We start from the raw sequence: 72089 nt of genomic DNA, 5'->3' as shown, positions 1-72089 counted from the left end.
AAAGCGTAAGTCCCATTGCCTCTATCTCTAAGTTCTGATTTCTTCCTACATCAGGTATGGAATCCCAATTCTTTCACCCTTTGACTGGGCCTGTGCTATTATTTAATTCTAGGAAGTCTCTCTTCTAACATTTTTCTACAGTTCAACACTTCCTGTATTTCTGAAAGGGGTCACTGGCATCTTGTTCAGCCAAAAATCTTAATGGTGCTAAAAGATTAAATTCTTCCCTTGAAAAATTATTTCCTGAGTCAGAGGCAGTCAGCTGAATCCAGTGAAATGGAAAAAATAGTGAGACAGATGCCTTGGTGGATCTCCTATACAAAGTTAATCTTATTATCACTGAGAGAATGAAAAAAAATTGGAAGAAACCATTAAAATATTCATCATTAGTCATTGCCTTCTCTGTCCATGGTGCAAAACTAGGCAGGACTTAGGGGTGTAAATACCTTGCTGAATCTGGGACAATTTTGGACGTAAGAACTCTTAAAAGAAAGGCAATAAATCTAGGATTCATTAGTCTTAAGACTGGGAGTCCTAGCTTTGTCCAACACTACCTAACAAAATCTGCAGAAAATTTATTTTTTCTTTGTGCAAGATGTACACCTGAGTTCCACACCCAGATCAAGTTGTTTTAGGTGAAATCTGCCATATCATTTTTACAAAGGGCAGCCTGTGCATTTTTCACTTTTATCTCAGGAAATGTTACTGCTCTTGAAGGAGCCATGGCTTTATTGATCAGTCTGTAGAAAATGTAGGAAAGCTTAGTGTAAAAGTGTCTCAAAGGAGTGTGCTCTTAAGATAGCAGGTGTTCTGAGTACAAAAGTTACTATGTGACTTCTATTGCAATTAGACTGCAACACTGTGAAGAGCAGGTACTAGTATTTCCTGAATGTGGAACTGAATTGTGCTGAGAAATTTAAGTAGCTGAACCATGTTAAATTCAGCTCGAAATCAGAATTAGACCAAAAGACTACAAATTAAATTTTTTCTTATTTTTGAAACTTTACTGTATGTCACATAGTTATTTATACAGGTTTCCTTCTGCATTGTTAGAGTGCATAAGGTTGGTATCAGGCATTTGAAGATGTTACAAATTATATTTCAGTGCTTACTTAACTGAGAAATGTGTTTCATATCTTCCTATTTTTTTCATCCCATTTCACACAAGTTTTACCATAATTTTCCACAGAAAAAAAAAATACAATTAAAATAATCATCCAGAAAGGATCTGTAGAAGGTAATGAAAGAATTTTTTTATAAGCACTTGGAGGGAGAAAAAAGAAGGGAATGTCATGGGCTGAGCAGTAGCAGTCATTTTTTCTCCTTCTTGTAGCTGGTGCAGTTCTGTGTTTTGACTTCTGGGCTGGGAACAGTTGCTTGATAGCGAGCATGTTTTGAGGGTGTTTTTGTTCAAGGCCTTTTCTGAGCACGTGCTCTAGCCAGGTGGAGGAGGGGAGGCCGGAAGGAAGGAGAGACAGGACACCTGACCCAGGCTAGCCAATGAGGTATTCCATACCATAGCACGTGATGCCCAGGATGCAACTGGGAGAGAGAGAGCTGGAGGGGTGGAGCTCTGGAGGAAAATGGAGGAGGGAGCACGCGGTGCTCGGCCAGGCAGGGTGGAGTGAGTTATGGGTCGGTGGCTGGTGGGGTGTTGTATTCTTTTCGCTTGTTATTGGCTTTATCATTATTATTTGTAGTAGTAATGGCAGTAGTGATTTCTGTTGTGCTTTAGCAATTAAATAGTTCTTATCTCAAGCCGTGGGGGCTACATCCTTTGGATTCTCCTTCCTAACTCTCCGGGAGGTGGGGGAGCAAGGGGGGGAGTGAGTGAGAGTACCGTGAGGATTTGGTTTAAACCATGACAGGGAGAAAAGTCATCTTGCTGCTCTGCTTTTAAGCTACTAAGCCAGATCCTGGTGAGCTTGAAATATAGACAATGGTACAACCATTGAACAACAAAAATGATGTTGCATATAATTCACACTTTTTTGTGCTTATCAAATCTTACGTTCTGTATTTCTTCAGTATTTGGGGTCTACTGGGACATTAGATTGGATTTTTAGATTTTTTTTCAATGTGCAATTACAACCTGATGTGAAATGAAACAAAAAAGGACAGATGATTAAGTCAAACCAAGCTGTTACATTTGATGTTTTCAAAATATGAACATCATCTGCCACTGTATTGCCACAGCTATTATAAGGAGATGTGCTCTCCTCAGACTGTACGCTCTGAATAAACATACTGGATTTTAAATGTAAGAAAAGAGACCTAGCATGACCAAAAAACATCTTTTGTTGGTACGAAATTCATAGTGAAGTAAAATAAGAACATGCATTAAATAATCTCCACTGCTGGAGAGAAGCAAGATTTGAACCTGTGATTTTCATTGAAGGATATATTTCTATTAATACCGTCAAAAAAAATCCTATCAATTTATCCCAGCAGATTACTACTCCTTGCACATTAGCTATACTTACAAATGTAATTTATATCTTCTAAGCATCTTGCAATTGTGTTTACCAGGGATTTGATTCTACAGTCTTTTTGTGCACTGAGTTCTTGCCCCACAGAAAAGGGTTTTAAACTTGATGTCATATAGAAGTGGACATACTTTAAATATTGAAGGGTGATATTAAACAGTTTCCAGTGAACAATTTTGTTACTCTCATAAATTGCTACATGATTTAGGTAGCTATTTTGATTGCATTTAGATTATATAATAATAGAATATATTTTGATAAATTGCATATTATTTACTTTGTTCAATTTTCTCACAGTTTTTTGTTTCTTCTTGGTTGGTTTTCTTTTTTTTTTTTTTGGAGGGTTGGGGGTGTTCAGAATTTCTTGTTTAAAAGGAAGGCAAAAGACATGCAAGAAGGAAAAACACAATGCTAAAGATTCAGATATGGAGAAAGATGGAAAAACAATGAACAGTGGGTGACAGAGGTGAGGAACTAAAGCTCAATTTAAATTTTTACAAAGGCGGCAGGTGAGGCTGGCATTGATCCACCTCAAGTCAATAGGAAAGACAACAAAACTCTGGGATACTAAAAAAGTGTTAAGCAGAATGTAGTTCTTTCATGAAAGTGACTGAATTAGGAGACAAGTGTACACATATCATGTTTTGGATTTCCTAGATAAATAAGATCTTAATAGATCTTGGCAAGTTTAGATGTAAAAATTGATATGGTGGGATAACAATCTACTTTTTCCTAAGGACTGCAACATGCTTTCACCATACAGTTAGCTGTATCCTCTTGGATCACGGAGGTACCTGAAAGACAAATGCAGCCTATTGTCTTTCCAGTGTTATGAGAGACTGTCTTCTCCAGCTTCTATGGGACAACAAACCACCATTTTTTCTTATGGCCTTTCTTCTTTCTTATGGCCTTTATTCCTACTCTCTTAAGGATACTTTTTAGTAATTAGAGTAAGATTTGCTGTGAGTCAGTACAACACCAAGTGTTTATTAATGTGCTTTGTAATCAAGCTGGACCCGCACCCATTTTCATTTCAAGCAGATATAGAGGTTTCACCAGAAATCTTAAAAAAACTCTGTGTTCACTGGAAAACTAACTTCTGAATGCTTTTGCCAAGTGACTGGGAATCTTCTGGCAGTGTAGAAAGCTCATGCTCAGATTTGTGCACTGCCTCAGTCAGAGAGAATGGAGATTTGAAACTGGTTTGAATACAATAAAGCAAGGAGTCAAAGGCACATGTTTCATGCCTTGGTCACCAAGCTGGAGGTGGAACAAATACTCGTGGAAGTTGATTTGAGGCTCAGGACACAAGAAGCTCCAGTTCTTTTTCCAAAGGGCAGGCATGTTGAGCCTTTTATTCTGTCACCAAAAAAGTGCAAATTTTGATACTTCAGGAGTATATGCAAAATGGAATTGCTACCCTCTGGCCAGCTGCAAATTACTTAGTGTTTCTTCCCTGAGAGGCAGAGATTCAGGACAGGCAGCTTCAGAACATAGCACCTAAATGACTCTTTCCCACGGAGTCCTATTACTACCTATATCTCAGGAAAGACCTGCCTAGGCCCCGGTAGCACAGAGTACATGAAAATGAAATTGCATACTTCAAACCTGACCTAAGAAAATAACAGCCAACTATAGATAGTAGCTGTTCTGAATGCAAAAGCACCTTCAAACAGGATAAAACCCAGGTTTCAATAACACGGGAGAGACCAGCACCATAAATTGGGCTGATGTTTGGCAGTCTTTTTTTTTTCACTAAAAAAGAATCTCATGAAGAATGAGAGGGAGCAGAGATATTAACAAGTACTCAGTGTTGGCTTGACCCTATTCCCACAAATGTTGATTTAAGTTTTCACAGTTTTTTTTAAAACACTAAGTGAACACTTTGAACATCTATCCAAAGTGACTGCGGATATGGATGCAAGGAGAAGCAGACACTTCTTTTCAATTTATTTATATACTGAGCTGAATAACATTTTGTTGATATAGGCTTCTATACTCAGTGGCATAACTTTTTCAGAAGAGTAAACTTTAGTGGTAGTACTTAGACTTTGCTTAGACTTTCATTGTTGCCTGAGAACATACTGCTGAAGTTGAACTGTCAACAGGAAAATGTGAACACTTCAATCCCCATAAATCATTTCAAGCCCAAATAACAGATGGTGTTGAGAAGCAGCACTGCAGCCTGCTGTTCCCTCAGGTTTGAGGAAGGCCCTGTAGCTCTCCATGGAAAGCAATTTTACTTAGTTCGCTTCACCCATTAGACATAAGAGTGATTAAAAAAATAACCAAAAATGTCATTTGAGCTCCTGAAGAGAATCTAAATGCTGACTGCAAAAACATACTTTCTATCCTCAGTTTCTATCATTTGCATTAAGATACATGTCTCATAGAGATTCAGGATATAACTGCACATGTCTTAACAGAATCTTCTAAAAATTAACCTAAAAAAAATCTTTTTTTTTTTTGTATTTGCTATATTTTTAGTATAACATAATTTGATCCTGGCTAGAGTAAAATTTCTTAGCCACAGGAAATTTCAAGGACTTCAGCTATGGTTGTAGCTGTGGAGTCAGAGGAGAGAAACAGAAGCAAATGTGTGGCTCATTACCTCTGGAATAAGTAATGATTAAATAAAGTAATAAGCAATAATAATCTGGAATAAGTAATGATAAGTAATGATTGCTGTGTACGTAGCTAAACCTTTACTTATTAGTGTAAACCTTTGCTTACTAGCGTATTTAGTCCACTATGAAATGACTGGGTTTGCCTCAGATTAAAACTGGATGGCTGAATCAGATACTGCTTCTGTCTCTCTGACTTCTATGGCAGGACTAAAACAGCACCTCCTAGTGCCTTGTTAATCAGTTCCTGGGTTATTTAGACATGCAAAAGTTCATTCCTACAGCATTTAGGGTTCTCCAGTCATACGCATACTGTCAAAGCTTTTTCTGTATTCCAAAAACCCTATTCAGCTTGACAAATTCCGGTTATGTGCTGCATAGAAGGCACCTACAATAGATCAACAGCTGGTTTAAACAGGCATAAATAGATCCAGTGTCATTTACAGACCTTCAGAAGCCTTGCATTTAGAGGTATCATCACAAATTTTTAAGCGGTACTTAAAGGGGTGTAGAGCAGATATGCTGTAAGCCCATTGTCTATCCATTTCTCTGTAATTTGAACTAGTTTTGCCTATAAACCAATAGCAATAGCTCATTTCAAAGCAATAATCATTTTCATACTTGACTGAAGTAAACATTTTGCTTCAGCTCTCAGTGTTATTACTCTAGCAATTGTTACCATCCACCAGAGAAGAAGGCCTGGAGCAAAGCAGCCAGGTGATGCTTTGGACTGGTTAATGAGCTGGAATCTTAAAAGAGCTGTCATATGTACTGCCAGAGAATGTAGGGCATCAGTCTGCGACCGGTGATTTATATCTTCATAGTATCAGCAGGAAACTCTGCCACCTGACCAACAGAATACTTTCTTTCTTCTTCTATTTCTTCCTTAACCAAGAAGAGCTCTAGGATGGAATTACTTCCTCAAAGAAAAGATAAATTTCTGACCAAGACCATTCTGCAAAAACATGTGTTTACTTCAAAGTATAGTTTCCTTTTAAATACCCTTGGTGAGAAAATGTCAATGACATTTATGAACTTATCCATGTTTTCTACAGTTTGCACCAGAATATCTAGACATATAGAAATGCCTATTCTCAAACTCTTCCTTTTATTCTTGAAGATCGGTTTTGTATAATATTTCTGTGGGGAAAAAAAAAGGAACAATTTATGTCAGTTAAAAAAAAAATCCCATTCTTCTTAAAGGATATAATTCTGCTGTTTTGTGATTTTTAAAAAAAAAGAAAGGAAGGGGTGTGTGGAGGTGGAAATATTTAATCTATTTGGTCACTCTGAACTAAGCAGTCTTTTCTTGTACAACTGTAAATACATAAGCTTATGTTTTCTACATGGGTGTCAGCTGCTAAAAAATCAGCATTTTAGAAACTAATCCAAATTTTCTTACTCAAAAGGAAAAACAATCTAATGGTATGCATTAAGTTGCAATACATAAGAACAGATTGAAAAACTGGCCACCACTTTCATTAATTTCATACAATGGTGCATATGGGTTTTTTCCCCAATGAATGAATACCAACCTGAGCTGGAAATCAGAGGTAAAATCTCTCTATGCAAGGGTAGTAGTATTACAATTTTTTTCTCGGATTAAGTTAGGGGTTAACTATTAATCTGTTCTCCGTATTCTGTAACAGGCCAAATGCCATTTGGGATACTACATCAACACCTACTCCTATTATGAATCATAACAGTAAAAATTCTGTATAATTGCAATTTTGAAACTGATGAACTTTTACTGGAGAAACCTTATTCACAGTCCTTGGTTTACTATACTGGGGAAAGCCTGAAATGTAGGAAAAACTTGAAAGGATGATCTTATAGCCTGATAATCTGCACTTTTCAGCTCTTTAAACAGTGTCATTTGTTTTACTAGAAATGAAGCACTTATTCTTGTCTTCAAAAAAATATAAAACCTAAGGGAGTGGTTAACTTACACTTCAAAAGTCAGTCACTGAATCCGAATGCATTTTTTAGATGGATTTCCTTTAATTACTCACAGTACAGATGGCATAGAGATTAGCACCACACATCTCCATATAGATTAGCTAAACCTTTAAAATATGCCTTTTTATGAAATTACTGTCAACATCTATATAAAAGTAAATTATACTTTTGGGCACAAGATATGAAACAAGAGCCTTAAAAGGTGTTTATTTCTTCATAATTTTGGGAATTTTTATGGTTTTGTTGGTTATATCAAAGGCTTGAGAAAAATTCTTTCTTAAACTCCAGTCTTTCAGTAACATTATTTAAGCAGTATCCCTAACAATTTCAGTAATTAAAGAAAGAAACATTTACAGTGATTTGCAGTACAGCCCTTAAAGATGAGGAAGCAGGAAAGCTATCTCTTTCTGTCATTTCTGTGCCGAGTCTTTAGTTTCATTCAATGCTTTCCTTGAAATAGGTTTTAGAAATCAGCTGTAATTTCCCTGATGTACTATATCAGCTACCATGCAGAACCACAAATAATCGAACAGATGAAAGTAAATGAAAATTGAGAGTCCAAGAACCCAGCTGGGATATATCTATTATTTCTCTTGCACAACAGAACCTGTTCCATGTTACTTTTTAATACATTTCTGGGACATAATTTCTTTGTGTAATATCAGAGCGAATAGTGCAGACTTTCTCCAAGAACTTCAAACAAGGAAAAAAAGAAAGGCCTTCTACATTCATCCTTTATGTAACATGAACAGAATGTACAGATCTCAAACAGCAAAAAATAGCACATCCTCTTGAAGAAATATATGATTTTCATCCTACACATATGTCACTTTCAAATCAGAAGGGAAAATCTTCATGTAAGAACACCAGATTGTTCCAGTTGATGTCTGCTCAGAGAGCTGCACTCGAAGGAAAAACCCCAAACAACATTTACTTTACAACAAGACTATCAATAGCTAAGAAAACTTGCCTCTACTAAGGAAAAGCAACAAGAAACAGAGTCTGATCACTATAAAATTACATGAATACAAAACAGTGGGGGAAGTTACTTTAAAAGGAGCTGGTGTTTTCCATATACCAGCTCTTTCACTTCCACTGAGAAGACAGACGGCCTCTCTAACTGGTAGGTGGCAAAGGAAATGGAAGGCATATTGGAAAAGCTTGGACAACAGCCAACATAAAAATTGTAATTTTGATGTCGTAGAGTTGAAATGCAGTGCATATAGCAATGATTTTATAATGTCTAGCTGACTGCCTTAGCCTCAATTTCAAGGCCTGGAACATTATAAGCAATAGATAAAACCAGGTGTATGATTGTGAGAGGAACAGGGGACACATTTTGTAGCTGACATCTTCTTGAGTGCGGCCTTTTGAATAGATATCAAAAATTGCTAGTTATGCTGTACAGATGGTCTTCATAACAGTCCTTCAGATATCCCATTATATATTGTGAAAGGACAATCACCCAAGGTATTTAAAATTTAAAGCTATAATAAGATAATGCAGAATTCCAGTTCACTGTGGCTGATTCCTGTTTCTTTTGCTCTCCATATTGCCTAATGTGTTTAGAAGACATGCATTCCAAACAAAATATCCTCATCTAATAACTGCTTATTTCAAAGATAGCTGGTTCACTATACATCTGTGAAGACATAGATCTGATACCACTGAAGTTCACTGTGGCTTATCTGTTGCCTGGGTAAAAAGGTCTGTACATATGTATGCATTTATTCCAGAGGTGATAAAGACTGAAATCAAGTACATCTGGTTCTTGCTGTCACCACCAGCCACATCTGTGAGTTAATACACTTATTTCACAAGTATATGAATGCTCTATAAAGGGAAATGCAACTGATAGAACAATTTTCTCCAGGTATCAAAAGATTAAATTCAATGGACACTTACAAAACAGCCCTAATTCTAATCTATGGGCAATATCTTTATCTGAGACAGTTTAATTGTGCCAGAAGACAGATAAAGAGTACTCTGAATTGGATACAACTGTTAATTCTTTCACATATTCATCTGAGTTATCACAAAGCAGCACAAGCTCTTCAGCATAACAGTTTTCTATGGTGAGACATTGCTATATTTTGGTAAAAAGTAAATGGAATGAAGGAGCATTGTGACACAGAAGGGGAATAATGCTGAGGCATAAATGCAGAAGATTAATGAGAAAGCAAATTGTAGGTGGAGGAAGGTGATGAAACTATAAATATAAAATTAAGGTGAAGCAAAAGAAAAGACTTATTTTTTTCATGGTGGCAGTCAGAAGGAAGGAAAATGCTGTCATCTTGGAAATAAGAGGATGTTTAATCTGACAGCTCTATTCTCAGATAAAAGACAATCACCACTGTGAAGCAAAATATTGGTTCAACGTACTAATTATTAAGGAGGGAAATACAGATGCTAAGCAGTTTCTGAGGATTTCTTTTTTTTTTTAACAAGTCAGATGAGGAGTTTAAAAATTTCAAGACAAATTATCTGCTTTACTTGTCACTGATGATTACCATGATTTTATCTTATGTTGAGTTTGACGTGTTTGAGGATACATTTCCAGAAAATTGCTAATATATAAAAGCAAATATAAGAGATTGCACTTTCAGATGGAATTTCCTTCCATCATTTTGCCATTTGGGAGTGAATTTGCTTACTATAAGGCGTTTGCTAGTTTCTTCCACATTTTTGCCATTAAAAATACAAGTTACTGACTTCCAGCAGTTTAACTGCAATTTGAAGCATACAATAAAAAAATCTAGCCTAAGGCCCTAGGTACCTTCTGGGTTGCACAATGTAACTCATATAAGTAACATACAGGTAATTATCCTATTTGGGAGATTCAATTTTAAGAAAAATTAAATATAAAAAACATGCAGCATTTCAAGAGCATGGGGTATGCAGGACCACATCAGCAAGAGCAAAGGACTTAGGCTTCTTGCCAGCATCAAGATTTCAGTTTGGATGTAGCCATTATGGTGTGAGGTGAGAAAAGTTATGTCTATGCTTGTAAAATAAACGGACTGAGGACTGCATCCAAGGATGTCAGCCGTTGTCTGCTGAGAAGTAAGCAAACCCCAGGAAGCAATGTTTAACCCTCAGGCCTGTATGACTTTCCTCTACCCAAGCTCATGCAGTGATTTCTCACAAAGCTCAAGGCAGCAAGGCCACACCTCTGCTAGCTTTTTTAGAACTGCCAGGTAGAAGAAACAAACATACAATTAGCACATACTTATTTAAAATTAATTAGAAACAGCTGAGAGTGCAAATTTAGTATTACTGTGTAATAAAGATGGGTAAAGTCTAGACCATTATCACTTAGTTTGACATCAGTACTGGCAAAAACAAACAAACAAACAACAAACAAACAATAAGAGAATTAATCTAGAAGCACAAGGCAGACAACTACTAAACAAACAGCAACAGCATGGGCCTGCTAAGAGCAGATTGTACCTCATAAACCTGAATGTCTGAATGGCTTTTTTTGTTCACATCTTGGGAAGAGGGACCAAGCAGAGAGATGATAAAAGCCAGCCAGCAGAGAACTGTAATATATTTCATAAAGACCTAAGAAAGATTGGCAATTTGATAATACACCAGCAGATTACCAGTGTGGAGGAGTTCATATGCAGAGAAAGAAGCCATTTCAACTACACAAATGGTTTCTGAGGTAGAAGTGGTCCAACTATGCTGTGTCATTACGAAGATCTTGGTAGCCTCAAAGTTAATTAACCCAGACCCCAAACTCAAGAATACGGAACATATTCTGCTACTACACAGGACGGCTATATATAACCTTCCTTATTACTGTTCATACATCTACCATAAACCTTTGTATTCATCTTGATATAATAAAGGAATATTTTACACTAAAAACAATTATTCACCAGAACAACCTCCCCAGAGACCTGGTGGAGTCTCCATCACTGAAGGTTTTTAAGATGTGAGTGGACATCATGCTAGTTAATCTCATTTATGTTCCTTTTCTACAAAAGTTCTGGGCTGCTCTGCAACAGGCTGAGAAAGTTTGGGCTGCTCAGCCTGGAGAAGAGAACCTGTGTGGAGACCTTACAGGAGCCTTCCAGTACCTGAAGGGGTATAAAGGATGCCAGAGAGAGGCTTTTCATCAGGGACTGTAGCGATAGGACAAGGCAGAATGGGTTTAAACTTAAACAGGGGAAGTTCAGGTTAGATATAAGGAAGAAGTTCTTTACTGTGAGGGTGGTGAGACACTGGCACAAGCTGCCCAAAGAAGTTGTGAATGCTCCATCCTTGGCAGTGTTCAAGGCCAGGTTGGACGGAGCCTTGGGTGATATGGTTTAGTGTGAGGTGTCCCTGCCCACGGCAAGGGGGTTGTAACCAGGTGATTTTAAGGTCCTTTCCAACCCTAACTATTGTATGAATTTCACTCTCACATGGCTTTAATTAAATTGTCTGTAGCATACGGAATGTTTTTTTCTGCTTGAAATTCTAATTATTTCCCAACTTTTGCTAAGATTTCCAAGTTTAGTATAAGAGCAACTTAAGAACACCCTATTTTTGAAACAGCCACCAACTGAATATAATGTATTTGACCTCAACACCTGCCTTGTTATTTATTTTTTCTCTCTCTCTGATTATACAGCATTATAGTTTGGAGAAAATAATCCAGGTACTCCTCATTCAAATATGGTTGCCACCTCATTGAAAAGTCATTTCTTCAGAGGAATGTTGATAATGTCTTCTGCTGGCTGTGAACTCACGTAAGAACAGGCTGCCTTCAAAAAACAAGCAGGACTCACTTCCAGGAACTGGGCAGTTGCCTCGGCCAATAGATCAGCAAGACCATCCTTCCCATCTGCTTCGTCTCCCTTTCCCCATCATTCATCCTTCACTCCAGAGCTGAAACAGGAGTTTACCATACAGTAAAGACAGAAACAGGCTGCCACTGTACTGAATACTATAACCCACCGGGGCTTTTATGCTGCAGCAGCAGTACCAGGTGATAATGATCATTGCTTAGCTCCCCAACTCTGCTGAGAGCTGCCACTGCCTGGGTCCCAGTAGGGGTGGTTCCTCAGTCCCAAAAGGAGAACAAAGGCTCTATTTAGTGTGTGCAGGCACACCTGTGGTGGTGGAGAAGGCACACTGACTGTGATTTCAGCATCAGGTGTGCATCACGTGTACATCTGGGATGTCTTCAGCCAGTTTTGGCTCAAGAAAAGTTACACAAGTACAAAGATTTCTAATGGCTACACAAGGATTACAGAGCCTTTTTGAGTTACCTTTTCTCCCTGCTTGACTCCACCTTCTCCAGGTGATTTGTCTTAAAGCATACAGTAGTCTCTTATAGATAGATCTGTCTGCTAATATCTGCATCTAAAGTCTTCTTCCAGTTACTGGTAGAGAGATGGCATGCTTTAAGAGAGGATATCAGAGAGCTGTTATAGCTACCAAGACCTCTCTACAGAATAAATGTAGACAGCATAGTCTGATCTGAGCCCTCCAGTTTCTGTATGCAGGTAAACAAGATGCCACAATGGTTTTCATATGAAATGTGACTTTCATCTTATACACAGGTGCAGTAGAAGCATCCAAGAGACATGCCCTTTACAAAAAGTTAGGGTAAAATATGAAAGAAAAACAAAAACACCAGAAACATCACTTTTCCTTTACAATTAGATTTTCTCTTTCAGCTTCCTTAGCTGCACAGTGACCATTGAGGCTGAGAAGGGATTTCTGCTCAGCTGCATTAATTATAACATCTACTAGGTGCATGAGGAGTGCTTGAGTAATTCTGCACTGAGGAGAGCAGAACAGAAGTGCCACTACAAGGACTGCAAAGGGGTTTTTAATACCACAACATTAAAAACATCAGATAATGTGATTATTTTTTCTCTTAGAAGCATTTGACTTTAGTCACATCCTCCTTCTGCAGCCTTAAGAAGTCACAGGAACAAAATCCTGTAACATTTCTCCTTGGGGGATTTTAATAGTGCAGTGAAAAGCATAGTATTGAAAACAATATTAAGGCAAGCTTGCAAAGATGTATTTGACCTCTTTATTGGCACTGCATCAGTTTCCATATTCACAGCAAACTGCAGAATCAGACAGAGCAAGATCTTTTGCCCAGTTCTTCAGTAATGCTACCCTCAAAGCTGTACTATATAATTTAAAACTGCACCTACATTTGGAAGATGGTGATTACAACACCTTTCCTGAATTTTCTGACATCAGGCTCCGTGATAGATGGCTGTCTGTGGGCTTATGGAGAGAAGATAATGTAGAGCCTGTATTTTAAAAGGCACTGATCAGTCTAGCAATGAGCTACATACATCATCCAAGTTATGTGGAAATGGCATAAATCTCTTTTTTTCCTCATTCCTCATTGTAATCAGACTGATCACATGTCAGAGCTCAAAGAGGGGTTGCAACCAAGTTGTTTTACTCTTCACAGTTTCCTGAAACATTCTGTTAAATATTTGGAACTGATGGCTTCTGAAGGAAGAAAGAAGCCGGTTGGCATTTGAACTTCTCTGATGATGCATTTCCATATGCTGCAATCTCTTGCCATACAGTGAGAATCAGAATGTCTGTCTAGCTCATCTTCTCGGAAGCACCAGCATTTTCAGATCAGCCATTTCAGAATTTTTGTTTCTTTTGGTTATCATTGGCAACACTAACACCAAGGGTGCTCTTCAGACTGAAGCTGACATTCCTTTCCAGGAAAACCCACATTTTTGCCAAGTGTCTATCTGGCCCTTCAGAACATTCTTCATCTCTGAGAACAAGTATTACAGTGCAGTTAATTCCTCAGTCCTAAAAGAGATGTGTCAGCATTGTGAGCTGTCCTTGGCTGCAGAAAAGTTTTCAAGCAGTTGAGGTACATTATAAATTCTTCAACAAACAAGGCTGTTCTGTCTTCCAGATACTGACCTCTCTCTTTCATAATCCAAATTATGCCTCTACCTACAGATTTCTGTTGTACCCTCAGAGCTGGTTAAGTAGGGACTGCATATTTTTATTCTAACCTTTTCTGTAGACCCGCGTTAGCAGTGCCATCATAAAGTGCAGTTGTTCCAGGGGGTTTTTTAAACTGTTCGCAAGAAGGCAATTATGATACAGAAAGCTGGTCCCAGCTAGTCAGTAGACAGGTTCTGTACATTCAAACAATCTAAGAGCAGACTGCACCCTGTCCTTTCAAGGGCAGAGCTACATTATTCACATTGTCTCCATTCAGACACATACTTTGGGAGAGGTCATAGCAGTTTTGCCTGTTGGATGTGGCTGAGAAAGACTTGTGAATGTGCTGCCCTTGACAGAACAATTAAGGGCATAACCATGTGCAGTAAAAGCTGGTTAGGATGACCCTGAGTTGACATGTTTCCAGTTCTCCAGCAGCCATCCGGCAAGGCCAAGTCATTCAGACTCACAAGCTTAACTGCAATATTAGTTAAAAATAATATATTTATGCACCATAAAAGCAGCCTTTTTCTGTTGGTCTTTCAGTGTATAAAATATCCTAACAAGACTGGGAAAGGCAATGTTACCACTTCACCTCAAAGGTGCTGGTGCTGGAGTCCCAGCAGGGGCTACAGTTTGTCTTACAGCATTACACCCTGCTTATTGCCCCCTTTTCCCAGATTGTTGGTTCTCCTACATTGGTAGGCTAGGTAAGAGGCCCAGGACTGCCAGGATCACACCCAAGCACAGCGACAGCGGAAATAAAGACAGACAAATACTAGTATATCTGCATGATACTTAATGGTAATTGCTGTGTGGGTCTTCTAACACTACTGGTCTTGGGCAAACTGCCCATTTACAATTCCAGAGAAAGGTCACAGAGAACAGCAACTTTTTGTTTAACCCAAACCATGTAATTATTCATGTCAAAATGTGAGCTTTGCAGCAGTTTATTTGTTTGATTTTGAATAAAATTAACAAGGTAATCCAAGCAAATCTCAATTTGCGTACCCAAATGGAGTACAGGAAAGAACACTGGGCACCAAGCGGTCCATTATTGTCATCTGTGATTTAGGAAAGAACAGTAGAGCCTACCTCATTTAAAATGTAATGGTTCCAAACACAGGAAAAGGGTGAGATCTTTTGCAATGGTTTGTCCTTTACAGAGATCTTGAGTATTTTGCAATCTGAATACATCTTCATAAAATCAGGTTTAGTGCAAATAAAATCTCCTTTTATTCCTTCACTCATCCTTTTTAGCTGTGCAGAAAGGTTAAATGATTTGCTGTAGCAAGCTTTTTTAAAGCCTGCAGTAATTTGATAGCAGGTATAACCTCCAAGCCCTCTTGCTCTACAGAGACGAAGTTCTTATAATCCATTATCTGTCAAACAATTTCTAAGTGCTGCCACCCAACTACTGTCTCCTTTTGTCTAGCCAACAGTCAGAAACAGGTACCATGTGCATCTGTTCCAAGCACCACCTAAAATACAGCATCAGCTTTACTTGGCTGCGCCATTACTAGGTGAATCATGCCATGCCACACCACATCTTTTATTTAGGCCATCACCAAAAAAAACTATATTTGATAGTTCTGGCTCAATAAATCAAACCTGTTAATTTGAAAATCCAGTAAGTGAAATGGTAGTGTTGAAATCTAATGGGCCCCAAATTAAACCATTTTTCAAAGCCTCTAATGGGCCTAGTCATTTCTTGTTTCACAGGCTGTAGCAGATTTATCAGCTAAATTAAAAGCACACATTGCTGGACTTTGAATTACAATAAAAATATTGACATTGAAAGACTGATGAAAGACATACTACCTTCTTATAGACAGAAGTCTAAACTTCGCCACTAAACAACTGATATGCTGGATTGTTCATATACAACTGAGGTGTGCAGGGGTGTAGATCTTGTATGAACTTAAAAACAAAACAAAAGTAAAAATAAAACCAGCTTTGCATTAAAAATGAAATGTCATTAAAGAATATCCATTTGCTAAAGTATTTCTTTGTTGTGATCAATAATAAGCCCAGCACTCACGTGCTTTCCAAGGCTAGAGAAAGCCTATGCAAGTCATCAGAAACAGCAGTTACCAGACAGCCAGGACTACCCAGTACCATTAGGGACACTAAAGATATGCCTACAGATTGCTAGTCAATTACACTCTAAAACAAATCTTAAAGAGCATTAGCTCACGCGCAAAATCAACAGTATAAAGCAATGCTCAACTCCCAGGGATTTTGAAAATGAAACAGGGCAGGACAGCAGCCTCCTGCTCCCTCCTACAGCTTTCTTGAATCAATGGCACAGGTAGCATTCCCAGTGTTCAAACCAGCTCCAAGTTCTCAAAAATGCCTGTTCATGCTTGTTTATCAAGGTGTTAACCCTCATTTTATGGCTTGTTAAATGCTTCTGCCTCCATAGATTTGGCATGATTTTTTGTAAGTGATCCCATCTGTTTTCCTGACAATTTGTGGTAGGTCCAGATCCTCCTTAACAATATGCCTGCTTAGTTTTAAAATATATATATCTTCTAACTTAAAAAAGGGACAAAAGCAAGATTAAAACAATCTACAGTATCAATAATTGTATTAAAATATAAAGGTGGTAAAATAATTGTTTTGCACACACATATATATATACATACATATATACATATCCTAAAACTCTTTGTTCCTAATTTTATCAATACATACATTGTCAGGCCTTGAAAGTTTAGGTTGATAATTTCTCAATACTAATTATTACCTTGCTGAATAAACAAGACATTGCACTCTCCCTCTGTACTCGCACATTGCATTTTTTCAGTCTTGAACTGCAAAGAACTAGAAGGATGTGAACTATCACATTATGTCAGCTGGAGTTCAGATACAAGTGTCTGGCTCTGTCTTGGAGGTGTCTGCTTTTAATGGACATCAGAGTGTTGTTACAAGACTCAAGCCTACAACGAATACAGCAGAAATTGGAATCTCCTGTTTCAGCTGATACAGAAACTACACATGTTTCTGCTGTGCATTGACCAGGAGTCAGCAGCTTTCTATTTTCTAACAGAACATTTAAAATTACCATAGTTTTTTTTTGTTTTTTTGTTGTTTTTTTTTATCATACCTCACATTGTTTAAATACTGATGCTACCAGAAGACAATTATGTGAAGAATTTAAAGCTTGTGTGGGAAGAAATGTCCCCCTCTCACTTCACCTACTAAGGTAATTCTTGAGCTGCATCACTATTTCTAGAAGTCTAGAAAACTAAGAAAAAGAAACAACCTTCCATAGTGTGAATAAGAAAAGCCTCAGGTGTCACATAACACTTGTGACAGGGAAACCAGGGCCATACAGGTGTGACTGTCAAAATACTAGTATGGGACAATAACATTTTCAGGATTTCACTTAAGCAGTATATGGGAGATATTAACTTTCCATTTATACTGAATGTATTAAGCAATCATAGCCACAGAGGGAAGCCCTGAGAAGTAACCTTGGGAATATGATTTGGGCCCTATTTATTGCAGAGGCAGTAAATTAAGGTTTTCCATTTAAAAAATAAGTGGGAGTACTGGAGAGTGTACTACAGCAGGCAGATATAATGCCATCTCTATAACCATTGGCTCTCTAGCCGTTGTTAAAACTAAAGCAATATGCACCAGTTTTATTAGTCATATTCTGACCATAATCCCTGCACAAGAGGCTAGTGGGTATTCATACCACATAACTCTGTGTGTGAATCCCATGAGAGCTTCAGCAGGGTTTAGTGGCTTGGCTACTCAGGACAGCCACAGCCCAATGCAGTTTTAGGCCTAAAACAAAGAGGCCTAGCAAATTTAGGATTAGCCAGTTCCTGCAGATCATTTAACTTGATAGAAATCTGGAACTTATTTAAAAAAAAAAAAATCTCTTCTGGGTACAAAAATGCTTTTGCAGTTTTCAGTTTATAAAATAAAGTTGTGTTATTGCGTAAATTACCAGGCAATAACAATTTTGGTGTTCTTTCTTAAGGCAGAGATTTTTCTTTACGCATGTATTGAACCATGGCACACCTTCCCCCTTGAACAATTCCTAATTAGAAGTGCTTAATTTAATTTAATTTAATTTAATTGTTTTGCTACTTTATTTTATAAAGTCATTATACCCTGAAAAATCTTACAGTATCTATGATTTTCTTCCAAATCTGTGGTTCTCTTCTAATGCCTCCCCACAAAGTGTGAGAAACTGAAAATTCAAAATTACTTCATAAAATTACTATTGCAAGGACTTGTGTGCCCTGCTCATAGGAGCAGTGGGAGAAGCAAGAATGAGTAACTTGTCATTTGGGAAGAGCCGAGAGGGAAACTGGACCACTCGACTAAGCAAAGTAGGACAGCATGCTGGAGTTCCCATGGGAAATAGGAGGCTCAACAAGCAAAGACTGTATTGTGTGTGTGTGTGTGTGTGTTTGTTTTCTTAGGGAAGACACCTTCTTTCTTCAGGAAAGGATACTTCTTTCTTACAGTTTGTTCTGTGAGGCAAATTTCACTGCATGAAGACATGCATGGGAACAGAGACCTAGATCCAATGTTAAACAGTACATAGGTCAGCAGGTTTGCACTAGCAATAGGCATATAGCTGCTTTTAAGTCTTCCAAATGCACCAGGACAAAAGCAGAACCTATCTTTTCACCATGCGAAAACCATTCTGCCTTGGGCGAGAGATGGCTTGCAGGAGGGACTATAAAAAATCCGTATCTATACCTCTGTCCCACTCCTGGTGCCCAGGTGATACTGTGATATAGTCTTTGGACCTTGTTTTCAGAGAGAACTGGCATACGGATTGCTGACACCTCACTGGAGCCAGTTTACAATAACAAGAGAGGGAAGTGTAGTAGATAAAAGGACCCCGATGTATACCACTTTACAGAACTTATTCCATTAGTGTGGCTTCCAGGTATACCAACAGGAAATAAAATACTGGGAAGTGGGGATGGTGATTGTAGATCTCCTGAATAAGCTTAGGAAGAGGGAGATGTAATTAAGTCAGCCAACATAGAGCAGAGATGTGGGAACAGCAAGTAAACAAGCAATGAGATGAAATTCCTTTCTGTCTTCAAAGTGTGGAGGACCAAAGCCAGTTCAAGGCTTTTAACAGTGTGAGGATCCAAGGTGAATTTGCTGGATGTCAAATTCCTTTAGGAAGAGGATATTCTGCTATTTCTACAGCTGGATTAGCACAAAAGTGCTGATAAGAAAAGGTACCATTCTTAGATCCAGAGATAATAGGGAAAGGGGCAGGAGCTCTCTGTACCAACCATTTCTCTCTGGGCCTGATTTATATCAATACTTAACATAATTAAGAAGTTAAAACCACAGTGCAATTACATTGTCATTTTACTGTAATGGTATCTACCTATTAAGTTTAGCTAAATCACAACTGATGCTATTCCTGAAAAAGATCTCCCATTGCCTGCACAAAAATTGGTACTCCTCTCCCTTCTAAAAGACTTCATGTGTGGTGTGATCAACCTGCCTTTCCTTGACAAGAAGTTATATTTCCACTGACCCTCTTGAGATTATCTATTTTCAAGTATTGAAAGTCTGCTCTCTGACTGATGTAAGACCCACCTCTGCAACATATCAGAACTGTTTTCTGAAGTAGAGACCTAACAAACATATGTCTAAGGTCTTGCCTCTAATGACAATTTCCACACCAAAACTCAAGATCCATATCCTATTTCCTCAGCAGTAGACCCAGAGTAAGATCTTTAATCCACATCACTCATTCCTGACCAAAGTCACAGATTTAGCATTTTTTATGTGAGTGATTCTCTGGCAGTACTGTTAATGAAATCTGCAAAAAAGAACCAAATAAAACAGGTTGGGAAAGGCAGGAATAAGGAGTTCTGGTTCTTATCTTTTTAAATTTATCATTTAGCAATATGGGTACACCCAAGCTATTGAATCAGCCCAAATGAGGGGACTGATAACATCTCAGAAGTGACGATGGAAAAGCATTTGGAATTTCTTAAACTAGGTTGGTCACCAGAAGAGTTATAACATGGATCTAGAGCTTCTTTCATGCTTGTGTAATATAGAAAGAAACTGTGCCTCAGCCAAAAATCATAGATAAAACTGTAATTTATATTCATAGGTTTTTACTATGTCTCTTTAGATGTGTGTCAGTCACTCACTGATCCCTATAAATTACATTTAAAAAAGCAGTTGGGCTTGCAAATAGGATCTCTAAGGGGAGCTAGTAGCACAGCTTACAGACGGCATTAGGTGAAGCAAGCGAGAAAGATATATTACTAAAGAAATCATTACTTTTTAACTGTAATATTACCCACCTCTACAGAGAAAGATAATTTGGTATACTGTTGTGGCTGAGAGCTGCACGAAATGAAAAAAAAAAAAAAGCAATCTGAATACTTACTATTTTGAGATTTAAACACATATTTCATGTATCATAATGATGGCTTTTTTCCACAGGTCTGTGAATATCTTCTTTCTATTGTGCTTGTATACCATGGGATTAACGTGAACAATCCTATCAAAACCACCAAAATGCATTTATTTCCTGCTAAAGGTCAACGTTAGCAACATATACTGGTGCAGAATTGCCCCTCTGCACATCTCAAGTGACAAGGATGTGTTGGCTTAATGCAGCCAACTAGAGCTGGCTTAAACACTCAGCCCCTTGCCTTACTTCTATCCTGTTTGCACCTGCAGTTAGCAGTGTAGATTCTTTCCAACCATATATATCACAATTCTCTCTTTCACCCACAGCACATGAACATTGTGTCTAACACATGATTAACAGTTCCCAGCCATCCCCATCCCTGACATTACTATTTCCAGGTGAGCCGAGAACCTTTTAGGCTACTAAAACAGCTCAGAAGGCCAAGTCCTGAGTGTGGTGCTGAGCCATGCAACTTGTATAGTAACAGCATGAGTTTCACACAGTATTAACCCTAAAAGACTTAATTACACAGCAAGCTGCTCTCAAAAGGTCTTTCATAATGCAAAATATCTGTATGCAGTACTCTTCATCAGAATGGGATGAAGCATTAGAAATACGCAGGCTTAGAAATAGACTTCATACAAGCGCCAGAAAGTCCATGAAGTCTACAGAGGAGAATCCCAGTAATTGTACAAATAATTTTGTACTGAAGCCTCAAACTAGGTAATATGCAATGGGATCTACAGTATCTCTTCTCTAGAAGTCAGTTATTAAGGCCTGGAGTCAAGATTTAAATTGAATGACTGTGGGGAGAAGGGTGTGAGTGTGTACGGTGCTTCTGAGTGTTAACGGAAGTATAATTTAGCATTAAGCATAGCTGAGGAACAGGATGGGAAGGCATAAAAGCAACTATACAGCATTTTCTTAGCAGCATGCAGTCCCCATAAGAAAAAAAAAAAAACAAAAAAAACGAAAAAAAACCCCATATATCTAGCTCCTGATTTCATTGCTTCCTTCTCTTTCTCTGAAATTTTCAGAGATCTTGCTACCCTTTTAATCCTTCTAAAATGCTGCTGGCATGTAAGTGCTGCAGTGTGGCCAGACTTTCAAAGCTGTTTCCTACACCTTTAGCCTCATTTGTTTCTTTGTTCTCTTCCATGCCTTTTTTGAGATCACCTTCCACATTGTGGATTATTTCATTCTTCAGTTTTGCACTCTCCCTAACGGGATATCTTCATCCTGCATGTTTCTAAATAATGAATACTTTGGTACATGTAGTGCTTTATAATCTATTTTTCATTCTTGCAACATTCCAGGAACTTCATTAGCATAATGGTAGCATAGATGCGTACTGAACTAGAAGTTGATTTAGTGCAGTGGTCTCAGTTACTATTGTAAAGTCACAATTGCACTTCATTAGAGACTAAGAGTAAAGCTGCTGGCATACACCGTCATTATTTGGTTCTTATTTAAGCTTTCAAAAACAGAAATTAGCATTTAAAATGCTGATAAGAGTAAATTACTAAAGCCCTAGGCACCAGAAATATTCACGTAGCAGGACTCAAGGTAGGTCAAGTCCCTCAGCTATACTAGCTTACCCTAGATTACCTTGGTATCTGCATTAGTGATATATCATGCAGTGGTACTCTTCCCACACGCAACTTTGTTGACACCAGGAGTCATCTGGTGTATGCTTTGCATAGCAGTGGTGCACTCACATTTTATTTCCTCCAGCCAGAACCAGGCTGTCACTGAATCACTACCACAGAGTGGCAGATCAGCCCTAAAGCCATTCCTGATGAAATCTCTGTTCAACACATCAGTGCAACCAGTGCTGAATCTTCCCCTGAAACCTCAAGAATTTTGGATTTATTTTTTTTGTTTCTTTCTTTCAGGGCACTGTTTTTTGCCTGGTAGAAATATAATTAAAAATAGTGCCCAAATAAAGATTTCTGGTTGCTAATTCAGATCACAGAATTAGGCTTTAATGTTATCTAGTTACTTATTCTGTAATATAATTTTCTTATTTCTAAATAAATCTCAAACTCATTTTGACACAGTTTCTGTTAGCAAATAACTAAATAGCAAAAGCTTAAATCAGAAAGCTCAGCTACCTTCAGAGCAGTACAGTTCATGAAAAAGTACTCTTTCATATATCCTTGTAGGAATAAAACATTCTTTGCATCTTTTCAGTACTCAATCATTATCACCTCCATCTTCACTGCTGATGAAGTGGAAAGGCCTGGAAATGGGTTTGGCTCCCTTTCTGAAGGTGCAGATGAGTGATTTCATCTTACCTGAGCATCACCCATTACTTTGTGGCTATCCTGAATAATTTCCCTCTATTCTATGCTTTCACCAAACTGGGGAAACTGAAATGCTTTGAAGGATCAAACTTAAAGACACTTGCACTGATTCTTATAGCTACAAAGGTTAGAAAAACAACTGTGCTATCTATTTGGCACTTGTGAAAAACCCTGCATCAGGAAGTGACACCCTGCTTCCCTCCTGCTCTGCCTGTGTTGCCTTTCTGATATATCTTTATTAATTCTTCAACAGTTTGAGAGAAAGAAAAAATATTGTGGTTTTTCATCACAATGTTAGGCACAGTATTTTTCTCTTATTCTTTATGACAGATTTGCAAGTACCTTTTTGTGGCTGCAACCTTAACCATAATTCTCTTGCAGAAATGTAGCAAGAACCAGAATAGTTCTAAAAATAAAACAAAAACCGACAAAAGATGAGAGAGCGCTGGGAGAGAGAACAATTTTAGTGCTAAGGCAGAAGTTACCTCCCTCTGAGATATCCCATGCACTTCTTTTCACTTCACACACAACTCCTTTTTAGGTATTTAACTAAAACCTACACTCAAAACTTATATGTTCTACTTTCTTTTTCTATGATTTTGGAGCAGTTTCTGCCTCTATCCTGTCTTTGTTAGACAGTTTCTTGGGCCCACTCAGAAAATTATACCAAATGGTTATTGAACAGAAAAAGTAAAACATGCTTAAATATTCTCAACATGCAGCTAGCCAGAGAAATGGGAAAAGCAAGATGGTTTTCTTCTCTTACACAGAAGCAAGAAGAAAAAGAATCTTATAATGGCTGAAAGACTGCAGGCTGTTTTGTCAAGGGATGGGAGAACTAAGAGGAAACATCACAGAGGCTTCAAAGAGAAGAAAGGGTTTTGCAATGACAAAGGAATTCTTGATGTCACAACCTTTGTGTAAGGAGTAAACATAATTGCATCAAATTACACAAAGTGGAAATTTAGGTTGGACATCAGAACAGACATTAACAATAGCAAGGATAATTTAGCACTGGAGGAGACTATGAAATAACCACCAGAGAAGGTTTTAAAAAATATGCTAGGCAAGAAACAGTTTGGAAAGATATGGCTACAACTGGAGCTGAGTAATTGACTAAATGGTCCCTAAGGTCCTTCTCAGTACAATATATTGTAATGACTTTATGATTCCACATGACCTATCCATGCCCTGGATCATATCCTGGAATTAAAACTAAACATCTTGAATTATTTAATCTGTATTCTATAATAAAATAACACACACTGAAACCTTTCTTCCTGATCCAAATTATGTATGTGGGAAACCTTGATCCATGTTTTATACCTGGAGGTACCCAGCAAGTACTTTTCTTTTTGTTGCTCACCTGCAGTACCTGCAGTGTACTACAGAGTCCACTGCATTTTTTTGGCATGAAGACCAGCCACCACATTTTTCAGAACATCTCATTTAGCCGAAAGTGATCGAAATTTGTTCCTGGCATGGAACATGAGGTAAATGACAGAGAAAGCAGCAGAATGGCAAAAAAAAAAAAAAAAAAAAAAAAAAATTAGCCATTTTATTGATGACTATATGAGTGGTTCATTTCATATATTATGCAAGTGTACTTATGACTGCATAGCTTCAATGACACCAGAAGAGAAAGGACAGCACAATACAATGGCAAAAGAAGAAAAAAAATTGTTTCCTTGAAACATGATCAAAAGACCTTGATTTTATGGTTGGGTTGCTATTGTCTGTGAGGGGATCCTTATCCTACTGTGAGTTATGTAAGCCAACACGGGCAGAAGCAAACAGTGGGCTAAAAATGCACTCCTAAAGAGAGATACATAGTTTTTATACATTCAATTTGCACAAAAACTTCATATAAAAAACTGTAGGCAGAAGAAGTGGTTTAGAACACAGATCCCTAGGTTGACAACAACAACCCAGAAAATCTCTGCCATTCTTGTTCAGTTCTCAAAACTGCAGAGCACAGCTTTGTAATGTCTTGGTATTCCTTTTCTGGCTGGAGTTGCTTGCAAGCCAGAACGTCAGCATTCTGAACCAAATCTACTAAGTCTGTTGGCAGCACATCTATCTGTGCACCTTGCATTGCTGATAGACTACTGTATTTGCACTACTAACACATACAGAAAAAGCCCAACTCAACACTTTTGAGACTCACCACAAAGTGAGTATCTGTTATAAGGGTGCTATAATTTTACCCAGATGTAGACAGGAGCATCAGATATTACTAGACAGATCACCCAGACCATGTCTTACTAAGGAATTTAGGCACAGAAGGTCAAATCTTAGTGAAAAAAATGATCTGCATTGTACAGACCACTTACCAGTTTGAGAAGAACTGCCCACAGAAGCCTCTGCAATTTCCTTTGCAGCAATTTTGCCATTTTCCATGGCAATAAAACTGACTTTATCAATTCAAGAGCTTATCTTGGAATTTCTGCTGCATTTCCAACACATGGCTAAAAATAACATCGACAGAAACCTGCCTGTAACTTCAAGGAGTCTGAATAAGCTCCTGTAAGAAATGACCCTCCAACAACAAAGTATCTGGAATGCTTTTGTCCTCTTCCCTGCAACACAGCATGAACAGTGGCAGGCAATTATGTGACCGTTCTCACTGGACTGTGGCCTTCACAGACAGGAATACGTGTAAACACAGACAAAAGGTCAAGCTTGCATCAATACTCTGATAGTCTGCAATGACTGTCACGTATCATGTGTATGGTATGAAACTGGGTCAAGAAAAGAATTTTAGTTCCTCATCGTCCAGTATGTGGCTTCCAAAGATGTTCTCAGGTTCTGGCCATTTTTCTCTCCCAGAACTGTGAAAAGAAAAAATCCAAACCAAACAAAACAAAAAAAAAACACACACAAAAAAACCCAAACAAACCAACAACAACAATAAAAACACAAAACATAAACAAACAAAAAAACAACCACAAAACAACAAAACAAACATCCCCACACTGGATTTTTTTTTTTAATCACATGGTTGATGGGGTTTTTAACTTTTTGTTGTAAACTTTTTTGGCTTTACTTTAGAAATATCCTCGTAGGATGATGTGTGCATTCCACTTTTAGCCAATGTCTGTGTCATAACAACATCTCTGTGACACAGCATTTATTGGAAATGACAGCCTGGCAGATGGCAGGGCAAACCCTTTAATCCTAGTTCTCGACAGTGTAGTACATTGCACATCTGATGCCAAAGAATGTTTTCCTCATGTATGCAAAGCCATGTGCTCCCTGAAGCCTTCAAACCCATAAATCTATGATGGAAGTGTCTCAGTTGTAACAAACATCCACCATGCACCCTCAGATAGTTAATAAAACATCTTTGGTATTATATATATTGCACGATACAGCACCTTACTAGCTGAAGAGCTAGACAGAAAGCAAGAGGGAAAGGACATAAGTGGAAGAGAAGGAAAATTACAGATTTTGGGGAGAAACTGTCAAAAAATTCTTCCTATGCAACTGCCAGGGAACAGCAGCTGACCTTTGTAAGAAGCCACAGGAGACAAAATGGCTTTTCATGGAACATCTTTCAGGTCACCAACTGCCAGAATTAGGAAGTCAGAAAAACGAGACACACAAGCTATTTTTATAAATTATTTACTATAAATTAAAATGTAGATTTTTCCCAGATTACAATAATTAGGCCCAAAGGACAAAAAAAAATAAAAGCAAGCAAATCTCAGCAATTTCTCCAATTTCTCAGTTTTTCTGTTTTTTTCCATATGACCATGCATAGATTCAAAATGTAGGCTAGGAAATGTGAATTACAAAGATTTGACAAGTCTTTCTCTGGATCAAGAATTTTACTTCACAATTACTGCCCAAACTAAAATTTCAGATTTCAATAGCACAGCATAACATTTCCTTGTGATGCTCTGCACTGGAGAGTCATCAGAGGAATTTCCATGCCAAAAGTCTGGGTCTCCTAACTTGGGAGGAATGCAGTAAGGATGTACACTTCAAGCAAGTGCCATGTCTTTCAGAACTTCAGGGACTAAATGCATACCAGTGTGTCAGCAGCTGGAACTCTAGTATTACCAGATTTGGAGGGCCACTTGCCCAGTCCATTACCCCTCATCGAAGTGAGGACCATACACAGCTTGCTGTATGGATCCACTGTTGCACAAACCAACATGGTCATGCAGACCTGCTGTCCACTGAATCTGGGAAGAAGTGGAGCTAGGAGGCACTTGAACCAAAGACTGATGAAAAAAAGGAAACCACTACATTTGTGCTTTGATGAGGATTAAGAAGAGTGAACTGGAAGAAGAGAAGGTCAAGCAAACCCTCTTGGGGAAGTTAACTAGTTAGAGTAATATAAGAACAATGAAACATATACAGGTAAAAGGCTTTGCAAATTAAATGCATGTGCATGACTGAAAACTTGGAAAAGGCCACCATGTAACTTCAACACTGACACCAACTTCTTTTTGGACTACTGTGCACAGAGCTGACACTCAACACATACATGATGAGTTTTTTAGGCAGTAGGACCATTCTTCTCCTTATCACCTCCTCTCTCTAGTGGTTCTCCCCCACATGCTCATCTTCACTTTTCTCTTAGGGTCTCTCTACCTTTTGTTTGTATTTCCAGCTTACACTGTTTTTCCACAGCACTGACCAACAGCTGGCTTCTGCTGTGTCAGGAACACTCCCTATCTGTAGATGTTTGCAGGCCTGCAAATTTTAATTTCTTTTTTATAAGAATAAAAGAACAGCTGTACTGCACCAAACCAAAGGCCCATCTAGCACAGCAGAAGGTTTTATGACAGGAAAAAGAATTTACAGTTGTGGGTGCCATTTGTTTTTGAATTGGAAGCAGCTGAATGTATGGAAGCAACAGTCCCTTACTCTTAGGCAAAGCATTTGACATATTCCCAGAACGAACAAGGTCTTCATTAAACAAATGGTCACCTGTATGCAAAAAAAAAAAAAATATCCATGTGATTTGTTCTCAGTACACTCTTATCATTCATCTGTGAATCAGTTAAGAGATGACTCCTTCCAGTCATTTGTGGCTTCTTGTTTGTGGATTCATGCCTTGTCTAAATTGAAATCAGCAGGAGCATCTACTCCTAGACATATTCTGGCTGTGTCAGTTGCCAACAGCAATTACAGAAACTCATGGGGAACATTGGCTGCAGGTTAACAAAACAGATGTCAGTTGTAACAACACAAGCATGAGACTGAATTTCAGAGTGCAAGCAGCCCAACATGCCATGTGTAAGTTCCAACAGCTCTGGCCACAAATCAGACCCACAGCTAAAAATCACTATTTGCAACCATCATTCACATTCAGAGCACCCCCTACTTTCATTTGCCTCATGGAAACACATCCATATTGCAGTAATAAAATGCTTTTTATTTCCTAGTAAGGTTTTATAACCTTACCAGAGGTATGAAAATCAGAGAGGTGGAGATGTGTCAACAAAAGATTAGAAACACAGGCTCATTTCTATTAGAGAAGAACAGTTATTCTAGGAATAAGACTAATAAAATTTAGAGATTAATCACACTGGCACATTTTTTTTAAATCTATTGAATATTAAAGCAAGTGGCAAGAAATGTTTCTGCAAGTTTTGTGCTGTTGTCACTCACAAATGCGCACCCTTTTTAATTCACATCTCTGTTTCTGTGTAAGTGAAAAGAGGAAAACATTTTGAAAATCCTGAATATGCTAATCCAAATTATCAGCAGAGGCAAGTCTACCTCATGTTAAGAACTGGCTTGCCCCTGCCCCATCTTATTTTCTATTCACAATCTTACCGACACAAGCACAGTCTCCTCTCCTTCCAAGGTAAAAGCCCTAGGTGAAAACAGGATCAACGCAGCAGTTTTACCATAGCTTTGTATGCAGCACCATACAGGCCACGAATCTACAAATTTTCAAACACTTTACAAACCTGGAAGGCCATACCAACTCCCAGAATATGTCCTGTACCTTCTCAAAGTACCCTTTGCCCCTCAGAGAAAGCTCCCAGAGGTTATATGCAGCCTGTTTCCTGCCCTATCTAACCAGGGGGAGTGAAGAAAACAGCTGCCCACATACTAGTTGTTGCCCCACTAAACACAGGCAGCAGCCAACCTGAAACTTCCGAAAGGAGTTCAGCAAGAAACAGGAGTTTTCCACTAATAAGCAAAACATTCATACCACTGATAACATACAAGTTGATTGTAATGGGCTGCTGTCATAAACATTGCCTAATGGAATGAAAATAACCTGTGCCAACAAGCAGTGTTGCAGTGCTCCAGACGCCTGGGACTAGTTTTATACGGAACTACACATACTACTCACTGAAAACCCTCTGCAGGAGCTGTCTACACAATTCAAAGCAAAACTAGAAGAGGCACAATCCTTCCTGCCAGAGAAGGACCTCAAGCATGGTAAAGTCTCAGCAGAGGAAAACTATAAGAAGGTGAAAAAAGAATGAGTGTGATCTTTAAGGATGGAACACTGTTCACAGAGAGGCACACTCATATAAAGTCTTGTGTGCAAACCCTTAATCAAAGACCAGTAGCACACCATCACTCCATGCTCAGGTGAGTTGTTTGGCCATGCCCATGCCACCTGTACATCCATGCCCAGAGGGAGAAGAGGCTGCTCTTCTTGTTGAACTGGCTGCAGGTACAACTCCAGGTGTCAACAACTCAGCAAAGAGCAGCCATTCTGAGCATTTCCCCATGCTTTCCTGCTTTTCCTACATTGTGACTACGTAATTTGCCTCCCAGTGCTCCCAGAAGGTGGATCCTTTTCACCTGCTCAAGCCAGATCCTGGTGCAGTCTCAAGCGTCCTTTAGTGCCTGTTAAAATCAATATTTAAAGCCAAAGGTAATGTCAAACACAAATTTATTTCCCTTCCCAAAATGCAGTAACCTTGAGGTGAATTAAGACATGCAAATTTTTTCATAGTCTGTCTTTTGTTCCAGTATTACCTCACCTGTAGAACATGAATAGATTTTATCAGTTTTGAAGTAAGTGGGTTGCATTCTACATATTTTTATATTTTCAGAAAAGAATATGTATTTGGAACACCAGGCTCTATAAGGAGTTTGTTAAAGAAATAAATAAAGATGCAGTGTTACAGAGCCGGGGACAATTCTGGCCTCGGGTCTTTCAACCTCTTTGCCTACTGATCACCACCCCCATAGCTTGAGAGGCAGCAATAGAAGGCAGATAAATCAAATAAAATAATGTACTATTTCTGTTTTGTACAATAAAAGATACTTTTTGGAGACTTTCTCATGTCCAAATGTCCTCTCTCATCCTGTGTTTCATCACAAGATCACTCAAAACAGACAGAATAAGGTAGCTTTAGTACATATAAATAAATTTCTAAAGGGAACATCTAATTTTGTAAGAATTTATATCATTCAAGGTTCAAGCTTATACTAACAAGCTAGTAAGAACAATCAGTACTTTCCAGTGTCACCGTCTGAGGGGAGTTTTCACTGGTCCCAGGATGGGTGGGAAACATCCTAGCCACACGCCTGCATTCCAATAGGAGATCCCTGGGTCCTCATATAAACGCAAAAATCACAGGGGGGGAAAGCCAGATATGCATTAAGAGAGAAAAAGGATTTGTAATCACGGGTCACCTGGAGATCACTGCTTTGTCTCAGGAACTGCAGAAAGCAGGTACATGCACAATTACAGACAGTACAGTCAGCAGAGAACAGCCTACCCTCTGGGGACAGGCAGCCACTTCTGTTTTGTAGAGATTAAAAAAAAAACTCTCCTGGGAGAAAAATTTATTTAAGCCTTCCCTGTTTTCGCAGTTTGTTTGCAACATCCCCAGGTCAGGCAAGAACCATTATCTCTTCTTTCAGGAATCAATGCCCTAGGTAGGATCCAAGCTTCAGCAGCTGCACTGCAGGATAACCACTTTCAAAACTGGACTTGACACTGAGTTGTTGTAGCTAAGTGTGGATTCAGAAAGCCCAATAGATACTCAATCCACATAAACATCTATCAGGAGTCTGCTGCACATTCTGCAAGCTAGGTGCATATACATTTCTGATCTGCTCCAGCCATGCCTCAGACTAGTCTGACTGAACAGCTGACATGGCAAGGATGCTATCAGTTTCCAAAAGGAAGCTTCTATATATTGAAGGAAATTACCTGGAAAATATATTAATTTCATTTTACTAGAATCTATTTGAGTCTTTTTTCTTTCAAATATGAATTTTATTTTTTAAAGGAGTATAAAGTTGATTACTGTTTCTGTTGAAGCAAAGACAGGAAGTAAAACTATAAAGAACACGAGGTATTTAACACTATTTAACGAACTAATGATCTGTAACGCTGAATTCAGAAGCTAAAACTACCAGAAAACCACAGCAGAAGCAAAAACACCCCGTAAGGAAAGGCAACAATCAAAAGAGATTAACACACAAACCCATCCGGTCCAGCGCACTCCTCCCACCTTCGCTCAGCTCTGCCCGGCCCGGCCCCCTCCGCTCCGCTCCGCTCCGCTGCCAGTTGACGGCCCCCTGCTGCCACCTGCCGGCAACCGGCAGCTGCGGTCTTGTCGCCGAACAGGGCAGCTCATTTCACATACAAAAGAATGACATTTTAAAGAAATACACCCAAAGAAACAAAAAAACAACAAAACTCCAAGGCTGATATTTAAAAGGTTTAGTCAACACAGAGATAGGAAGTCCAAACTACGTTTCTTGAAACTGTTTTGTGACTCTGGTCTTTCCATGATTTCCTAAAACTGGATAAATTGATTTCATAACAAAAAAGAGCAACTATTAAATGGGATGCAACATTATTTTCCTTACAAGTACCAATAAAAATCACTGAGAACAATTTTTCTGGCTATCTCCTGGCCCCCGAAGCAAATTACTGCATACTATGATCCCAGCTCCTGGGCTGAGGATGGATCCTGGTGATACCGGACTCCTATATATATGTTAAATCCCATAATTAGGTTGCAAGTAGTCCTAGAAATTGTGGCTAACAAAACTGGTAATGCATTAACCATATTAGCCAAACAGAATAGCAAAATTTGTATAGCGATATATCAAAATTGCTTTGCCCTAGATTACCTTTTAGCCCAGGAAGTGGGTGTGCATGGTAAATTCAATCTATCCAACTGTTGTTTACAGATGGATGACAAAGGAAAAGTCACACATGTTCCCGTTCAAACCTGGAAAGGGTTTAACTTGGATATGGAAAAATGGTGGAATGATAACTGGTGGAACTCCGTGGGGTTAAGAGGAATCCTGCCGGGTTTTGTTTTGTTAATAATTGTTTTACTTGTACCTTGTGTTGTTCCCCTGATGAGTAGAATGGTCCATAGGAGTATAGAGAAATTATGGTTTGAAATAATTACTCCTGAGGGAACAGAATCAAAAATTAGAACGTTAAAAATTCGGACTTGTGATGATCTGTTTGAGGAAGCAAAATTAATCTTCGAAAAAAATGAATGAATGAGAAAAGCCAGAAATGGAAATTATGGCTCAAGCTAAATAGATTAAGAAAAACGGGGGGAATTGTGCTAAACACATAAATGTACTGGCTTTCGCAAATCATAGGTGTTGCTATGTGGATACAACTGTACAGGTTCGCAAAGCTTGCTAAAGACACAAGATTAGACAACAAGTTTAAAATGGCCAGAACTCTTGAGCAAAATAGAGTCACATCGCAAAAGAATTTGTAGAGGTAAAAGAAAAGGGGGAGGAGGGGTATATGAGGAAAGCTAGTGCCTGGAAAACATAGGGTTAAAGTACTTTTAGCTTAACGTAGGTTGAAGATAAAGAGCAATGTTTGCGTTGTAAGTCTGCTTTCTGTTATGTTGTAAGATAACAGAATTTAGTGGTCCCACTAAACATGAGTGAATTACTTCACACCATCCTTCTACTTATCAGTTAGTCTAGAGACAGTGCCTCCCAAACATCTGCTAGCTTTGGATACTACTTGTCTGCCAGTCCTGCTTTGCTTGCAATAAATTTTGTACGAAGGTCACACTGCTCTAAATCTTTGCCAGCCATCAAAAAATTACAGATATGGTTGGTTTCAGCTGGTTTTGTGATTACTAGGGCATCCAACTGTGCCAAAGGTGAAAAGTACACCATGAGGAAGACTGCTTACTTCATCTTGAAGACCTCTGCCCTCAGGAGGAAGACTGCTTACTTCATCCTCAAGACCCCTGCCCAAAACCACCAGACGCCAAGAGGAGGAGACTTATGATAGTAAGTTCCTGGAGCTAGTTACAATATTCCCCCTCTATATGCAGGAATTCACAGAATCACAGAATCCCAAGGGTTGGAAGTGACCTCAAAAGATCATCTAGTCCAACCCCCCTGCAAGAGCAGGGTAACCTAGAGTACATCACACAGGAATTGTCCAGGCGGGCCTTAAATATCTCCAACGTAGGAGACTCCACAACCCCACTGGGCAACCTGTTCCAGTGCTCTGTCACTCTTACAGTAAAGAAGTTCTTCCTGATGTTAACGTGGAACCTCCTATGCTCCAGTTTACACCCATTGCCCCTCGTCCTATCACTGGATATCACTGAAAAAAACCTAGCTCCATCATCCTGACACCTACCCTTTATTCTGAGTATGTACATGGCTAATGCAATAGTGAAAGTATATAAACCTGTAACAAATGCTAATCAGTGTGCCTCTGGCTACGGTCACGTGCCCAGCATAGTTACTTTTGCTTTATTGACTTTGTCCCTCAACAAAACCCTGTTATCTCGATTAGAGGAGTGAGCTCATATTTCACATCTCCCATCACCTTTGCAAGCCTAGCATGAAGTTTTAAATCGTGGTTTAGTTTTGAAGAAACACTGTCAAAGGAGAACATTTTCTTGAGCATCAGGGACTCGGATTTTCTCAACACTCACTACACATACCTAGAAACATGCCCTAGAAACCAAGCTGATTTCACAGGATGGCCTGTGAATAGCCTAGTAAAAAGTCTGTTGGCTGCAAAAACAAGGACCCTATTTCCCAAAAGCATAGCTGGAATGGGATGGAGTATTAAAAATCTCCTGCACATTTTTGTGCCAAATCTCATTAATATCTCTACAAAAACACCTACAACCTCTACTGCTTTCTCACTGGCTTTGTGCAGCACATGGCAATATGCCATTCTGGCTGCAGTAATCTTCATCCAGGTCACTCCCTCATGTTCCTCTGCACTTCACCATGGCCGCCCTAGCATCTGAAAACATGATGGGAGAGGAGGAAGAGAAATGCCTGTTTGCCTGACAGTCTATTGTGACACTGGACTACAAACACAGTGTGCCTGCACTGTGACTTCCTGAGGAAAGATAATCAGAATATTGATTTTCCCAACATGTGTGCACTTAAAATTGAATGTCTATCCATGTCAGAATCCAAAATGACCACTGCTAACTAAATTTTGAAACACTGCCATTGGGCTGCAACTCATCTGACTCCTTATTCATATATTCATTCCATATTCATTCTGTATAAACCTCCATATTCAGGCTATTAACATTTTCCTGAAGGAGATGCTTAGGATTAGCTAGAATTCACCACTCAGGATAGGTGTTTTATTCCTCCCATCACTCAGCAGATCATGCTAGTCCTGCAGATGCTGTGAATCAGGCCACCCACATTTCAATTAGGCTGCCTAACTGGGCAGACCAGAGTTGGCATGCTGAGCAGATACCCACATGCAAATCCCTTGTCACTCACCTTTGCTCCTTAAGAACTATGGAAGCACGCTGTGCAAAAAGACCTCAAAAACCGTCATTCTTCTTCAGTGATAAAACTTCCATGAAGCACTGGGACAAACAGAGATTCCCTGTACATTAAAAAAAAAAGGCATTTCTTCATCACACAGGGCTTCAAGTAGGGGCACAACTTTTGTCTTAAGCCTGCAAAGAAGCCTGTGCTTGGTACCCTTTATTTCTACCTTTAGGAACAGCTGTTTCACAACACACCAGAGGGGCTGCTATGAGGAAAATTATCTCAGCTACAATACAAGAATTAGATTCACAAGGTGTAAGAGGTAGTCTTTTTTTTTTAAAGTCTTTTCATCAATTACTTGTTTCTCAACCTCTATATTTAATACCTTTTCAAATATCTTAATTGCAACCTTTCTGGCTTATTCTCAGAGGCTTTCCTGCATGCCCATGTCCATTTGAGTAATTTTCTTTCATAGGTCCCAACTCAGGGCAGGATCCTTCTATTCTTCAAACTAAAAAGGAGGAAAGGATAGATACCTTGTTAAAAGACTGGATTCAGCCAAAGCTCAAGTAGCCCTCCTTAGGTAAAACATGATGCAGTTTGACTACTATTGAAGTACATCCAGTTTAAATTTCTAGTCACTTAAACACAGGTTTACACAAAGCAGCACAAAAGCCACCTGATCATAGCAGATATATGAAAATCAGACCACCACGACTAGAGTATATTAATTCATCACAAAAAGGGCCATTAAGAAAAAAATACAGCAGACAGACAGTTTCCAGAAACAACAGAAAGATGCTAGGATTTTAAATACTATGTGAGGTTTCTTAAAATCTCCAGTCATGCTACTCAATGGAACTTAATAAAGAATTAAGACTTTGCCTAACTGCTAGCGGAAACATTCAGTGCCTATAGAGCATTTTGCATCTGTTACTAATTGGAAAGGAAAATCTGAAGAATGACCTGGGAGAAATCATAGTCTAGGCATTAGCATACTAACAAGGAGAGGCAGAACTGAATATGCCTACAAAAGACAGAAAATTTGTCTGATTGTCTAACAGAAGCAGCTGATAATGCTGCCAAGTTTGCTAAAAGGCAACAGACAGAATGTTATTCAGAATTTAGAGGCAGCAGGAAAATGTTTAAGAAGTTCCACTGAGTACAGAACAGTACATCACGTATTCTCTGAGCTCCTGGAGAAAATGCAACATGGGAGAGACAATGACCTGAATTTTAAGTTTTTCATTAGTGATGAACAAAGTGATTTTTCAAGTATTAGAAACCAACAGAACTTGCGTGAAAGACCTCAGTTCACTCTAACAACTGCATGTGCAGAGTGCTGAACAAAGCCAAAAGATGATGGTAGGATAATGAATATATGGTAGGTTCATACCTACAGGGTAGAGCTAGGAAAGGGATCCAAGATGGGAAGCCTGAGAGTTGAACAGTCCTTGGCTGTTCTGCCAAGGGAAAAGGGGTCAACACAAACAGCTGTTCTTCTTCTCTTCCATCCACGCAGGAACATGCTCTCCACACTCATCTTTTCAATGTAGCAGATAGAAAGCGTACACTAATGTCCTGGTTTGAGCAGTAGCAGTCATTTTTCTCCTTCTTGGTAGCTGGTGCAGTGCTGTGTTTTGACTTTCGGGCTGGGAACGTTTGCTGATAGCAAGCAAGTTTTGAGTTACTGCTCAAATGTTTGGTTTTGTCCAAGGCCTTTTCTGAGCTCATGCTCTGTCAGGGAGGAGGGGAGGCCGGGAGGAAGGAGACGGCACACCTGACCCAGGCTAGTCAAAGAGGTATTCCATACCATAGCATGTCATACCCAGGATATAACCGGGAAAGACCCGGAAGGGCTGGAGCTCTGGGGGGATGGAGGAGGTATCGGTCAGTGCTCGGTCGGGCAGGGTGGAGTGAGTTATAGGTCAGTGGCTGGTGAGGTGTTGTATTCTCTTCACTTGTTATTGGCTTTATCATTATTGTTTGTAGTAGTAGTAGCAGTAGTGATTTGTGTTATGCCTTAGCTATTAAACTGTGCTTATCTCAATCTGTGGGGGCTACATTCTTTGGATTCTCCTTCCTAACTCTCCATGAGTTGGGGGAGCAAGGGGGGGGAGTGAGTAACGAGCTGAGCAGTTTGGTTTTAAACCACGACAACTAGAATAAACATCCTCCGAAACAGCTGACATATTGACAACAGGGTCGGTTAGTGAAGATTTTAGGGAAGTAGAACAGCCCATTGATCAGTAAAGCACTGCTGCATAAAAGCTGGCAACACTAAGGATACAAAGAAAGCAACACACAAATTTAGGAGGACAAAGAGAAAAGCATACAAGGATACCTGATAATGATAAAATAATTCAGTTATCTCTTACCTTGATCTTGTATTTCAGAGAATAGGGATTATCAGGGGAAGAGGTTGTTATCACACCCCTACAATCCCTGGAGTGTGATTTCAGGCCTATAGGTACCTAGGTGCATGTAATACCAAAGAACTGCGTTAACTAGTTTGCTATATGCAGAAGTAGTTTACCAGTGAAGTGTTACACATGGTACATATGTAGGTAAGAAAAAAATCAAAATAGAAATCTAGAGACAGAACTTAGATTGTTACATAGGATCTGAAAATCACAACCTCCACTGCTAGCATACTCTGAAACAAAAAGAGCAGCAGAGGTTCAGAGCATGACTCAAGAATTGTGCAAGAAAAAACAGTGTTCTTTAGGACCTGCTAAAATTTGTGATACAAAGTCTTTATCAGAAGAACAGACATGAGCTAATCAAACTGCTAAGTCAAATTCAAATAAAGGGCAGATTTTGAGGCAATGGTTATTTTTACTGGTTGCATGCTAAACCCCTGGGGCTCCAGTAAGATATATATCTTCTCAGAATTTCCAAATACACCTTTCATGCCCTTGGCAAAGCATTACTCAATCTTTCTAAACTACCTTGCAACAGTTCTAGTCAGGTTAGCAGAAATATGTGTTACGTTTACAGATAACTTTTTTTTTAAATACCACTCACTCCCCCTTTTATTATTTATTACTCCCCCTCCCTTTAGCCTTCAGTTATGAAGCTTTTCCTCAGCTAGTTATGCCCCTGCCAGTAAACAGATTTATCCTGGTCTTTTAATATGGTAAAGCCACAGTAAACCCCACAGTATGTGCATGTACAGGTAACTCAGAAGTCATGCTGCTTGCTCTGTTATGTTTTATCCCTACCAGTTTCCCTACTCAGTCCTGAGTTTGCACCTTTTAAAATTATTAACCTTTTACAAGATCTCTCACACCATGGTTGTTTAGATTCTAGCTTAGCTACATCTATAAAACTACTTGACTGCTTTTAAAATCAAGTGCTTGGTTTGGGTTTTTTAAAAATTGGAAGATTGATGTTTTACCTTTTGTTATTACAATAATTATGAACACTCTTTTATTCGCTTTAAGCAAACACTTAATTTAAAGGGTGAATTTTCTCATTAAGACCCTGCTGTGGCACCTGCTACCCCTAAGCAGGTGCCTAGGGAAAGGCCTCACAGAGGCCTTACTTGAGCTTAACCTGGTTAACATTTTCAGAGCAATCTCTACCCAGCCGAAGCCATCAGCACCTTCCTATGCTCCGTCTGACGGGAGACACCTCCATCACTCACACCCTACCGCCACTACCAAGACTGACACAAAAACCCCAGGAACCGCCCTAAGGGCACGGGCACCCCGCCTTTAAGCGCCGCGCGGCCCCGCCCCTCCGAGACTATTTCCTGTCCCGGCCAGGTGCTTCCGGGTTGCGGAGGGAGCTGTAGGTTCTGGTGCTGACGGGTGTGTAGTGGTCTCGGTTCTTCTTCCCAGTGCAGCTCTGTGCCGCTCCGCTGTTACCTCTGCCTGCCTGGAGGTGAGCGGCGCCGGGCAGGGTCGTGCTCCTCGGCGGGGTGAGGCTGGGCACTACTGCTCGCTGTGCGGGTGCAGCAGCGGCCGCAGGCCCCGGGCGGAGTGAGTGGGGGGGAGACTGCGTGTCTGAGAGGGAGGAGATGGGGGTCCGGCAGTAAGTCTCTTCCTCAGCCACTCAGTATCCTTTTGGGCAAGTGCTTTCAGCTGAAAACCCGCTGTTGTCGTGGTACTGCTAGAGCATCACCGTGTTCTAAGGATAAAATTGTTAAAGTTTGGGCAGCCCTAAAGCCGCGTTATCTCTTACGTTTTTCTGCCCTACTCAAGGAAATGTGTTAACTTTTTCAGTGTCTGTGGAATAGCATTTCCTCTGCAAAGGTGAGTTGGACTTTTTCCTCTGCAAAGGAGAGTTGTCATTGCTCTCCTGTCCAGGGAGAGGAAGCAGCATCGTCAGTGCAGGGTGGTGTTCACTTCCTTCCTTCTTTGGGGGGAACAAACAGATGTGACCCTGTTAACCTCTACTGCACTTTAATTCATGCTGCTTTTAAAACTTCATTTGGAGTCAGCTGAGACTGGCATGTACTAGTGCTGATTTGGCATTTAGTTGGCTTTATGCTTCTGACAGCTATGCTGGTTCCTGACTAATACCAAGTATGCATGCTCACACTGGGGAAGTGTAAATACATTGTAAGTTGGCCAGAGAGTCTTAGTCTTTCTGACAATTACCTGACTCTGCTTAGCAGAAACTCTTGGAAAAACGAGTTTCACTTAAATGCAAGAGATGCTTGTGTACTTTTAATAGTCAAGCTTGTTTTCTAGATATTTATCTTGGCAATTATATGGCTGTACTCAAAATCAGAGCCTATCAAGAGTGACTGACTTCTGTTTAAAGTTATATTGAAAAGGAAAAATGTGACTTTAATGATCTCTTAAATATTTTTTCTTGTGAATTTTAAACATTTCAAATATCTCTATTGCTTTAATGCTTTTTGGTTTTGCAGATTAAGCTTACTGGAGCATTGTTACAGAGCATTAATGGGAATGAAAGGAGTTTTTATTGTTGTCTTCAAATTACGAGTTTTCAATATAGAAGCATGTGGTTATTCTGGGACTTGTTTTTGAAGGTTTAGGCATTCAGCCGGTCATAAGTAACAGGAATTAATTTCAATGTTTACTTATTTGCTTTTATTTCAAGCAGAGTTCATCCTCTCTTAACAGCAACAGCCAGTTGAAAATTTATGTTTAAAATTGCTTGTTCTCATTTTGGTTTAGCCTTTTCCTATAAGTTAGTTTAAAATGGTCTGTGAATTTTAATAAATATTTCGATTATAATCTGTCACTTGGATTCTGTAACTTTTCTTGTGACTGTTCAAAGTCCAGCTTGATCTAGGACTGCAAGAGTGCTTATGCAAGAAAAAGATCCTTTATTTAGCATTTTAAATCATCAGTGTAAAAGGTTCTTTTGTATCTCTTCTGTAATCTAAGTTTTACAACTATTCATATGGTGCTTATTTTTAAAACTTTGATATTTTCTTCAGGTTAACATTTATTTTATCATACGAGTTCCTCAGTGCCATAATGAGGCTAGTAATTCTTGAAGATTATGATCAGGCTAGTGAATGGGCAGCAAAATACATCTGTAATCGTATTATCCAGTTCAAGCCAAGTCAAGGAAGATATTTCACACTTGGTCTACCAACAGGCAAGTTTTATTCAAAGCTTATGTAAATTATTAAACCTAGAACGATGGTTGTATCATTGCTAACAGATGTAGAATTAAAAAAACGCCCACAAGTATGTTTTTGGTCATACTCCAGCGTACTTCTTTGTAAATACAAATTTGTGTAACAAGTTGAAGTTTGAGAAACTAAGAAATATTAAATGAGAAATAACAGACTTATTATAATGTTGAAAAGCCTTGTAGCAAAATTTAACTATAAAGAGATTTAAATACACTCAAAATGTTGTGTGGATACATAGAACAATAAATATGTTTTATTTAACAGGGAGTACTCCTCTGGGATGCTACAAAAAGCTCATAGAATATCACAAGAAAGGAGATCTGTCTTTCAAATATGTAAAGACTTTCAACATGGATGAATATGTAGGTAAGATGTGCTAATTATTTCAAAACACACAATACTGGTAACTTTCTTCCATTATTAAAACTGTTAAATACTTTGTCAAAGCACAAGGTCAGTCTAGTATGTTTGCGCTCCTATGTTAGACTTCTGTTTGTGGGGTGATGTTTAACATTTTTCTCTATTCCTTTATCCACTAAAAGCAAATAGCAAACAAGTAGGTCCTAGACTAAAATCATTGCTTCACAATACTTCTGTAGAAAGTAAGTCGTCATGTAATGTTGTGGCTGTATTTCTTTTGAAAACTACATTCTTTTTGATAAGATGTATGAGAATGGAATGTAAGTCAATTGCCCTGTGCATGCCTACAGGAATTCTTTTTTTTCTCAATACAATTTCAAATACTGTTTCATCTGACTTGCTTAGGTTTGACTTGTATACCTGACATTGGTTACACATAAACTAGAATTAAGGTTGTTTGGTTAAATCTTGTAATACACTAATTTAACACTAAATGATTTCAGGGCTTCCCAGAAACCATCCAGAGAGCTATCATTCCTACATGTGGAATAACTTCTTTAAACATATTGACATAGATCCAAATAACGCTCATATCCTTGATGGGAATGCTCCAGACTTACAGGCGGAATGTGATGCATTTGAAAAGAAAATTGAAGAAGCAGGGGGGATTGATCTGTTTGTTGGAGGTATGAGGAAATGCTCTGTAGCTAGATTTCAAATGAATATACCGACTCTTTAATAGCTATTTTCATGATTTAGCTAAACCCAGTTTTTTCAGTTGTGATGTAAGAAAGTTCTGTGATTAACAAAGAACCAGTATGAATTCCATAACAGAATGGTTGGTGTCCAAGTTTCTAATAATTGAATTGCAAATAAGTTTTGAATGTTTTTTGTTTTCTTTTTTGTAAAAAATGGGGAGCCAAAAGGAAAGATACAGTCCTAAAACTTTTTTAATCATTTACAATGTTTGAGGATATTTGTTGACTCACAGGTCTGGAATGATTTACTTTTTTTAACTTTGAAAAGGCATTGGTCCAGATGGCCACATTGCATTCAATGAACCCGGATCAAGTTTGTCTTCAAGAACAAGATTAAAGACTTTAGCAATGGACACCATTTTGGCAAATGCTAAATACTTTGATGGAGACTTATCTAAAGTACCAACTATGGCGCTAACAGTTGGTGTGGGTACAGTGATGGATGCTAGAGAAGTAAGAGCTTATTTAGTTCTAGTTGCATGTGTCTGTTTTAAAGACTAATTGGTATTGATACTGGGATTGAAAGTAAAGAGACCTTTGTTTTGCAGGTGATGATTCTTATAACAGGTGCACATAAGGCATTTGCTTTGTACAAAGCAATTGAAGAAGGAGTCAATCATATGTGGACGGTTTCTGCTTTCCAGCAACACCCTCGTACTATCTTCGTATGTGACGAAGATGCTACTTTAGAACTAAGAGTTAAAACTGTAAAGTATTTTAAAGGTGAGCACTAAATTGGAAGTTACACATATCTTTCAGAAAAACTTATATTGCTTTAAGTGTAAGCTTTCCAACACTTTACAGTAGCTAATGTCTAATGTTATATATTAAAAATGCTAACTGTTATCTTATTTCTTGTGAATGGTGAAGTGCTAGGAGGCAGAACTTATGTTCCTTACATTCCTGACAAATCTACTTCAAAAACATTTCCTTTGCCTCTTGTTTGCAATGATAGCTTAGTCATCTCTAACAGTTTGTACATCAGCAGCAGTCTCGTGTTCCAGAATAGTTGTCTTAATTATACTGGAAAGTTTCACTCAAAGAAAACTTGATACACGTACTAATCCTGATCTGTTTTCATGCTGCTTTTGCTATGTGCTGTAATGTGCTGTCTAGTAAACTTGAAATGTGTTGATACCAGCTTTGAAGCCACCTGAGGACGCTTTTCATACAGTGCAGTTAGCATAACAGTCCCTGCTCACTCTGAGTATATTGCACCTTTGTGCTGTGCTTTTCATATTGGCAGTAAGCATATTAAGGCAGACTTAAACTAAATAGAGATTTTTGGTAGTCACTGAGACTTCCTGGATCTGAATTACATTCATTGTAGAAACTGAAAAGTAGTTTTCTCCTAGCTATATTAGCACAGTAAATGCAATTGAGTAAATCTGTTATCTTTTTCACTGGCATGAATATCTACAGTAGCTGAGGCATCTGAGATCAAGATTGTAACTTAGGAGGTTACATTTTAGAGCATTACTTCACCAGTGCCCATATATGTAGTAGATTGCAATTCAGTCATTACTGTGGCTTTTATCCTCATATCACTGTGGCCAGCTTGTGAATTTTTGATTCTTTCAGTATGCTGTTCTCTGCTGTGTACTTGGGGGTGCATTGGTCTCTACCTGTATCACACTGCTAGGTAGTATTTGTAGTTTTCTTTAACTGCTTGGATAATTTTTAAACACCATCCTGTATTTCATATAAACAGAAGCTTTGCTTGAGAAAGATATAAACCTAATGTAGAATTAATAGGTATGAATGACACTGAACACTGCTTTAAAAACATCAAGGGCTACAATGTATGAATGTGTGCTGTGTCACACTCTAAAATAAATTACCCTGTAATACAGAGCAATAGAATTCTTAAAAAGATTCTTTAAACTTGCTTAAATTTACCTGCCCTCAAATCAGTGAGATTCCTCCCTTTTAAGATGGAGGACAAATCAGTGTGAGTCGAATTCAGAACTTTTTGAATCTTGATCTTCAGGTTAGACTTCTTAGTTCTTAATACTGCTCATTGTGGTAGCTATTTACCATGTTTTTTTTCACCATTTAAAAAAATCTTAAGGTACTGTATGAAACTTCAATTTTTTTTTTTTTTGATAATTAAGTACCACACTGGCTGGTAATGAGAATAACTCTTACTTTCCTACACTTTTTTCTAACTTTCTGAAAACCCTCCTAGAGGCTAAAATTATCAAGTGTACTTAAATGTTCTTATGGGAAAAGGGAAAGATAACTTCCTTACAGAATGAAGCAGAAAATGAATCTTGAATTTACTAATTAGTCTACAGAAAAGTCAGTCCGTATCCACAAGTATGGATTGTCTATACTTGTGCATGCTCATCTTAAAACTATGCAGAAATCTGTTTATTCAAAGCATACTTGAGTATACAGTGAGATTTTGAAATAGTTCTTTTGGCATCTATCAAGTAAGGACAGGGTGCATACCTTTAAAAAAACTTTTGTTTCTAACTTTTTCCTGAAGCAATTTCATTAGCAGGATTTAAATATCCATTAAATATGGCAGAGGCAATACTTTGTAAGCATTTTTCATGCATGTAGGAAGTGCGTAATTATCTCCTTTCCCTTTTTTAGAAGAGGAAAAACACTGGTAGTGATTAAGATGCTTTCAAGCTCAAAATGTGGCTGTAGCTTGAATAGTGTGTGCAGCTATTCCTCTTTCAGTACAAATGGCTTTTGTATTGAATGTCTACTTAATATTTTCTCACTCACTGTTAAACTCACTTAAAATATTAGACTTGATCTTTCCATGTACATCAACCCAGTAGTTATCTTTCATGAAATCTAAGAAACTTTTTGTGTGTTGCTTTCTGAGGTTTGAGGGGTTTTGCACAAATATCTGAAGCTAAGTCATTACCTCCAGAGACAACATGAGCTAGGTTCTTGAGTCAGTTATGGGTGGCTGTGTAGTATGGCTGAATGTGTCAGAAAGTGGGTAAGGAATGAGGAACATCTGCATTTTATATGAAGTAATCATGCACTGATTAGAAATAGATGCTGTATAAAATGCCTTTTGCTGTGGTCACATACTATAATGGCCTCAGATTGTATAATTACTCAAATTTTAAACATTGGTGACGCTAGCTTTGCTACCAGATGCATTATGTAGCAAAAGGTATTTGAATACTCATCGCCATAATCACTAAAATGTGCACTACTGTCAGACTTTTATAGATTTCAAGAAAATTTCTCTTTTAATGTTGCATATTACTTCCATTTGTAACTTTACAAGTTAATCTTTAGTTTGGTGCTAAAATGGACTTTCACTTTGCAGATTGTGAATCTGTTACTGTTACTAGTCGTTTGGGTGAAATGAGGTTACAAACATACCAGAGACCCAATGTCAGACATGCCTAGATGTAGGTGACTTTTTTACTAAATTGTAAGAAAGCAAAAAAGCACTTTTTTTATTGCCCTTCTTGTCATCATTTTCAAAAAGCAAGTTACCTGAGTAGAAGGGAAAGAAAACAAAACACCTCCTCTAATCACAGCTATGGATGACTTGTATATGATCAAACCCAGCTAGAATAGAAAGCAGTTAAACTGATGTTCTGAATCTGCATTAGTCTGGATACTTTCAGTTTGTTTTTGCTTGTCAAGGACCATAAGTAAACTGCTAATTACAAAGACAGTAGTGGTGTAATAGTGCGATGCTAGAACACTGCAATTCAAGCTGTAAAAGTGTCAGTATATGTGCATTTGAATTTTATACCAAATTGAGGGAAGCTTATGTTGCTGTTATGCAATCTTTAAAACAAAAGAAGGATGGGTGGATCTCATGTATTTATTTGGAAGTGTTCCAGATCTACTTTTTGACAAGTCTTTTCTCAGAGAATTCTTTCATACCTGCTCACTTTATACTGAAGTTTTCATCAGTATTCAAGTGATACAGGAAAATATATATATACTGTATTTAACTGTTCAACTACTTTAGCCATTGTTCTCTTCAGTGAAGTATTTAAAATGTGTACTTCAAAGCAGACTCCAAATAAAAATGTGGATAAAAGGATATGTTGAAAAAGTATAACTAATGTAAAGCTGGCATTGTTGCTTTCCCCTCAAGGTTTAATGCATGTGCACAATAAGCTTGTGGACCCACTGTACAGTATGAAAGAAAACTGAAAGAAGAATTGAAGAGGAACTCCATGTGGGTCAACAGCAGCAGTTTTAGGTAGCAGATGAGTTCACTGCTATGCAATATGCTGAAAACTGTTTAAAATGGGGAATCCTAGGTACTGTATTTTTTAAAAGGTCCAATATCTGTACATTTACATTCCATCTGTTTGCTGTGTTGTGCATTTTTCTTTAACATTTGGAGCTCTGTTGTTGACTGGTACATAACTAAATGGAAAAGAACAAACCTGTGGGAAGACTGCATGTTATGTAGGGGGAGAAAAGCAGAGTACTTATTCTAGCACAGCAATGTAATGCATCTGCCTTGTGTTAGAGAAGATGGTATTTTGTTTCCACGCATCTGTAGTTTTTTGCTTGATTAATGTAACTACATTTTTCATTTGTGTCTCTAGGCAGAATGTTTTTGGCCTTTATGGACTTGTAATAGTTGTACAATTTCTACTATGAAATGTTCTGTTTACATATAGCTAATGTACACTGAGCTTTTGCACTTGGTTGCCTTAAGTACCTAACAGTTTTTGGGCATCTCAAGTCCTGTTCTACAATTCAGGCAAATAAAAATACAAAAACAGTGCCTAAAACTGCACTAAATTCTTGAAAATTATAACTTATTCCACAGATAAAAATATTAAACTTCTGCCATAGCACTTTTTCCTTTCATGTATTTCAAATTACTTTAGCGTTTTTATATTTTTGGTAATTGAGCTTTATACATGAAGAAATGTTTCTTTCTGGAGGTACCTGTTTAATTGTACTATTGATGTTACTATTAAATGCCTGAAAAGAGGTCAGTTTACAGGAATATCATGTCTGCAAGTTCAATACCTGATCATTTGAAGTTAACTGTTAATCACTTTGGAATAGTTACCTCTCATTGTATCATTATAAACATTAAGCTGTTACAAGGAATGTTATTTCCGACTTTGAATATAAGTAAAACTTAAATATAAATCTTTAATTTCAAAATAGTTTTGTTTTGAATATAAATTCAGACATGAATAAATACATCAGGGTTTTGTGGAGAGGTTAGGAATTTTGTGGTGCTTTCTACCTTAAGGAGGAGTTTATTAAGGCTTTTTAGAGGGGAATAGAGGAAGCAGGCTCTTGTGTAAAGTACTTACTGGGAAAAGGTGAAACAAAGCATCACTTCAACAGTTTAACTTTTCACCTGGATGGCCTTTTACAACCCAGATTACATCCTCATGGATGTGGCAGAGTGCTGGAGGGTTTTCAAGATGTGCTAGAGAATCCCATCCAGACTCACCTTTCCTATGAAGAGTCTTTTTAAAGTCCCTTCAAGCCTGGACTGTTCCATGATTCTGTAAAATTACAAAGGATGAAAGAGTCCAGTGTAGGAAGCCAGGCCTAGTGTTTCAGTTCTTAACAGTAGATTGAACAAGCACAGATTTAAAACAGGCTTTCAGGTTTAAGACTCAACTTTCGCACTTGCATTCTTGACACCATAACATTGTGGGGTAGGAGTAACTGACTAGACCGTGTTTCAGGAGAATGCTGTTAGATGTGGCATGTAACCCACAAAATGCATTGTTAGGTTTGTCATTCTTAGTGTTCACAGTTAAGACTTTATGTAATTAACATTTGTGTTACAAGAAGTGAGACTAAAAATAACCTTGAGTTAGGTTGCTATTAAAGAAATTCAGGTATGTTTTTGTCTTAGTGATATGATCCCCCTTGTGCCAAAATTGGGAATGCTGTTGAAACAATATAACTTAGGGTTAAACATGAGTGTAAGTCTATAGCTTTTATATCCCTCTGCTTGTAAAAGTCTTTCTTCCTTGCAACTCCTTGTTTTTGTTTTTTATTCCAAAGCACCTTTCAGACATCTGCTGTCCTAGGCAACTGTTCCAACTTGTCTTTTGTGCTCTCTCAAGATGTACAAGACCACTGAATGGGCATCTCTTTTCCTTTTGTAACTACTGTAACTTCTGTGAAGCACAGGCCCATTTAAATACTGGTACGGTAGTACCTGTACTCACCTGAATGGAATTAAGGCTGTTTCTGCCTCTTTCCATGAATAGTCTTCATTTCTCCAGTTTCTGTTGTTAAACAGAGTTCTGTTATAGGCTCTGTAAACTCACTGCTTCAGTGTTTGTGGGTTTTGTTGGGGGTTTTTCTGTGGGTTTTTTTGTTGTTTGTTTGTATTTGGGGTTTTTTTTATGCTACTACCCTGGTTTTATCATTTTAGACCTTAAGATACTTCCAGTTACTTTCTTATGGAATACCAATTCTTCAGTGACAGTACCTTCCAAATTTGTCAGCTACTAAAAATAAGTCAGTCCTGTAAGTTACATTAAGTTTTACCTGTTACCCTGCAACCCATCATTAAAACCCATGTTTAATGGGTTAAAAAAAATTAAATTAAAAACCATCATTAAAAAATGCAAAAGCATATAAGTTTGTAAGTAAGTCTTAAGTTACTGGATCTTGGGCAAATAAGTAAGTTGCAACAGCCTGTCACATCTGCTCCACATGACTAAATAGAATAACATTATTTTTTGTCAAAAGCTAAATTACCAGTTCATTTAAGTCCTTGCTCTCAAACCTGACATCATGTACAAATCCTCTCAAAACCAGACTATAAATTTTATTCTTTTTTGCTTCCGATGCCTAGAATAAGGCTGAAAGGCTGAGTTCTTCCATTCTCATGGCAGCTTTATCCATGCATGTCACTTTCATTTAATTAGGTAACATATCTGATGTGTCATACTCAGTGACTTTATGAAAGATTTACTATTTGGATACTCTCTAGTTTACCTTTAGTTCTGCCTTATTCCTCAGGCCAAAGTCAGTAGTTTCTCTCTTTTAGGTCTATTTAAAGAGAAAGAGGGGGGAATAATACTGCTTTTAGTTCCTCTTTTACTGCATATTACTGTATCTTCATCTTTTTTAAGCTAGCATTCCTGCTACCGTTTTTTGGGGGAGGAATAATAATGTTAGCCTTTATTCACATAACCATCTTTCTTCAGGATCACTAGTAGCAGCAGTAGCTTATATACCTTTGTTAGAGATCAGTATACCTTGTTCACATCCAGATCTTTGGATTTTAGATTATTGTTTTAGTACAGCTGAAACAGCTTCAAATAAAAAAGAAAAATCACCACTTCAACACACCAGGCAAACAACAAACCACTACATTATTAGGATTCCTTTCCTCCTCTTTCTGCAGACTCGGGAGTAAGATATGTTGAAAGGAAACTTCTGAATTGTCCTATTCTAATTCCATCCCTCCACAGTTTTTCACAATTGATCCGTGTATTCTGGCTGAAATAAAAGAACTAGGTTATGATTAATATCAAACTGTAGTTACAAGTCTAAATTTAAGAACAGCCTTTCCTCGTGATTGATCGTACTGGTGGAGCAGTTACATGTCTTGTGCTTTAATATATTAAAACTTGACATTACTTCAGAGCCTAGTGCAGCAAAGCTGTATTACTGGTACACTGACACACTTGAACAAGTTTAAAATAAATAGTGTGGTACATTAAAAAGAGTTGTCATTAATTTTTCCTGATGTTATTTCCCATTATCATCATGATTTCCTGACAATAGCAACTTCAGAAAGTAAAATAGGAAGTAGCTTGGTATTTTTGTGGCAACAGTTCAGACTTTTTTTTGATAATAACAAAAAAGCAGCAGTGTTTGTGTATACGTACCCTTCAGTTATTTTTATAAACTTTTTGCCACATTGTTCCTGTTCTCTCAGACTTGCAATGCAAAAATAAAACAATTATTTTAAAATTGCATGTTAAAAGTATGAAAACAATACAATGGAAAGTATGATTCAGTCAAGCCAAATTAAATAACTTTAATTTCATAATAATCTACAAATACCTGTACATTTTAAGTATAAAGTCCTTTCAATTTATGTTCCCCTATATACTTAATTTACACCATTTAAAGTCAAATATGTTCCCTCAGAGTGATACATTAGCTCATTACACTACTGTCTACAAAATGTTGAGAGAAGAATTAGCTGCATGTCACTGATGTCTACTTGTCAGGTTCTCTCTTTAAAACACGTATAAAGGCATCTCTTGGTACTTCCACATTGCCAATTTTTCTCATCAGCTTCTTCCCTTCTGCCTGCCTCTTTAAAAGCTTCATTCTTCTTGTAATGTCTCCACCATACTATGAAAAGGAAAAATATTGTAGTGAGATTAAATAGAATTCAACTACAGTCTACTTTAGGACTTAAAGATGGCCAGAAAATCTAGTTATATTATGACAAAAGGTTATTTTATACTCCAAGTAGTTCCGACAGGCCACTACTTAAAAAGAAAAATGAGCAAGTAAGCATATTCATTTGGACAGGTGAGGGTTGAATTCGGTTACCTAAGTATGTGCTTTCACATAGCCCTGTCTGACATTAGACAAAACCTCTAGGATATCCAAATTCCCTCCAAAGAGCAGCAGCTTGCCAGCTCAGATACACTGGGGCATCTTACTAGCCCTCGGTGCTTAGGTGCTAGGTAACTGAAATTAATTCAGCATTGAACAAACACCATCCCATGTACGTGCCTATCAGAAGAATTCTGTAGGAGCTGTGAGAAAGGGACACTATTTTTTTCAAACGTGTTAGAGAGCTAAACACAAGGTGGGCAAGTAAGAAGCATCACAGTTTTACTACAGCTTTTTCAAGTCTTGTTGACAGTCAGCTATTGCAATATTTAAGACCTTCTCACAATACACTACTGGAAAGCCAAGTAAAAGTCTAATCACAATCCAGTCTCTAAAGAAGTATGTGTATGATTTCTTAAATCACCTGCAGAAAAACAACATAGGAAATAAGTGAAGTTACAGTAAATGTGTGTCTACACATGTGTATCTACAACTTTTAGGAAATGGTGAGGAGACAGGAGTGAACACACACGACTTGAGTTCATTCTAAGTGTGTAATTTTGAAAAAGCCATTACTTTTATATCCCTTAATACCCTGCTGACACTTAAGAGCACAAGCAGAATGTGTCTTTGGTGGGATTCTAGAAGAAAGGCCTATCACATTAGCAGGACTCTTAGGCTTATAAACATCAGCAACATAAACAAAAAAAGGAAAAAATACTTACACATTTTGCCACAACATTTTTTCTGTAAGCTTTCAGCCTGTTAACATAAATACATTAACACATTAGCACATCTGTATGTGGAGCTAAACACTGAGTCATCAAAATTCTAAGTGTTGCTTTTCTGCAAGTTTTGTAAGATGCACTGGAATTACGATATTTTGTGTACAGAAGATGAGGTTCTAAGCAGAAGACTGACCAGATTTTTCAATTCTAGAAATATTCCTTAGGGTGTGTCATATGTACATAAAAGTTACAGTCTTGTCTTTTCATCCAGGATTTCTGCTATGATTCACAGTAAGTGTTATGTATTTAGAGATACATACACACAAATTCTTAGAGCACCCCGGCTTGGGTCTCTGCCACAATTTAAATCCTGTTTAAACAGCAACAGCAAAAATGTGACATTATGTTCAACTTGCAACACACTTCCTTTGGAACAGAGCAGTTCAGTTATTTTTTTCTGCTGACTCTCCCAGGGATGAACCTATTCCAAAACTAGCTGGGCTTCTTTTTTTTTTTCAGTAGAAAGAAACTTTTTCCACTGCCAAAGAGGAAGTGGACACGTGGGTGGTGCCAGTTGTACTCAATGCACTAACTGCAATGCAGACCACAGGCAATTTAAAATACTTTTTTTCCCCAATTAAATTCATACAAAGCCCTTAGGTATAGTCACAGCTCAACTGCCTTTCTTTCCCCTGCCCCCAATAGGTCCCAGCAGCATATACAAGAAAAACAGTTTACAGTAAAATACTGTAATATACAAAACTATTTAGGTGAGAAACTTAAAAGTCCAAATTTTAGATTATCTTAAGATAAAAAAGGGGAGGAAGGAGGGAAACAGATGGGCTTCACTTACGTTTCTCTTGCAATGATTCTCTTGCCAATAGCAGCCTGAATGGCTATTTCAAACAACTGTCTAGGTATAGCATCTTTTAAACGTTCACACAAGAGCTTACCAGTAGCATATGCCTTATCACTGAAAAAGAAAGTTACCGGTATTTTCAGAAAGCCATACAACCCTCAAAATACACCCACAGACCAAACTGATAAAAGGATTTGAGTAGAGGTTTTCCTCTTTATAACACAAAAGATAAAGCTGATCAGATCATAATTTTACATCTAATAACTGGTCACCATGTATCATCTGCTTCATACAAACAGGTGACAGGACTGGATTAATAGAAGTTCTTCTTTAAAATATTTACAATAAACACCCTGATTACACCTAAATTACACAAACCATTAACACCTGCATTACCACAAAAATATTGTATTTAGTGCTCAAATTGACAAAGGGAGGTAGATTTTTTTTTTTAATTATGGTATGTATTCTCTTATTGCATCTGGGCTGCATCAAAAGGAGCATGACCAGCAGGTCAAAGGAGGTGATCCTGCCCCTCTACTGTGCTCTTGTGAGACCTCACTTGGAGTATTGTGTGCAGTTCTGGTGTCCTCAACATAAGAAGGACATGGAACTGTTGGAACAAGTACAGAGGAGGGCCACGAGGATGATCAGGGGACTGGAGCACCTCCCATATGAAAACAGGCTGAGAAAGTTGGGGCTGTTCAGCCTGGAGAAGGCTGTGTGGAGATCTCATAGCAGCCTTCCAGTATCTGAAGGGGCTACAGGGATGCTGGTGAGGGACTATTCATTACGGACTGTAGTGATAGGACAAGGGGTAATGGGTTCAAACAAGGGGAAGTTTAGATCGGATATAAGGAAGAAGTTCTTTACTGTGAGACTGGTGAGGCACTGGAATCGACTGCCCAAGGAAGTTGTGAATGCTCTGTCCCTGGCGGTGTTCAAGGCCAGGTTGGACAAAGCCTTGGGTGACATGGTTTAGTGTGAGGTGTCCCTGCCTATGGCAGGGGGGTTGGAACTACATAATCCTAAGGTCCTTTCCAACCCTAACTATTCTATGATTCTGTGATTCTATTTTTCTATTACAAAATGCCCCTCTTTTTCAGATAATTTCCAAAAGTGGCAATGTGGCAAAAGCCTCTTGTTTTTATTTGTATCTGTCATCTACTAGTAATACATTTGTAAGTCAGTCATTTAGAATCATTTAGTTTGGAAAATACCCTGAAGATCATTGAGTCCTATTAACATGCAATGAAAATACTGTATATTAATTGGAAGTCTTTATTTATTTGGAATAGAGAATCCAGTAAACCTACCTGTGTGTGATAGTTGCCAGTTCTTCAACTGGATTTCCATTTAGAAGAATATCCATTTTGATGAGGTCTGCTGCCTGGTATCCCGCATCTTCATAATCAAAACTAAATGAAAACAGTTTAAAACTTAGCGAAGATTTTGTAGAAGTTATATTCTGCACTCTTTTTTCCATGAATTTTAAGTTAAAGACACATGACTTAATAAAACACTTGAACTTTTTTATAAAATAGAAGAACCGTTTTTATAGTCCCTTAATATATATCTCCTTTATGCAAGACTTGACTAGAAATTTACTGCAGATAGATCTCATCTCCAATGCAACAGAAGACATCATCCACTCTTCCAGCCTACTGAGCAAGGTAAATGAATTTAAAATTCCACATGCTTAATGCAGTTACTTAAAGAGTATATTCAAATACTTATTTTCTATCAGCTGGAAACTTCAACACAGCTTTTGAACAGTAAATAGCCTTCATGTCAGAGAAATCAAACATAACACCCTGGATTGTTTTCATCCTCTCATTTCAGAGACTATTTATATGACCCCAATTATCATTCTCTCTGACAACTAAGGTTTCTTCTTCGTTTCCAAACCATATTTGTCCTTTGGCAGGTATGGGCCTTGCTGTCTGTGTATCAGTTTGCAAAAATTCTTAAAATATAGGAGATGTGTATCTTATATATCTGCATCTTGTATGGAAGTATAAATGTGGAGAATGCCAGTACCACTAATTTGGTCAGATCTGAAATACCATAACAGAGGGGAAAAAGAAAATCCTCTGTATTTGAAAGTACTTCTATCTTAACAGGTTTAATAAACCATAGTTGTGTAAATATAACAGAGGTATGATTATTGAAAGCATTAAATACAGTAACAAAATTAGGGAGTCAATTAGGAAATAAAAATCAAGAAGTAACACAATGCAACACTATCACACCCAAATCAAAGGAAACACAGCATAATTCTACCCAAGAGATAGCTTCCTGATAAACAGGCTGGTTTTCACTTGGTTGGACAGCTGGATCCTGAGAGAAAATTCAAGATCTTCATTCCCCCATTTCTTCTACCTGTCCTTGACTCTCCACTTTTGCTTATGCTTCTACTGCAAACAGATATCTAAACTTGAGCAAAACACATCTTCCCTTTCATTTTTACACAAACTAAATTCAGACTCAATAAAATACAGTTTTATTCTTATAAAATTAATCATGTAATTAGGTATACCAGTTCCTGTCAAAATTTATCTTACTAACCACATCTCTACACACGTTTGTAAGAGCTTCTGTGACATAAAGCCATGGAGGCATAATGCCATGCAACATTAAGGCCCTTCACAAACAGCTGAGCATTGTTCTAGCCTTCGAATTCCCAGAATCCACCCACCACTGAAAATTCTGTCTCAAAATACAGATGATTTACTTTATTCCCGTAATAAAAGCATGTAAGTAAAGTGTTGTTTTAAATATAGTATGTGGCTTGGTTTTACTGGCTTTAAAGAATCAGTATTCTTTTCCAAGAGACAATAAATACAATCAGAAGTACAGTTTCAGTGATTCCTTCGATAGAAAATGCTCATTGTCACTTCAAGACAAGTAAGAACCATTCAGATCATGTAGACGAGTGAGTGCTGCTCTAGAGGGCATGTTTGAAAAATACATGCATCACTAAAGAAAATTATTATTGGGTAGTGATGCACTTTCAATGTTTCTCAGACTTACTTCCATCCATTTTCAGAGTGAATCTAATCCATTAAGGGTGAAGCTAGACTAGGTGTGCAGCACCACAATATTCTTCACTTGTGCCTTTCCATGTATTCTTCTCAAATCTTTTCTCATTCCCTCCCTCAGGATCCAGGGTACGGGGTGAAGAAGAGGGGGGAACAGAGGGAGGTAGTTACCTTGCATAACCAGAAGACAGAGACTTAAGAGCATCATAAAAATCCAACACAATTTCATTCAATGGAAAGAGGTATTTTAGCATAACCCTGTGTTCATCAATGTACAAGATATCCTTCTGGACTGCCCTACGATCCTAGACAAATAAAATTATCATTTCAGTTCCCCTTGACCAAAATTTGCACAAATACAAAGCAAATTAAAATAAACAACTATTCAGTTACACAAGAGAACTCCAGTACTTCAAGCCCGAAAGTAACTTTCTTAATGGTAGTTTGCTAAAGTCCTACAACAAATTGCAGCACTATAATAAATTAAGTGGTTGTAGCTTAACTGGACATATGACACAAGTCTATCCTCTCCAAAAGCTGAATTTCTGAAAATATTAACAGCTTCTGTTCACTGCTGCCTTTTAAATATATAATCATTTGTCCACATTGAAATTAGATTTCACACACACTGGAGTATTACATGATAGGACTTGCAGGCTCATCTTTCCTGCCAGGAATTCTTTTTAATAGATCTTTCAAAAGCATTTAGTAATTACTGTATTATTATCCAGCATCTAGTGTCTTCACTTTAAGTATGACACAAAGAACATAAAATGCAAATGACAATACTAAAACTATATACCAACCTGACACAAAACAATTATTTTCCCAATATATTCCTGAGGTGTTACAATGGTACCAAGAACAGTTGGCTCCAAATATTCTGATACTGAAATTTTATCAGGAAACTGAGCAGGGTTGATAATAGTAATCTCTGCTTTACCATGCTCCTGGAAACAAACAAACATACTGTGATTTTACAAATAAGTTAACGCAATAGCAAAGGAGACAAACAGGAAAAAATGCTAAAAAAATGTTTCACTGGTTTGGAACACCTGTGCATTATGTAACCTAAACTTATACCAAGCACAATTTTAGAAGGTATTTCTACACCACATATAGAAGTCCTTGATCAACATATCATTAAATAATATACAGGAAGATTATAGAAATTACTTTTCATTTGGGAAATGGTGGGGGGTTTTAGGCATTTTATTCAATGAATTTTAAATAGAAGTGCTTAGCACTGGGACTACAACCTAGCATTATCCATAGAAATGAAAAAAAAAAAAAACAACAAAAAAACCTTTCTGACTATCTTTCTCTTGCCTGTAAAGGAAGGATCTTCCTTCTTACTCCATCCTCGTTCTCTAAGGTGTAAAGCACAGGTTCAACAAAAGACCTGCTCTAAGTATTCTGGAGTTTGGTGAAGGGAATATTCTTCTCCAGATAGAACTTTGGGTTCAGGCTCCCTTACAGGCTTAAGTACACTTACAAATTAAGTTTTTTATTCCTGTGTGAGTGCTTTCATGACCTTTCCAGTTCATCATCCTGATATGGGCAGGAGTTATCCTTCCAAAGTAAGAATAAAAGGAAGGTCATGTTTCTTACTGTGTACATACAATTTCCCCACCAAAGCAAGTGATTATACTGCTTCCACAGACAAGCACCTACTTCCAATACCATCTGAAAATAATCCCACATCAGCAATCCAGAATCATTTATGCACCAAAGCTGCCAGCTGCTTCATTCATAGCTTCTACACTGCCTAAACAAGAAACCAAAATAACCTGAGAAAAAGGGTCTATACATTACAACTTCCAAGTATAGCAACCTTTCACATATGACCTGTTACTAATTTACAGATTTTATTTAGTGTTTAAAAGTACGTGTTAGATAATGACCAGTCCTATTTGCAGCCTCCTGTGTCAGCTGGTGCTCATAAGCCCTTATCTTTGTCTCAAACTCAAAACACAGTGATTTTATTTGTACCCAGTTCAGTGAAGTATGCAGATACCTGTTCACTGTAATCGGAGACTGACTTGTTTTCACCAGCCCCTGCCAGCCTACAGTAGCATTATAAGCTGTTCCTAAAAACACTGTTTTCTGATGGGTGAAACCTTAAAGATTATTTCACCTGCTTTAAACTCAGCCCAGTAAATATGCACTTAAAAAACACAGCAAGAAATGTGTCCTATATTCTCATTTTCAAGGGCAGATGTAAGACATAAAAAGAGAATGCTTGAAGTGGAATGAGGAAGGAAAGTTAAATTCTTAAAAAACAAAAAAAATCAAATATCCATTTCCATTTAAAAAAAAGTCCCTTTTAAGTTAAATACTGGTGTTTCTAATGTTTACCATAAAAGAAAGTACTAGCCTATATTTCGGGGAAAAAAAAGGTGTAAATGTTTATTACAGGAGGCTTTTAAGCTGCTCTTTACACAAAGCGATAATAAATTTAGCATACCTTTATCAACTTTGCTGAGGAGAGAATAGCTTTATATGGAACCGTAGGTGCAGTCAAAATAACAGACATGTTATACTCTTGCTCCAAACGCTGATTAAAGACTTCCATATGTAAAAGACCAAGGAAACCCAGCCTGGAAAAAAATATCCTGTTGGTAAAAGTATTTGTATATCCTCTGGAATGTTACAGTGGTTTGTTTTGTCTGCGGGGATTTTTTAACCTCCGGCTTGTTTACATTGCTAGCCTGGCAGTATCAGGCACAGCAACCAACTTCCAAATGATCCTACCATTCAACTGAGTCTTGGAAAACAAAAACTATCAAACACAACAAATTTCACACTCTGCACAAATAATGCAAGAAAATAAAATGTTTTTGATATTTACCATAATGAATTTGAATTAAAGGTCCTATTCTTTAATTCATTTTAGTTCTATCTTCAGTTGATTTAAACTTCCATTCTCAATTTAAGAACAGTTCCAAGCATGAAAGTAGTATAAAAGCCTAACCTCCATCCAGCTCCTAAGGCAAGGCTACTGTCACGATGAATAGTTACACTGGAGTCATTCAATGTCAGCTTTTCCAAAGCACTTTTGAGATTATTATATTCTGTTTGATCTACAGGATACATTCCTGTCAAAACATATCAGGTAGAAGTGATGTGACAGCTTCATTTTTGTGTGTACTTACCTTTCAAATATGCATCTTACAGTGAACACAGTAATAAAATCAGAAATAGCTCACTTTCTGTTCCAACTGTTATTAAATGTGAAAAACAACATAAGGGTTTTTTTAATTAGCTAAAAATGCCATGAAGTTTTAGATTACCTCACAATTAACATTCAAACCATAATGGTACGGACAGTGTATTCATCTAATCCTTCACAGTTGCGTAAAATGCACAACCGAGTATAACATTGTTTTGCAGGGATGCAGTGTAAACATACAATTTAAGTATAACTCAATAAGCACACTGATGTTCCTTCAAAGGTAAGAGTAAACAAAAAAAAGTGCCATTTCAAAGTTGCAAATGGTGGGTTTGTTTTTTTTTTAAATTAACATTAATTAAGCCAGCTGTTTGTGCAGTTACTGCCTGGAATAGGTTCTACTGTATCACTTTTCACATCACCATGTGTTCAGAAAGTGTAGATTACTCTACACCAAGCAGCAACACACATGTAAACCAAAATATTATTTACAGGATTACCCCTTTCTACATTCACTGACAGGTGACCTAATCTCCATGAGACAGTTCAAGTGAGTTTTGCATCTTCCTTCACCAGTCCAGAAAGTATTTTATAGAATTAGTTACTTTCTAAAGCCATCCTCCATAGCATTTGTAGTGGTTACTGAAACTGGCGGCAACATTTCTTCAGAACTATTAAAGCTTAAAAAGTCAAATATTTTACAGAATCATTCTCAGTATTAGCTTTGGCAGTTTATCATGTTTAACAAAAATGAAATAGTTGCTAAGTTTTCAAGGACTAAAATCTCAGTTATTATGGAAAGCTGATTATCAAGATGAAGAATTCCCAAAAATGTACTATTGTTTTTTTTTTGTAGCAACATTTTTTTCCAGCTTATCAAGAGTTTACTGCCGTTAAAAGCAATAATCACTACTAAAAATATATGTTAGACTTGTATTCATATAAGCCCAGTCTACAACTATTATTGATACTGTTAAATCAGAGGGAAAATTACACAAAGCTATGACATGCCTCTGTAGCTTAACTTTAGCTAAATTTCTGTTTAACTTCTCAGCTAAAATTTTGTTCCTCACAGCTCTAAATATTCATATATATTCTTTTAAAAGTTCTAATGGCTCTCTTTTGTTACTGGAAAAAAGTAATTCCACTTCATATCAGTTTACTTCTTACCTGCAAAAACCATTGGTTTCGCTGACTTAAAGCCAGGCAAAGGCTCCACTGGTTGTTTATACAAAAATAGCGTGTCTCCTACTTGGGCTTCTGTTACTTCTTTCATTCCAGCAATCACATAGCCCACCTGTCCAGCATATCTAAATAAAATTGGTGTTATATGGACATGGTTCTTGGCATTATTAGTATTTCCACTATTTTTCCTACTTGACTTAGCCCAGCTAGAAATTTTAATAAATAACCCCCATAAAAGCCCATACACAGTCCAGAAGTGAGACTTAAGCTATTTCTCCTCTGAGCTGTGAACTTTCTCAAGTAACTCTATTTCTGTTTCAGTTAAACAGCACATCTGTACCTCTAGATTTTTAATTCTGTGTTACTCCCAGTTTAAAAGCTGGAGCTAGAAGGAGCTTCTCACGGATCTAAGACAGAGAAGCCAGAACAGTTCTCTGGTGCCACTACAGCAAGTTTCGTATACTAAGAGGGAGAAACAATACACAAATGCCTTCCATCAGCACATAATGCTATTAGGAGAGGAATCCATGGTAGATAAAAAACAGAGAATACTGGGTTTTGATAGGATGGAGTTAACTTCAAAGCAGCGCTGTACAACGCTGTGTTTTCGATTTGTGACTAAAATGGTGTTGATACTATACCAATGTTTTCCCCATTGCTGAGTGCTGTTTGCACAGCATGAAGGTGTTCTCTGTTTCTCACTCCACCCCTCACAGCAAATAGGGTAGGGGTGGGCAAGAGACTGGGATGTGACACAGCCAGGACAACAGACTCAAACTGACCAAAGAGATATTCCAGGCCATGTAACATCAGTGTAGTTTTTCCAAGGTAGCCATTACTTGCATAATAGGAGGGCATCAGCCTGCTTGTGGGAGGTGGTAAGTTACTGACTGCTTTTGCATCACTTGTTTTTATCTTCTTTTTTTCTTTTTCATTCACTTATTAAACTGTCTTTATCTCAACCCATGAGTTTCTCCTCACTTTTGCTACTTCTTCAACTCTCTTCCCCATCCCACTTGGGTTGAGGGAGTAAGCAAATGGCTGGCTAGGAGCTTAGTTGCTGGCTGCGAGCTTAGTTGCTGGCTGGGTTCAATCCACCAGACCCAGTAACATAGGTTCACTGAGAATCTCCCAAGAAAGTAACTAACACATACTTGGATGCAAACACATAAAACTTCTCCACTAATTCTAAATACCTGTTTTAATTCCCACTGCTGCCATGAGAAGCCAGTTTCTGGAAGCTGTTGTATTCATGGATTTTATGTTTTTTACCCTCAAAATATGCTGTAGCAATAACTAAGATGGAGCCCCATTCCCTTCCACTCTCAAACAAGGTAGTTCCTAGAAATAAATTGGACAGCTGAATAAGAGTATCAGATGCAAAGTCTTAAAAAACCCTACCTGCCCACATGTTCCATGTACGATAGATGACAGAATGGCTTCTTCCCCCTACAGTCCCCAAAATTTCTGCCTCAGAATGCATTAAATTACAAGTAATCATAAAAAAAAACCAACAAAAAATACCAAAACCCACCACCAAAGAACTAAAATCCCAGCCACTCAAAGCAAAAAAAAAATTAACCAGAAATTCAGAATTTTATATCTTAGACCAATTTATGATTTGTTCCATGCTAAAATATTTTTACTTACAGCTTAAGTGTCGGCTGTTCATTCGGAGTCAGAATTCCAACTTCATTAACTTCATATCTCTTCTTTGTGTGTGCAGACACAATTTTATGCCCTTTCTGAATCTCCCCACCAAAGAGTGCAATGTTAGCTATGACACCTCGGTAGTGGTCAAAAGTAGAGTCAAATACTAAGGCTTTCAAAGGATCAGCAGTATTACACTGGGGTCTGTCACAAAAGAAAAAAATATAAACCCATATATTACATATTGCGTTTTTAAAATACTGAATGAACAAGCACTCCCACCCAAAAAAACCCTTCACAGAATCATAGAATACCAGGTTGGAAAGGTCCTCAAGGATCATCTGGTCCAATCTTTCTGGGAAAACGCAGCCTAGACAAGATGGCCCAGCCCCCTGTCCAGCTGAATCTTAGAAGTGTCCAGTGCTGGGGAATCCAAGGGTGCCTATAGGGATGCTGGGGATGGACTCTTTATTAGGGACTGTAGTGACAGGACAAGGGGTAACGGGTTAGAACTTAAACAGGGGAAGTTTAGATTGGATATAAGGAAGTTCTTTCCTGTTAGGGTGCTGAGACACTGGAACGGGGTGCCCAGGGAAGCTGTGAATGCTCCATCCCTCACAGGGTTCAGGGCCAGGTTGGACAAAGCCTTGAGTGACATGGTTTAGTGTGAGGTGTCCCTGCCCATGGCAGGGGGGTTGGAACTAGATGATCTTAAGGTCCTTTCCAACCCTAACTATTCTATGATTCTATGATTATTCCACTGGCTGACTGTTCTCACTGTGAAAAATCTTCCTTGTGTCCAATTGGAAACTCCCTGGGAGTAACTTGTACTGCACTGTATGCCTGTGCTGCACTCCTGGATTATGTTTTATCAGGTGCAAGACCTTAGAATTGTCCTTGTTGAGCTTCATGAGGTTCTCATTATCCACATCTTCCTGGAGGGTGGCTCTCCCTTCCAAAGTGTCCACTCCCCCACTCAGTTTATTATCATCAGCAAACTTGGTCAGAGTACACTTGATCACATCTTCCTAATAATTTATGAAGATACTAAAAAGCATTGTGGCCCAATATCAATCCCTGGTAGTCCTCATTAGGGGCAGGTTGCCAATTTGAAAAGGAGCTGTTTGACACCACCCTCTGGGTGCAACCAGTCAGCCAGTTCCCCACCTGCTGCACAGACCACTTGTCTAGACCATAATGTATCATTTTCTCTAGGAGAATGTGTGTAAACCCTATGAAGAGCCTTGGAGAAACCTAGGCAGACAACATTCCTTTTGGTCCTACATCAAGTGAGCAGGTTACTTTGTCATAGAAGGCAATCAGGTTTGTCAAAAACCAACATTAGATTTCTCCCACATCTCTTAAAATACTGACTTTAAATCAGATCAATATTAAGAGCAGAACTACTGCCAATGCTGTATAAATGCAACTCATGGTTTCCTAATTAACCTCAGAAGGCTTCATAATTAAATCAAGACTTACGGTGGAATCTTCTCAATGATCTTCTGAAGAACTTTTTCAACATTTGTTCCTTGTTTGGCAGAAATCTAAAACAAGTCCAACAACGATTTTATAAGAAGCATCTTACACTTATTCAGTATCTATTAGCATTATGTTTACTTAGTTTTAGTGGCCACAGATAATACTTCTATCCATAAAAACACTCTGAAGCACACTATAGAATGCTAGTACTCTGAAAGGTTTCTTTGATTATAAATTATTCTGGAACAAATATTTTCTCTCCTGCATAGCAATTACCATGGTACAAATTAAAATAATTTATGGGCCACAATGAGAAATAATGTAAAATCTATCTGATGTAATTCATCAAGACACACTATTTTTTTTAACAGAGATGTATGTTCTCCACTCTTCCAAGACACAAACTTTAAAGAAATTCACGTATGTCAAAAACAGGCAGAGAGATGGCACCCTGTTGATTTCCTACATGTCTTTCCTACATGTCCTTCATTAGCTACCAAGTAGATATAATTGTACAATGTTGTAAAATGTAACACCATGTTCTAAAACTTTAAGAGATCTTACCCTCACACATTCATCTGTAGGGATATCAAACACCTTCTCAATTTGTTTTTCAACTCTTTCAGGGTCTGCATGCTTCAAGTCAATCTGAAAAACAAACAACATTATCTTCCATATTATCCAGCACTGTAAATTTCAAATATACAAGTCAAGGAACCTTTAGTTCACAGCAATTACTATAAAATATTAAAGAAAGTAAATACACAAATTTCTTACTACACTCTGGTTGTTTTTCATTATGCAGTTCTATTTGAAGATACATTTCAATATTCTACACATTTAAACAATCCAACTATTTAATATGAAACTCTAAAACATTTATTACCTTATTTATGACAGGAATTATTGCAAGCTGTGCTTCAAAAGCAAGGTAGAAGTTTGCCACTGTCTGAGCCTGAATACCCTAGAAAATAAACATTATAAAAGTTTAAAATGGAATCTTCCTGAGTTTTGGTAGTACGGTTTGGTTTTTTCTTTAGGGATACTATACAATTTAAGATTACTTCTACCCATTTGGGGGATGGAAAATAAAGTCAAGGTTATTGATAATACACAGTGCTGAGAAAGAAAACAACATTCCTAATTACCATTTCACATAATCTGAATATAAGTAGACAAACTAATAATGCTATATGTGTGACCACTTACATGGAATTATTTATAGATATCACATTATTATGCATACATTATGCACCAAGTATATATTTTGTGTATGTTATTTATTTCTGAATAGCCAAGATTATAACAGGTACCTCAAATAGCAGATTCTTTGTTCACAACTATTCACAAATGGACTAAGACAAAGGGATGTTATCTTTAATAAATGATAACATGTTATTAAAATAGCATTTTAGTAATAACATTGTTATCTCCAGACTGCCATTTGCAAATTTCATATTCTGTAAAAAAGTAGGATCTGATTCTTCACTAATCCTCTGCTTTTACTGCTGTGTCTATAAACACACAAGTATTAGTCTCTAGATTTTTAAAACTCTTAACACTTTTCCTGCCACAAAATACTTCTGTGGAGACAAACTTTCTCTATAGCTTACTTAAAGAAATTACTTAAATTCTAAGTAGAAAACAAAAATTAAGAACTCTACCTCATTTGCATCCACTACAAGTACAACACCTTGGCAAGCAGACAGTGATCGTGACACTTCATAGCTGAAATCTACATGGCCCTGTGAAGAAAAAAAAATGCTTACAATTTCAAGTATTTCTAGAGTCTTTTGCAAAGATTTCTATATTATGATATTTTCATTTGTATATATGTTCACAGGTCTTATAAAAAAAAAAGAAACTGAATAAACACAAGAAGCCACAAAACTCCTACTAAATAGACATTTAGTTTTGTGCGACTTAAACATTGTTTATACTTAACTTACTGGTGTGTCAATAAGATTTAAGAGGTAGTTTACTCCTTCATGACTGTAAAAGAGAGATGCAGATTGTGCTTTAACTGTAATTCCTCTTTCACGTTCAACTTGCAGTTTATCAAGCACTTGCTTATTACGGGCAGTCTTAGAAATTGTTCCTAAAATTAAAAAAAACAACACGACCACAACAGTTTTCTTGCCTCATTTAGTAGATAAGCTCTCAAAATAAGTAATTCTCGAAAGTGTTATTAACCAGAAGAACATGGGACTTGCAGCTGCAGAAGAAGCTTGTCCATCTGATTAGGCTAAACTTAAGATTTTTATTTAAAAATAAAATTATGCCTCAACTCTTTAACATTTATGATTTTTTTTACATATAAAGTCATATATTAGAGAAGAGATTCAGAGCAGCCCTGTGGAGAAGGACTTTGGAGTACCGGCCAATGAGAAAATGCACATGAGCCAGCAGTGTGTGCTCGCAGCCCAGAAAGCCAACCATATTCTGGGCTGCATCAAAAGCAGCATGATCAGCAGGTCGAAGGAGGTGATCCTGCCCCTCTACTCTGCTCTCGTGAGACCTCACTTGGATTATTGTGTGCAGTTCTGGTGTCCTCAACATAAAAAGGACATGGAACTGTTAGAACAAATCCAGAGGAGGGCCACGAGGGTGATCAGAGGATTGGAGCACCTCCCATATGAAGACAGGCTGAGAAAGTTGGGGCTGTTCAGCCTGGAGAAGGCTGCGTGGAGACCTCATAGCAGCCTTCCAGTATCTGAAGGGGGCCTACAGGGATGCTGGGGAGGGACTACTCATTAGGGACTGTAGCGATAGGACAAGGGGTAACGGGTTGAAACTTAAACAGCAGAGGTTTAGACTGGATATAAGGAAGAAATCTTTACTGTGAAGGTGGTGAGGCACTGGAATGGGTTGCCCAGGGAGGTTGTGAATACTCTGTCCCTGGCAGTGTTCAAGGCCAGGTTGGATGAAGCCTTAGGTTTACTGTGAGGTGTCCCTGCCCATGGCAGGGGGGTCGGAACTAGATGATCTTAAGGTCCTTTCCAACCCTAACTATTCTATGATTTTATATAAAATACTTTCCTTAATAAGCAGGATATAAAACATCAGAGATTAAGAAGTAAGAGAAATTCCATCTGGTGCTAAATAATTTTGATGTTTAGAGCAATTTCACTTCCTACCATTGGAGAGCAGCTGCATGGCCCACAGTTCTAACCACTGCCAAGTGTAAGAGCATTATGAGAGAGCTCGACTGAATTCGAAACTCCATTCTATCACAGGCATCACGTAAAACTGCCCCTAGTGACACATAGGAGGTAACCATAAATAGTAACTTTTATCAAAAGCTTCTCTGCCTTGTTTTGGTTTGTTCACCCCTTAAATGAGAAAAAGTGAGACTCTCCAAAATTAATCTCCTCTTTGGAGATACAGCAATTGCTTTACAGCTTACCTTAGAGAACCCTCAATGGCAACCTCTCTTTCTCTCTTCCAAGGAAAGCCTAGTTTCAGAATCACTCACAGTTATGAAGATCCCTTAGCACTTCTGTTTCTCACTTTCAGTTTTAAAGGGATAGTTTTCCTTATCCTCAACAACAGAGAAATAAAAACACTGAAGTCCAAGAAGCACTCCAGTGAGAACAAAATAAATACCTCTGGAGATGAACGTAACACATCTTCGCTAACACTTAGAGTGAAGGAAAACACAAGTATATATATGGCTGCTAAGAATTCATGGAATTTACACTTACTGACAGTTATTCTACTCACTAAACCAACGCAGGGGTGTACATTTCTAAAGCTTACAATGCTGCATCTTCAAAGTATCAGCCTTAGTACACCAATGAGCACCACCACGAGAGGCAGCTGTTTAGAGTTCATTCACAAGAGGACATACGATTACTTTCACCTAAGTACAAGCAGCTGAATTTCCTGTTTCAACAACACTTGAAAACTACTCTATCCAGAGTACCTGGATGTGACAGGCTCCCTCCTTCCACTCCAAACACTGGTAGTAAATATCATAAACTTGCCATGTACTGGTCTAATGGAACACTGGGCAGGAGTAATAGGAATAGCATCTTAAACATGAAAGTACACTCCTTTTCAGTCTCTTTTTAAAGTACATACTTCCCTGAGTGAATTACACACTTCCTTCATATTCCCATCTGTAGCACTACACGACTGACAGCCCAAAAGTACTAGTTACCTGGCACTAGAAGAACAGAGATATTAGAAATTTTAGTAATAATTAAAGCTACAGAAACTTGCCCATCATCTTACATGTCAAGAAAAGGTAGCATGAGTGAGAACACTTACCTGTAATTTCCAACAGTCTGTCTGCTAGTGTACTTTTACCATGATCTACGTGAGCTATAATACTGAAGTTTCTAATGTTTTCAACAGGATATGTTGACATATCTAATTTTTCCTGAAAAACAGAAATTTATTTTCATAAACCATAGTTACAGTCTCTACGTACAATATGATGTGGCCTTTAGAAAAGAATTAACTCTTTTCTCCCTAAGAGAAAATAGACTGAATAGAGATACAAAAACGTAAATCATCATCAGTGTCTAAAATACTAGGATTTCACTTTACTCATACATACATATATAATTTGTTGCTCTGAATAATCAGCAAGTATGCTGTGAAACAGCAAGTGTTGTGAAATGTACTGGAAAATTTACAGCAGTTTCAAGTTTCTGAAACTGTTAAAACTTAACAATTAAGAAAACTGGATTCAAAGAACCATTACAGACATCATTCTTTACAAGGATGATAAGAATACAGTTACATTACCTAGCAGATCAGGTATCAGTGACCATATCATAAGAAGCAAGCAGACTTCGTGGAAAAGGAAACTACAGGTAACACTTATCTTGGCTAAATTAAAAAACAAAATGCAGAAAACCAGCCTGACTTCCTTGGTTCACACACAGAAAGATACAACGCTGAAAAACTTTCCTTTTTGTTACATCTGCTCATTCCAAGCAATATCACACTTTGAAGAAAAATAGCTTTTTTTGCTTTTCAAAGCTTTCAGCTTCAGGTACCAGGAGAACCCCCAAAGCAATCAGTTACACTTCACCTAAAAACTCTGATTTCAGACACACAGAGCTCATCTCTTACACAGGCTATGCATGTAGCCCCGGGAGAAGAGCAGGAGAAAACAAGCCCGGAGTTATCTGCTAGCATCAATACACGGCACTAAACAGCATTATCTGCCGTGTCCTTTGCAGGGTGCCTCGGCTTGGAGCAGCAAGTCTTGCTACGGCCACAGGCCCGCAAACGCCCTTATCTCCAGGGCGACACCACCTGCCTGGACAGGTCCCTCCTACACGAGGGCCCGCCGCCCGCCTTAGGGAACTCGCCGCAGTCAAGTTCGGGCTGGCGGGACGTCCCCCCACAGCCCTGTGGACTCACCTTGCCGGGAGAGCTGTACAGCCGTTCGCACGCCGCCGGCCCCGCGGGCAGCCAGGGCGGCAGGCAGAGAGGGGCTGCACACGGGCAGGGGCTCCGCAGACGGGCCCACCACATGGCCGTCCTGCCGGCGAGGGCCATGGCGCTCGGGGCTGGGCTGACCCGCTTACAGCGCGGGGGGGCGCTGGGCAGCCCTAGTTCGCATCGCGCCCGCCCCTCCTCACTCCCCCGGCGCGGGAACAGGCACGACCCCACTGCCCGACGCGGACTCGAGCAGCCGCGCCACTGAACGCATCGCCCCGCGCACCGGAAGTGCTCTCCCGGCTTGCGGAAGTGGCCGTAGCCCCGCGCCATTCCAGCGCCGGGGGTGGGTGTCCGCAGGGTGTCCGTGACAGAGGTGGGAAGGCGGTGCGTTAGCAGGGGTTGAAGTGACAGGCTGTACGGAGCATCCGCAGGTGTCACCGCCACCGAGCGGTGCCTATAGCGAGCACCTGTGAGCAGTTCCAGAAAACAACTGCAGAGGGAGCTAAAGCGCGTGTGCACTATAACGCATTGTGTCACGACATGCGCAGAAGGGCATAATCACAAAAATAGCTACGAAAGCAAGTTACTACAAACCAAATAAAGGTTGACCGAAGGTTGCGCTTGCCCTCCATATCTGTTCCTTAAAGAACCCAGACTTGCATTTGCACTGCCTGCACACCAAGCTAGCTGAATACAGCCAGCATTCAAGGAGGTTACTGAATGAACCTGTCTGCTGTGTCTTCATGCTGGAATTCGTTCTTGTCCTGTTGGCATGGAGTGAACACCTATGGAGTGAGTGCTGGTCCATGCAGGGAAACAGCAGTCCTTAATGTCAAGCTATTGGCAGGTCCACATAGTTTAGAATTCTGGCATGAAGAAAAGCAGGAATGGAACTGTGCTTCAATTATGACTTCTAGTCATGTGAACACAATACATAAGCAGTAAATTCAGACTGGTGGTCCATCAGGATAGAGTACAGTAAAAAAGACAAAGCCATCTGTCTTTAACTTCACTTTTCACCTTGGATAAATATATGAAGCAAATATTAATATTTTTGATCACTGTGCTTTAAGCTCCATATGCAATAGAACACACAGAACAATTAAGGAAAGATGTCCGGATCAACAGAATGTAAAAGTATCTATGGGACAGCAAATCAGTAGCATAAACATGAATTTTCAAGTGATTCATTTACATGTCAAAATGTGATGGATGTATGTATGCAGTTAACATTTCCTGTACTTCTAAAGCCATTAGTTATAATGAGGATAAACTGAATGTACCTATCATTAGCTATATTGAGTAGCATTAAAGCCAACCACATAAAATGGTAAAATCAAATATTTACAGATTCATGACTGAAAACATGAAAACAAAAGAATGAATTTCTTGTCTGATTCCCAAATATTTATGGCTAGTTATGAATGCAGCATTGAACATCCTATTAGTAATTATTTCAGCTGAAGAATTAATTAAATTCTGTTGATCGGTTGATTCTGCAAATCAACCAGTGTTATATATTATTTCCTGGAAGTTGTGTTCAACACAAGCAAGTATTTTCCCTGACTGACACGGTGTCATAGCCTGAGTTTTAACAGTACCTGTATGTTTTCCCATAAACTGACAAAATTGCAAAAGTAAGCATTTGCACAATCAGTTATCTCAGTCATCTGCACAACTTCTTAACTATGTAACTGTGTGACAGTCACACAGAATGGAATAGCTTACCATAATGCACTGAATAATATATATGGTATAGAAGCATTTCCCCCATGGCAAAATTTAAGTTGCTAAAGTGCAACTAAGATTTCTTAGTGTAATATATACCCATGCAAGCACAAGGCCAAGCAGGTTGGTAATCAGTGAAGCAAAGCACAACAGAGAGTGTATTGCTTGCTCTTCAATCAGCAATGCACCTCATTTGGAAGCAATTTTTGCTAGCACTGTGAGATTATAGAAATAAAACCAGAACAAGATTCCATGTGGTGCTGGGAAAAAAAAAAAATGGTGGGGTGAGGGGGGAAGGGGAGGGAACATTTCCTTATTTAATTTGTTTCTGTAACAGAAGCTGTGTAAACGAAATCATAGATTTCTATTCTTCACCAGTAGTTACTGTGCAAATGGAATAGCTGTGACAAAAGCTTTTCCTGTCACTGGGAAGTGCTGCTGCCAGCAGAAGTGAAAGGAGAATACATTCTCTAAAGATAATTTTATAAAGGTATTTATTATGAAGATAAGCAGGAATTTTGCCTTTCTGTATAAGGTATTCTCCTAAGCGAAATTCACAGGCTTTACATTGAATGTACTGAATTACAGGGACAAAATTTACTCTGGAATAAAGATACTAGGCAAACAAGCAAACAAAACCAAGGCCAGTGAATTTCAGCCTTGAAACTCCTAAACTAAATATGTTATAAAAGAGGTCACTAACACTCATCTTCTAAATACATGTCTATGTGGCAGAGTGAGGTGCCTGAGCATCTGAATTAACTTACCTGCTCTGCCTGTTTGTTAACCAATTATGAGTCATGCAATTTTCCTCAGGTTATCTTTTGGGAGGACAAAAACTAGTAAATCTTTTTCCTTGCTTCCTTCTTTCCTTCCTTTCTTATTTTCCACTGTTCTTGGAAGTGTTCAAAAATCATGTAGATTAGGCCCTCAGTGATATGGTTTAGTGGTGGTCTTGGCAGTCATGGGGTAATAGTGGGACTTGATGATCTTAAGGTCTTTTCCCACCTACTTGATTCTATGATAGTAAAGGGATAGCAGTGATTGGAGTTCATATTTTGCCTCTTCAGGCTGGCAGTGAATTTCTCACATTTCTCACATTGACTGCTCACATTTCCTTGGTATGTCAAGTTCTTCTCCAGACATGCTTGAAAATGCAGTTTATGCTTTTATTCTTTGCACTTTGTGATGATGATAACCAAAAATTTGTATTGTAGCCAAGCTGACAAAATTAGAAGACACATGTATTTCTTGCCTGAAAAATAAAGCAGAAAAGGTCATCAGCATCTTTACTTTCTTCAAAAGCCACAGCAACAACCAAGTGAAAAAGTATTGATTCAGTCTGTGAAAGAATATAGTCTGAGATTATTATAGTGTGTCTAATAAAAAGAAAAAACAAAAATGTTTCCATTTTTATTGTGATGTCAAATTACATGCTTCTAGACCTACAGAGGAAAAAGAGTATATAATAAAATACATAAGAGATAGTTGCTATTTTTCTTTATATTGGAAATCTTTGTCATTTAAGGCACTCACCTTCTATGTTCTACTTAGTAGAGCGACAATATTTTAGAACTCTGTTTACTTCACTAAGTTCATAATTCCAATGTATTTTCATGAGGAGTAATCAAGAATATTTCTTCCCCTTCCAAGTTCTTGGAATATAGACTGTGATTAGCAGCTTTCCATGAGTTTACCAGTCTAGTGGAAAATTTCCTATCTTGAGATTTTCGTGAGAAGGCTTAATCAATATGAGATGGATTCCTATTAGCTTGATTGGTGTTTACAAAATAGCTCAAACGTGTTTAATAGGTTCCATCATCTTAACAAACTGCATATTGAGAAAAATGCTTGAACAATAAAAATTACTGATTAGAGGAGTTTTATTTCTAATGAAATATTTTGTTTCTACCAATGTTGCATTTTGGAGTGTATTTTCACCCATGTATTACCCAGTTAGTTTTACACAAATGTTCTAAATTTTAGAGGATACTTTGTAAACAATGTATTATAACATGCTGAATAGATATAACATGCATTTAAGAAAGTCATTTGCACTAACATTCCATCTAGACATTTCAAAATACTGAAAAGGTGTCAGATGCATCTGGATAAAAAGGCAAAAAAAGAAAAAGGAGGATGTACTTTATGTTTCACCTATACATAATAAAGTTTCTAAGACTTTCTGGATTTCATTCTTCTTTGCACTAGAATATCATTATTAATGAGAAGCAGAGAGTCTTGATTTAGAAGGCTGTCAGTGATGCAGAATCTTTTGCCACATGGGACAGTCACTCTAACAGCTGCCTAGTTTTAAATCCTTAAAAAGGTGGATTTATTTCTATTCTGAATTATTCTATTATCTGCTGCCTGTTGCCAGGACTGAAAAGGCATTAATGAAAGTTTCTCTCCTGTATAAGTTCTTACCTGATCAGTAGGCCTCGGTTAAGCTTTTCTTTGTAAGCCAGGCTAGGTTCCCTGAGGTTTTGATTGAAGGAATTACATTTCTTTTCTTTTTCTTTTTTTTTTTTTTTTTTGCTTTTTTTCCCAGGCAATCAATTTGCCTATCATATTTGCATTTTTCTGTACTAATGACTTTTTAATGAGGAAAGGCTAGTAGCATAGCCTTCCTTTTCTCATTATTGACCTATTTATGCTTTGAAGGGTAATTGTTTTACTACAAAGTTTCTGAAGCTGATGTTGCCACCATTTAAGCAGACACTGCTTTCTTTGTTCCTAGGTGGGGTACCTACCTTTGGCCAGATCATAAATACTAAATTTGATTATACCCACATTACAATACAATTCAGATTGCTTTGCATCAGTAAATTATCCTTCTCATTATCTAAATAATTTTTAATCTCTGTGTTATTTTTAACACTGTTAGAATTTATTTATTTACCCACTGTTAAACAGAATTGTTAAAATACATACAAGCAAGGAAAAACTCTGCTAGACTTCTACTAGAAAGAGAAATATCTGATGATGTGCATTTCCTCTTACCGTACATTTGAGACCTAACAAGTATACAAATCCATTTGATGTGCAATGTAAATGTTGTTTTGTTGCAATTTCATAGTCAAATATTGCATGTTATCAAACTCACATACTGTATAGAAATCTACATGTTTTATATTGAAAG

General features: G+C 38.1%; 2 protein-coding genes across 3 annotated transcripts; one reads left to right on the top strand and one right to left on the bottom strand.

Moving 5' to 3' along the window:
• The first annotated feature begins 38215 nt into the window (after nucleotides 1-38215).
• Nucleotides 38216-46309, top strand: GNPDA2 (glucosamine-6-phosphate deaminase 2). 2 transcript variants are annotated; one of them, XM_031048994.2, is made up of 6 exons: nucleotides 38216-38329; nucleotides 40329-40430; nucleotides 40928-41110; nucleotides 41451-41635; nucleotides 41731-41905; nucleotides 45273-46309. In XM_031048994.2, the coding sequence occupies exons 2-6, from the start codon at nucleotides 40415-40417 to the stop codon at nucleotides 45329-45331; spliced, it is 618 nt and encodes a 205-aa protein (XP_030904854.1). In that variant the 5' UTR covers nucleotides 38216-38329; nucleotides 40329-40414; the 3' UTR covers nucleotides 45332-46309. The 2 variants fall into 2 exon arrangements, with proteins under 2 accessions (XP_030904854.1, XP_005149158.1); XM_005149101.3 differs by lacking the exon at nucleotides 38216-38329 and adding an exon at nucleotides 39844-40024.
• A 2835-nt stretch (nucleotides 46310-49144) lies between these two features.
• GUF1 (GTP binding elongation factor GUF1) lies at nucleotides 49145-67707 on the bottom strand. Its single transcript, XM_005149103.3, has 17 exons — nucleotides 67199-67707; nucleotides 66092-66203; nucleotides 63769-63917; nucleotides 63484-63564; nucleotides 62706-62783; nucleotides 62384-62467; nucleotides 61820-61884; nucleotides 60338-60541; nucleotides 58673-58812; nucleotides 57305-57428; nucleotides 56798-56930; nucleotides 55137-55280; nucleotides 54502-54635; nucleotides 52606-52707; nucleotides 51284-51403; nucleotides 50428-50464; nucleotides 49145-49492 (listed from the first exon to the last, which is right to left on the bottom strand). Exons 1-17 carry the CDS (start codon nucleotides 67547-67549, stop codon nucleotides 49355-49357), a joined length of 2196 nt encoding a protein of 731 aa, XP_005149160.3. The 5' UTR covers nucleotides 67550-67707; the 3' UTR covers nucleotides 49145-49354.
• Between the last annotated feature and the right edge of the window lie 4382 nt (nucleotides 67708-72089).

The sequence above is a fragment of the Melopsittacus undulatus genome, chromosome 7, assembly GCF_012275295.1.
Source record: "Melopsittacus undulatus isolate bMelUnd1 chromosome 7, bMelUnd1.mat.Z, whole genome shotgun sequence".
In the NCBI taxonomy this organism is placed as follows: domain Eukaryota; kingdom Metazoa; phylum Chordata; class Aves; order Psittaciformes; family Psittaculidae; genus Melopsittacus; species Melopsittacus undulatus.
Note: the sequence above shows the minus strand (reverse complement) of the source record. Positions and strands in the feature narration are given on the sequence as shown.

Excerpts from the sequence above, each read along its gene's own strand:
- GUF1 (XM_005149103.3), bottom strand. The coding sequence starts at position 67,549 with ATGGCGCGGGGCTACGGCCACTTCCGCAAGCCGGGAGAGCACTTCCGG. Across the intron at positions 66,204-67,198 it reads TGTACAGCTCTCCCGGCAAG|GAAAAATTAGATATGTCAAC; the intron begins GTGAGTCCACAG and ends TCTGTTTTTCAG. Across the intron at positions 60,542-61,819 it reads ATCATTGAGAAGATTCCACC|ACCCCAGTGTAATACTGCTG; the intron begins GTAAGTCTTGAT and ends CTTTTGTGACAG.
- GNPDA2 (XM_005149101.3), top strand. The coding sequence starts at position 39,901 with ATGAGGCTAGTAATTCTTGAAGATTATGATCAGGCTAGTGAATGGGCA. Across the intron at positions 40,431-40,927 it reads CAACATGGATGAATATGTAG|GGCTTCCCAGAAACCATCCA; the intron begins GTAAGATGTGCT and ends AAATGATTTCAG. Across the intron at positions 41,111-41,450 it reads GATTGATCTGTTTGTTGGAG|GCATTGGTCCAGATGGCCAC; the intron begins GTATGAGGAAAT and ends AACTTTGAAAAG.